Source organism: Melitaea cinxia, chromosome Z (assembly GCF_905220565.1).
Source record: "Melitaea cinxia chromosome Z, ilMelCinx1.1, whole genome shotgun sequence".
Lineage (NCBI taxonomy): Eukaryota > Metazoa > Arthropoda > Insecta > Lepidoptera > Nymphalidae > Melitaea > Melitaea cinxia.
Genome location: NC_059424.1, coordinates 17,571,775 through 17,632,722, shown reverse-complemented (window position 1 = coordinate 17,632,722; position 60,948 = coordinate 17,571,775). Strand labels below are relative to the sequence as shown.

At 32.5% G+C, this 60,948-nt stretch overlaps 3 protein-coding genes and 1 long non-coding RNA gene across 4 annotated transcripts in view; 2 read left to right on the top strand and 2 right to left on the bottom strand.

Moving 5' to 3' along the window:
- The first annotated feature begins 24,063 nt into the window (after window positions 1-24,063).
- Window positions 24,064-30,847, top strand: LOC123668416 (histone chaperone RTT106-like). Its single transcript, XM_045602150.1, has 3 exons — window positions 24,064-24,375; window positions 30,285-30,486; window positions 30,559-30,847. The coding sequence occupies exons 1-3, from the start codon at window positions 24,083-24,085 to the stop codon at window positions 30,832-30,834; spliced, it is 771 nt and encodes a 256-aa protein (XP_045458106.1). The 5' UTR covers window positions 24,064-24,082; the 3' UTR covers window positions 30,835-30,847.
- On the bottom strand, window positions 25,117-28,503 carry LOC123668417. The gene is made up of 4 exons (XR_006745579.1): window positions 28,350-28,503; window positions 28,035-28,107; window positions 27,055-27,294; window positions 25,117-25,366 (listed from the first exon to the last, which is right to left on the bottom strand). It is a non-coding gene; the product is annotated as an uncharacterized LOC123668417 (long non-coding RNA).
- Window positions 30,848-36,954: 6,107 nt separating the features above from the next.
- Window positions 36,955-53,107, bottom strand: LOC123668888 (endoplasmic reticulum mannosyl-oligosaccharide 1,2-alpha-mannosidase; the record flags this gene model as incomplete). Its single annotated transcript, XM_045602580.1, has 11 exons — window positions 36,955-37,170; window positions 37,799-37,939; window positions 38,171-38,350; window positions 38,797-38,905; window positions 39,618-39,805; window positions 46,013-46,201; window positions 46,992-47,140; window positions 47,346-47,583; window positions 47,877-47,933; window positions 49,635-49,757; window positions 53,033-53,107. Coding segments are annotated over 11 exons (1,665 nt in total), but the record flags the coding sequence as incomplete, so codon positions are not given.
- A 5,118-nt stretch (window positions 53,108-58,225) lies between these two features.
- The window catches only part of LOC123668887 (outer dense fiber protein 2-like), a 14,374-nt gene continuing 11,651 nt past the window's right edge, over window positions 58,226-60,948 (top strand). Inside the window, exons 1-2 of the mRNA XM_045602579.1 lie at window positions 58,226-58,300; window positions 59,480-59,590. Of these exons, the coding sequence (XP_045458535.1) occupies window positions 58,226-58,300; window positions 59,480-59,590 (186 nt within the window). The remainder of the gene's footprint in view (window positions 58,301-59,479; window positions 59,591-60,948) is intronic.

Sequence of the window (60,948 nt, the reverse complement as noted above, 5' to 3'; positions counted from 1 at the left end):
GTCAACAGACCAACCGGCCAGCACGCCAACATGCCAACCCGCCAACACGCCAACACGTCAACCCACCAACACGCCAACAGGCCAACACGCCAACCCACCAACCCGCCAACAGACCAACCCACATACCCGCCAACACGCCAATCCGCCAACACGCCAACAGGCCAACACTCACAGAATCTGAACCCCGAAGTCCTTGAAGAACACAACATCGTCGGGCCCCTCATCTTTACCGACGGTAGTAAAATAGAGGGTAAAGTAGGAGCCGCCCTCACATGCTGGGACCAAGGCAGGGAAGTAAGATACTCTACTTTCCGGTTAGAGCCGCACAACACTGTCTTTCAATCGGAGATGTACGCACTCTTCAGAGCCGTGGACATGGCAAAAACCTCAAAGTCACGCTCCATTAACATCCTGAGCGACTCGAGGTCATCTTTAGATCTGCTGAGGAGCCCCTCAGTGACTCACCCTCTGGCCCTGGAAATGAAGAGTCGAATCAGACAGCTCCGGGAGGAGAATAAGACAGTGCGGTTCTTTTGGTTGAGGGCCCATGTTGGAACACCATGTTGGACATGGGACATGTAACACCGCCGAGACTTCGACCTGCGACCACACCGCTACAACATGCGGAGAACGCCCTAATCGAGTTCCTGGCGATAATAAAGGCAAACCGCGAGGTAAGCCTTGCCACCTGCAAAAAGATCATGCAGGCCTACCAGTATGATCACCAAAGATTACTGGAGGTGGAACTCGAGGAAGCCGAAGCGGCCATATACAACAGTGAAACCCGACAAACACTCAAGGGCAAGATGTCGGGTAGGTATATGGCAGCGTATAACAGCACTGCAGGCTTCGTGAGCGCAGTCGAGTCGGAGGGGAATGACGAGGAGCCACAAACCTTCGAAACACCTGAAGGGGACCCAGTGGTGGTAGTGGCCAGATGCACGAAGGTAATGCTGGGAGACCGGATGCTACGGATGGCGAAAACCATCTCAGGCGACCGGGACGGCTTACTGACCGTGCCCTGGGAACTACCATCACTGGAGTGGATAAACGGGGTACCGGGATGCGGCAAGACAACTCGCATAGTCGGGGACTTCGATGAGGACACGGAGGTCGTGATTACGACCACAGTCGAGGCGGCCAAAGACTTGAAAGAAAAACTGGCGCACCGCTACGGCAACAAAGCCAAGCAAAAGGTGCGCACTATGGCCTCCGTATTAGTTAATGGTTTCAAAGAGGGCTCAAAAATCAACCGCCTAACGGTGGACGAGGCCCTCATGAACCACTTCGGAGCCATAGTAATGGCCGCCCGACTATCGGGAGCACAGAAGGTGGTCCTCATCGGAGACATAAACCAGCTGCCGTACATCGACAGGGACAACCTGTTCGAAATGCGGTACTGCAGAACAACCCAGATAACAACCATCTCGTGCGAGTTGTCATGCACGCATCGTAATCCCAAAGACGTCGCCCTTGCCATCAGCGAAGTTTATAAGGACGTGTACAGCTCAAGCTCAAAGATCCGATCTTTGCGAGTGGAGAGCCTCACGGGCGCGCGTATTCCTGCAGGAAGAGACCGGACCTTATACCTGGTCTTTACGCAAGAGGAGAAGAGGTTGCTGACTGACCAGGGTTACGGATCCGGGGAGGGATCGCGCGTCTTAACCATCCACGAGGCGCAGGGCCAGACCTACGAGGACGTCATAGTCCTCCAGACGAAGACGAGGAGGCTCAGGATCCACGACAGCGTTTCGCACGCTGTAGTCGCGGTGACTAGACACACCAACACCTGTGTCTATTACACCGACGACAGGGACGACGCAATTGGTCGCTTTGTGGCGAGGGCAGTGGAGACCACGGACAAGGAAATACTCGAGCACAGTCTCAAGATGGCGATTCATCATAGAGACGCCGCCGTCACTGAGAGTGTGCTCGATATGTTGAAAACTTTTGGCGTGTGAAGAAATTTGTTTCAGTAAATAAATAGGGTGTACATAAACATATAAAGTCAGTGTTAAATTAAATAGTATTAATTACATTTTACAAAACGTGCGCAAAATAATTTTACATGTGTACCAAATTAATTAGGATAAATTATATAATATTGACTACAAAAAAAAAAAAGAAAAAAAAAGGAAAAAAAAAAAAAAAAACTTACTAACAGTAACCTAGGCTAAGTGTATATTGTAAGTAGGCCAGCAGGCCATAAGTGTATATATAAGGTAACTAGGACATAAGTGTACATATACGGTAACTAGTATATAAGTGTAAATATAAACTTAGATAATAAAACTGACAATAGGAATACAAAAAATATATAATATATAGTAATTAATATATATAGAAGTAAATTTAGTATAACTTTAAATTTTTGGTCGGTGGACTCACGTAGGATTAGAGATACTAAGTCTAGTTTAATTAGTCCTCTAAGTTGCATGTGTAAGTACCAAGTTATCGAAACTAACAAACTAATATTGGAATAATAAAAGCACGGGCATTATGAGCCCGTGGATATATATTGTTATATAAAAAAAAAACAAAAAAAAACAGGCCAACACGCCAATAAGCCAACATGCCAACATACCAGCGCGCGTCAACAGACCAACACGCACACACCTCAAAATGCCAACTCACCAACACGCCAAAAGACCAACCCGCCAGTATGCCAACACGCCAACAGTCCAACCAACCAACACGCCTGTAGACCAACCCACCAATCCGCCAACACGCCAATCTGCCAACAGGCCAACACGCCAATACGCCAACATGCCAACATACCAGCGTGCCAATAGACCAACACGCACACACCTCAACGTTCCAACCCACCAACACGCCAACAGACCAACCCGCCAACACGCCAACCCGCCAACACGCCAACACGCCAACCCGCCAACACGCCAACCCGCCAACCCGCCAACCCGCCAACACGCCAATCTGCCAACACGCCAACAGGCCAACACGCCAACACCAACCCGCCAACAGGCCAACACGCCAACCCGCCAACACGCCAATCTGCTAACACGCGAACAGGCCAACACGCCAGCGCGCCAACAGACCAACCCACCAACAGACCAACCCACCAACACGCCAACAGACCAACCCACCAACCCGCCAACACGCCAATCCGCCAACCCGCCAACATGCCAACGCACCAACAGACCAACACGGCAACACCCCAACATGCCAACCCACCAACATGCCAACAGACCAACCCGCCAGCACGCCAACACGCCAACACGCCAACACGCCAACACGCCAACACGCCAACACGCCAACCCGCCAACACGCCAACACGCCAATCCACCAACATGCCAATCCACCAACACGCCAACCCGCCAACACGCCAACAGGCTAACACGCCAACCCACCAACACGCCAACAGGCCAACACGCCAACCTGCCAACACGCCAACAGTCGCCTACAGACCTTTTTTTTTCTTGCCTCTTCATTATTATTATTTTTATTTTTTTTTGTATAATCCGGTTTGCAAAAAATAATGAAACAGAAATTTGAAGATAATACTTTAAAATAATCGTGTTTTGAAAAAATCAGCAATGTATTGAATACTACAAGTTCATGCGCGCCATCAGCTGATTGAGGCGCTAGGTCAACGTACTCCCGCACCGCTGCGCTCGCGCGCTTGCGTGTCCGCTCCGGTGCGAAATATCACTTTAGTCGTTCATCGTTTTAGTTTTTACGAATAAATTCAATACAACCTTCCTATTTTTTCCAATTATTCTAATTTGTTATGAGTGTACATGTTACACCCAAAAACCTGAAAACGATCAATAAGCGAAAACGAAAGCCCCAACGCGTTGTGGACACTGTAAAACACATGAAATTCATAACACACCATACACACAACACACAAATTATACAAACGACTACAACGCGTTGTCGACTTTCTGTATGGCGGTTTTTTTTTTTTTTTTCGCTCAATAAGCCTTTTTGGTGTTTGAGCGTAACATACAATCTGCACGCTGAACAATATACACTGGTACTTATATATATTCATACGAGTTTTATTAAACTTTCATAAAAAATATCTTTACGTAGTACTACAAAAATAAATAAATAAATACAAACATTTTTTTTCTAACTTCAAATTCAAATTTCACCCATTTATAATAGTAACTATTACGAATTTTACTTAGTACATACTGGTAGTAATAACAAGTTTACCTATTCGCGCGGCCGCGGCGACTTTTTGTAAAGAAATATACCGTCTTTGCCGAATGCCGCCTTTGCCGAATGCTGCCTTTACCGAATGCTGCCTTTACCGAATGCCGACTTCTAGCAAAGGCTAGTTTACATTTGCTACTTTTTTTATACGTTTATAACATGCTCTTTCAAAGCATACTAAAAAAGCACGCATTTTGCAAATGTAAATGTACTATGCTTCTTAGCACGCTAAAAAATCTGACAGATTTTTCAATCGGTCGGATTTTTTAGCGTTATCTGTGCTCTTAAAAAAGTATATAATCAAAATGGTGTCGCAAATGAAGTGGACACGGGATTTGAGTTGTCTTTTAGTTTATAATCCAAAAAAAATGCTAAATAGCACGGAATGTATAGCAAATGTAAACCAGCCTTATCATCACAAATCGCGTATTGCACTCGTAGTCGGTTCGAGGTTCCATTTAGTTTCGGACGTGGTTTGAGCAAAAATTTAATTCTCGTAATATTGTTTCGTATTTGTTATTATTATTTTATTTGTACTTTTGGAAGGACGTTTTGTACTGTTGTGTTTTTTTTTGCTTATTTTAATTGGACAACAATGCCTAACGCGTAAATTTATAGTGCTCGTGAATACGGTGACATGGTCACGTGTTTGGAAAAGGCTGAAGAAAACGCATTTCGTGCTTTATGTATTTATAGAGAGAAGTTCCCGAATCGATGGCATCCTTCTAACTCTGGTATGATAACTGCGCCATTTCAACGGTGTTTAAAAATCGTCCGATAGCTCCTGTGGCAGCGGGTGGTGAACGAGAAACAGAAGTGCAAACGGAAGCGAACATTTTAGATGTCGTTCATCACAATCCTCGTTCAGGCATACGAAGCATTGCGAAACTGGTTACGGCGCAGAGGCTGGCATATGCCATCTCATAGTTTTGTGCATAAAGTGCTCCGACGGCACAGAATGTACATAATCAATAGAGTGCCACAAACAACATACCTTTCGCTATGCCGCCACCTGCTAGTCGTGCGTCTCGCGGTAAACGAGAGTGCACAGCGTGTATGCATACATTGCGGGTTCGCAAAATACATAAGTCCTAAAATGTTCTTAAAAAAACGTTTCTGAGATAAATGATTGAATGCATTATAAAGTATATAAATAGTATATTATTAGGTTTAAATCTTTTCAAGCGTTCCAAATACACCCGGTATATTATTTAGACCGATTACGATATTCCTTCCTTTTTGGAATTCGGTTAAAAATTAAATCTTTCGATCAACCTTATCATATTGCATGGAAGCGTTGTTTGTACGAAATTGCCGTCTAATCCGTTTTGAAGGCGAACCTTGATAGAATTTACAAAAGTTGAACGGGTACCGAATTTGATCTACATCAAAATTATATTTTCCTAAAGTTTCATTGTTTACCTAATTGTTTTGCAATAAAATAATATACAGTGATATTCTAACTGACCGATGTCTGTTAATGAGAGATACTTAGGAGAAACGATTTATATAGGCCTCTATGAGAACAATAGGAGATGAAAATATATAGCTTTAGCTTATTGTTAGTTATTTATTTATATTTTTATTTCAGCTCTTCAGTCTTCAGTTCAGCCTATTGCAGTCCACTGCTGGACATAGGCGTCCCCAAGTTCACGCCAGACATCCCGGTTTTCCGTAATCCTCATCCAGCCTAGACGCGTAATTTTACGTAGATCGTCGGTCTAACGGGCCGGAGAACGTCCCACGCTGCGTTTGCCTAGACGCGGTCTCCACTCCAGGACCCGTCTGCTCCAACGGCCATCTATATTTTTATCAATATTTTTAATTGTTTTTTATCTTTTTTTTTATTCCCTTCTAACTGCCTATATGTTTATTTTTGTATCACACAAAATCAGCTGCGTTATATCATATCACACAAAATTAAATTCGGTTTTCACAGTTGTGATGCTGGGAGTTTAGCTTGAAACCTGGTATATTATATTGATCTTGATACAGACAGACAGCTTGTACAGTTTTTTTTCTCTATAATCAACTGTAATGAAATCGTGAGTAAGTTGTCCACTTTAGTAGACTAGAATAAGACCTTGAAGGATGGTATATTTCTCATAATTGAGTTTTAAATGCATTCCAATACCACTAGACTTCATTGACCTTCGACTTTTAGTGGTTATTCTTGACACAGATGTTAAGTACGTGAGGCCTAAAATTGTACATGTCGTACCAAACAAAAGCTACCGTAAGATCAAGAAAAAAAAATGCTAATTACAACATAGTTACAATGAAACAACTATATATGATATATATAATTTTTTCAAAATATTCAGCCTTCTGATTGTCATTGTGAAATCTATTTAGATTTTCAACACCTAGGTATAAATAAATATAATTCCAGATAGATCTATCTAGATCCAGGTAGCCCAGATATAAACAGATAAAAATTGTATGAATATTTTGGAATCCCTGTTTCAAACACACAATAGTTTACAATAACTTCCCATACAAATCATCGTTTTTTATTTGGAATTTTCAGTAGGGTAAGCACAAATCTAAAGGACGTCTGGACCAACTCTGAAAAAAAGGTTTTTTCTCATTCTCTGTTTAAGTTGTTTATGGAATAAAAAATTAGGAAAATCGCATTACTTTTATAATTGTTGCATGATTTTTTTTCCGCGTTTTCTCCAATATACTCTCGCTTCGCTTCAGACTGTAATATCCCATTGCTGGACATATGCCTCTTTCCCCATGTAGGAGAAGGATCAGAGCTTAATCCACCACGCTGCTCCAATGCGGGTTGGCGGATATATTCCCTACTATGAGTAACGATCGCTATCAGGTATACATGATAATAACTGGGACCAACGGCTTAACGTGCTCTCGGAGGCACGGTAGGGAGACAAACAAGGACTGCACAAACACCCAGACCACGGCAAACACCTGTATGGCCAATACAAATGTTTGTCATGTGCGGGGATCGAACCCGCAACCGCCAGCGCAACGGGTACAATCCTTGTCTATGCATGCGCGAGAAATGGCATGTGCCAGAAAGTAGATGCAGTTTAAAACTCGTTCTTCTAAACTTCGTTCTTGAAGTTTAACTTTACATTTTCTGATTTTAAAAATTAAACGGCACGTCTGTTTTAAAAACGATATACTCTGAAATTACGGATTTAATAATTACGTAACTGTTGGTAAAGTCCATTATCCAGAAGTATTTAGACTAAAACATAAGTAACGACTCATAATAGCAGTAGTGTAGTCATAAAACTTTTCACAACTGAAACAGCGTTGGACGTCTAGACAAATTAATTACAAATATTTTGTAAATAGACAAGTTAGTTTAAACAAGCATAGTCGAAGCGAAAAATTATTGCCATGACGTAGAAACATTTAAAAATAGGTTTTTTTAATCCAGCTCAATTTATTACAGTTCCTGTTTCAAGTAATCCGCTGTTTACTTTCGTAATTTATTATTATTTCGTAATTTATAATTAGAGATGAAGGACATTTTGATATCGTTCCAAGAATAAAGTGGACACTGGCAATAATTGGAGTGATTTATGGCACAATGGCGTTGGACAGTAGTAATTACCGATTTGTCATAGAACTTTAGCATCTATGTTTATTGCAATAGGACTGTTAATTTTAAAATACTCGATTTATGCTCGTGTCCTTCATAAGTTGACAATTAGTTTAAAGATACGTTTAGGAAGACAATTTGTTGGGTTTCGAAGCCGTGAATGCTTAATTAGAAGCTATTCACCATTGACAGCAAATTGACTAATATACACGTCATGTATTATAAGAATCCGTACTTTAACGATAATTCCAAGAGTAACTAACAAATATACGTTTAAATTTTCATACGTAATCCGATAAATAATTTTAACGAAATTATCCATTCCATTATAAATTTTAATCATAAGTTATATATGAGCTGTAACAATGTAACAATGGTGTAAAGGTGCGTGTGCCGTGTTGGCGGCGTCTAAATACCACCGGTGGCGGGGTCTGATTCCCGCTCGGAGTGGATATTTGTGTTTATTCAAATATTTATTTCCGGTCTGGTTGTTAGTCTTTGTGGGTCTCCCCACCATGCCTCGGAGTGCACGTTAAGCCGTCGCTCCCGGTTGTTATCATGAACATGTGATAGCCATCGTTACTGATAGTAGGGAATATATCCGCCAACCCGCATTGGACCAGCATGGTGGATTTAGCTCTGATCCTTCTCCTACCAAGCGGAATAGGTCTATAACCATCAGTGAGATATTACAGGCTGAAGCGTTAACAATATGTCAAACTTACATTTATTGGTTTTTCGATATTTTAGTGAAATACACTTTCATATTCCTATTTTAATATTAATTTATTTATTGGAAAATATCTAATATTTACATACTCACACGAGACATATATATAAAACTATTTACAATTCCAAAGTTTACAAAACAATTACTACACAGGTCAGGTTTTAGAGGAATGTTGACAAGAATGGGATGAAGTTCCTTTGTTGAATCGCAATTTCAATTCGATTCGAGCCCAAAATGAGCCCAAAATGACTCTTGACTTATTACCTAAATAGTAATGTGTAATATTCTAAGATTCCGGTGTAAGATTATACTTATTTTTAATACCAACATTCGGAAAAAAAAAATATCCCATGGCAGCTAATCATGCGTTATCCAACTTCATAAGTCCATATTCATGGCTAATCTATTTGGTTTGTACAATTCCGCATCCAGAATGTACCAAATAGCCAATTATGTATTTACACTCCGTCCGTTTGACCGTTGGTTATTCTATCACAATACTTATGACCCTCTTATCTACTTGGCACTCTGAGCAAGGACCAATATAGTCTTTTATCATCATCCAACACTTGATACTGTTGATGTATATTTCTATTTGGAATCAATCGATACTTACTGATTTCAACACAGTAATATTAACGAAAGGTCTTGGGACTACCGTTTATATACAGTTCCCAGTCAGGTCTCCAGTGGCGTAAGCATATTGCCATAACTTCTCAAGATATTTTCGATACTATTAATACTTTAATTTTAGTTGTATTTTTACTATCCTCATATTTCCCTCCGTACGTCACATTAAATGGCTTTGTAGTACCGCTTTTTTGCTATAAAATTTACTTTTATTATTTAAATACTGACAAATTTATACATTATTAGTTTGAGATATTCTTTTGAGTACTATCCTGGATATAACCGCAAATATAGAATTGGTAAAACAATTATAAAGACAATGTAATGTACACAAACAGCAAACTATAACCATAACACCATATAATTACGCATCGTGCCGTGTCACGTTACATTTTTTCGTTTATCTCTAAACTTTAAAAACTAATTAAATCCTTTAGTTGCGTGTACTCCACAATACTCATCTATGCCACATTTTACCAGTTAAAACAATAACATGAATTCGACTAGGATTTTTCATTTCACACCAGAGTCATGTTATTTGATTAATTTAATTTAATTACATTAATTTAATGAGTATTATTGCGTTAGTTTATTTAAAAACATTAAATAAATAATCTATTTATGTATTAATAAAGCGGATCTAAATATTTAATCCCCAAACTTTCTTAGCATTAAAAGAGATTCGAATGCATCATAGACCAGGAATAATTTAAAAAAAAAACAGCCAAGTTCAAATCAGACACGCACATTATATATATATATATATATATATATAAAACTTGTAACAGCATGCACACATCCCATTCTTGGGCGAAGGTCTCTTTTTTTGTGGAAGTGATTGAAGTTTCATGTGCCAAGTGGCTCCATGATTAAACATTAACACAAAACATTTTTCCTTGCCACTAAGCAAAATTAATTTACCAAAAAAGGATTTGCAAATTTACCTGTGCTAACTTTAAATTTTAATCGACCATTTGGTTGAAATAAACGTGTTGTAATTCCTGGGCCATCGCGGTTGTTAGAAGACCATTTTCCCACCTCTACCGCGCTAGAAAACATAAAATATCTATGATGGTATATGACTAAATTGTCTAATATTAGTTCCACTCGTAAATAAAATAAGACTAACTATTGCCATATCGAAAGCCAAGCCAGCGTGTGAAGTATATGGAGTATTATATCCTAAACCATTTTATTTCCATTCGTGTACTAAATGTGCAAAATAACATTAACATTCCTAGTAATCACATGTAAGACCCAAGTCGGGTCATCGAGATAAAGTTCCTGATTAATCACTGCATGTCTTTTACGGAACGCTTGTTCACAATCTAGGTTCTAGAACATTGTAGAACGTAATGTTAGTTAATTTCGACTGTGTTAAATTAAAGTTTGTACGTTTATTATAAACTTATTCGTTTGTTAAATTAATTCTCAAATTCAAGTTGAAAAAAAAAATGTTACGCGAATAAAATGAGTTTGCTAGTTTAGTATTATTATTGTGGGTATTTGTTTATTGTTAAATAAATCACTACCAAATAAATGATCTAATCGTAAGACAGGTGACATAGGTTATTTTTTATACCTTTTCAATAACAAAGTCAATTTCGATTATAATATAGATATTACTCAAAATGATAAAATAATTAAGATCCCACAAGAACTGCCGTGGTAATAATTATTAATGCTATAATTGTTAATGAAAAGATACTTATAACTTTTTACATTCGACAGACAGCTTGACGCGTAAATAATTTCGAAAAAAAGCTGACTGAAATCTTTTGCTTTTTTCAATGTCTAGCGTCAGATGCGAATTTTCCTAAATGTGAACAAATTTAAACAATTCTTTCCGTTTTAATGATACGGATTTATATCCAAAGCGATACGATAAATTTTATTAACAACACACCGTAATAGTAATAAAGCATATTATTATTACAGTCGATTTTTTTTTATATATATATGAAGATATATCCACAGGCTTATAATGTCCGTGCTTTTGTTATTCCAATTTTTATTTTTTTAGTAATCGTTACTTGGTACCTACACTACTGCAGCTTACAGCCGATTTTTATTATCGATGATATTTATTTTTATGTCAACATACTACTCGTAAGTACTTATAATTATATATATATCAGTTACCTTTTATTATATACATTGATTATTATTTGTAATAACATTGCAATATCGAAGGAATGACTAGTTTTGTCGTGAATAGATTTTATTTATCCAACCACGAAGTAAATACTATATATTATCTATATAATAAATATATATATATATAGTTGTAAGTATGAGCATAACATACGTGTCATTAAAGTCCGTCTGACTTGCAAGATGACGTAATGCCTTGCACGGTACGAAATTAATACGAATGTTCATTGCGAAGTCACCCCATATTAGTAAATATCCGTCAGAGGGCACATTGCACATTGTTGCATCATACTTTAGTGTTTCATATTGTATAAATTCTTAAATGGTTTTACCATTTTATATATATTTTTTATTTCTTTTTTCTTATTGAAATATTGTACATATTTACAATTAATAACTTAAGAACTAAATATTTACAGATAGTTATGGTATAAATCGTGTACACGTGGAAAGCTGGCAGCATTTCCCCGTTGAATCGCTATGCCGATTATCTGAGCAGAAAATGCACCAGCTCTCTTGTCACCAGTAGAGGCAATAAAGCGAGGATCCTTAAATTGTAATTTTTATTGCGACAGCAAAATGAAAGAGTTGATTGAACTAATTTAAGCTTTTTGTGGCCGGACGATACTTAGGTATCAAAGAATGTGTATAAAATACTTATATACCTACGTACCTAAGAAACCTAATAACTAAAAATTACTTTAAACACGATTTATAAACAAAAAACATTAAATCCTATACATGTCAATTGAAATTTAAAAATCATTTAAACAGCTGTATGTGTATTAATAAATAAATGTATATTTTCATATGAATATGTTCATAAGTGATAACTTTTAATTTTGCAAAATAGTGCACGCCGAATACACCTTTATTAATACGTTGTTAAACACTATATTCGCTTTGACAATTTTTTTATAACAGTCGATAGTTGACTTAGTACAAGCAATTTTACCAGTTTATGTTAGACCGCGAATCACCGCGTACGCATGTTGGATTAAAAGGCATATGTATGTGAAGTGAATATATACCGTTAGAGTTAGAATAGCGTGAACCGCTAAGTTGGCAAACCAATTTATAATAATAACGTAAGTATTAAATAACATATAAATAGTATTATACACTGTAGCATAACTCTGTGTCACATTTATGTGAAAGCAAGCGAATTCCAAGTACTAAAAAGTCTCTTATAGCTTAAAATATAATTAAAAACTTAAACGAAAGCGTTTGCAGTATTTCATACAGTCATCTAAATTTGAGTGGTATATAATTATTGTCTCTTATTGTTATTTTTGTTTTTGCTATTTGTTATAACGTTATTTTTTACATTCTTCGCTCTGACCATTTATAGGTAGGTTTACAGTTTTAAATTATTCTAAACCTACATACGATGTGATTACTAATACATAATATTAAAAAAAAAATTGAATTATGACTACATTATAATCATACAGCCTAAGAAGTTAAAAAAGCAATCCAAATGAAAGCAAATTTAACTACATGACTAAGATTACACTGCTTCTAATGTGATGATTACACTACATAACGTAAAAATTAAAAAAAAAAAATCTGCTCTAATTATTTTGACAGAAACCAGTCCAGTGGTCTTGTGGTGCTTTTCTTCAAAAGAGGCGATATATAGTCTTTGGTAAAGAATTACAGACCGATCTCACTTCTGAGCCACGTCTATAAGCTGTTTTCGAGGGTCGTTACGACTGATCTCGCCACAGACTCGATGAATTCCAACTTCCGGAGCAGGCTAGGTTTCGAAATAGCAACAGCACTGTAGACCATATCCATACTGTTCGGCAGATTATACAAAAGACTGCAGAATATTATAATCAGTAACTATGTATGGCATTTGTCGACTACGAGAAAGCCTTCGACTCTGTCGATACCTAGGCTGTCCTGGATTCTCTCTAGAGATGTCATATCGACGATATACCGCAGTTGGCAAACGTAGTGTGAGACACTTACATGGCCGCTAGACCGGCGTAAGATTGCCGGTGGAGGCTGGATGAGGATTGCGGAAAACCGAGATGTTTGGCGCAAACTCCAGGAGGCCATGTCCAGCATTGGACTGCGATAGGCTGAAGTGATGAAACCGCCGTTTTTCACTGTATTATTTATTATTCATGAAAACATGTTTCTATTTTTAAACTAATAAACTGTATAAAATAATATATCGCCAAACATATACACATATAAATTTATATATATATGTTTGATATAAATATAGATAGTACTGTACGCTTAAATTACAATAGCTTTAGTAGAATCGATTAAATAATAGCATTTATAGAACTCTGGTTCAAAACAAACAGTATGAAATATCCTTTGCGAGATGAATTAAGAGCTTTGATCTTATACAATTTCGTGTCGAATCCACGTTGGTAGAGCATCAGACGTTGCATTTCTATATCTACCCAGATTATAAAGGTTGAAAGTTTGTTTAGTTTTACGTGCTAATCTCGGGATGTAGATTGTGGGTATTTTAATATTGTAGTTCGAAATTAATAAAATCTTTTAGTTTCAGTTGTGTCAGTTAGTTGTAGTAATATTTTTGGATTTATTAAATCGTCTTATAACTGACAAATATTTATATGTAAAAATGAGTCATCAAAATGTAAGAAAGCGCATGATATCTAAACAAATGTACCAAATTAGAAAATTGTTCTTTTATAATGTTAGAAAGTTTGTACCTATAAAAGAAAATTAAATAGTGTGTGTGTGTGTGTTGCACACACACGGAAATCATTTACTCACGGAAGAGGTGAAACTTCTGAAAAGTAGCCTACGAGAAGTTTTTTCACCAAGAGTATAAAATACTGTGTAAAGTACTCGATCTCATTTGTTGTTTCTTTTCACTTCAAAAATATCGACATATTCACGACATAATACGAAGTTCGCTAGGTCAGCTACTATTTTAAACAATAGGAATTGTTTGTTCGGTTGTGCACTGTATTTGTATCAATTATAGTCTTAAATATTATTTTATTAAATATTAAGTTATTAAAAGGTGTTTAAATGTTATTGAATATCAACCAAGTTTCAAAGAAACGCCTATTTTCGCCGGTTTAATACAATAAATTGACATATTCGAGGGTTATCTTTTTAAAATGTTTACTAGTCATGTTATGCTTTCAGTTTTTTTTTTTAATATTTTTACTCGACAATGCTTTATAAGCAATACGTGCCCTCAAATTTACTCCAGAAACCATAAAGTATGAAGCCTTTTAAAGAATCACTAAACTTGAGGGAAAATGCGCACCTGTCGATTTCGAGCCTCACAATAACTTTATGAGCATCGATTGCAAAATGCACTTCTTTTAGTAAATACAATAATAATTTGTATTAGAACCCTTTAGTACAACTGAATATAAATTTTCGGTCATATTATTAAGGCAGAACACAGCAGGAAATATCGAGTTAAAAATATAGAGTCGACAGACAGTGGTGGTTCAATTTTACAAAAAGTAATAGTCAATTAATATATCATTCACAAGTAGTTGGAGCTCCTAGAAACGCGGTTGTGATTAGAGATGAAACGGTTATCCGGTAACTATCCGGTATCCGGCTTATCCGGCCTTGTTTTCACTATCCGGCCGGATACCGGATAATAATTCAGTAGCCGGCCGGATACCGGATAGTAATTCAGTATCATCATTATTGGCCTTAGTCCGTCTATTGCAGACGATTTAGCTAGTGTCAGACAGACACTGTGCCGCCTAGGACACTCTTCAGGAAAACACAGAGTTGCCTAAGCTCTGCGTCATCCTCTCGACCTCACTGGCTAGGCCCACAAGAACGACGATTCGATACGTGTGGAGCCAGTTCGGCTGCAGGGGTCTTTCGCATTTTAGAGTTATGCCACGAATACTTCTCGGAGACCCCATTTCGGGTTTCAAATGAAGTTTTCCTTTTCCAGGACCCTGATGATTTTGAGCCAGGTTTATCCCTCGGTCGCCTTTTACGACCCCCACGGGAAGAAAAGCAAGTGTCTGTGTGTGTGTGTGATACACCAAACAGCTAAGTTCTGCCGGATATCCGGCGGCCGGATATTCGGCTATTCGGCCACATGGTCGGCCGAATATCCGGTATCCGGTATCCGGCCAAACCGATATCCGTTTCATCACTGGTTGTGATGCTCGTGATGTTGTAGACGTCTATAGGCTATGGTAATTGGTTTCTACCGGTTATGGTTTTTATCAGGGTGGCCGAAAGCTTACATCTTTTTCAAATTCTATTAGCTAAAATATTTTATACAAGAATCACGTTAGTATAATTTTTGTCACGTTGTTTACTCGACTATTTGAAATCATAGTTTGTTAGAAATGGATTTCAATACTTTACCTAGACAAATAAGATAAGGATGGACGCAATCTTGTAATTCTGCAAAATTTTTAATACAAATTTCAATGATAATTTTGATGAAAATTAGATTAATGGGAGCAGGTTTCAGTGTATTTTAACTTTAAGGAGTAAGATAAACTTTTTTTTCAAACTTCGATTATTTCAAATGTATATAGGTATAGGTAACATGATTTCCTTCCGCACGAATAAGGCTGGGAGAAACAGCAAACCTTGAATAACAATATAATCGTCAGAGCAGCGTCATCTGCGCTGAATTTCGCTCTCATCATTCAATTTACAACACAACACAACTTTTTGTAATAATTGTTTTGTTATTTTCTAATAGAGTCTTTAACATTACATCATTGCTATCGCATATTAGTTTTCTAACTAAATCAGACCGCAGGCAACAGCAACAGAGATACTACATATACGGTTCAGTTGTAACCATAACTTGTGTCTTAACTATGCTTCTATTTAACTATTTTATATATACATATCTTACAATCTGTATGTTTATGTGATTTAGATAAAGATACGACTTGTCCGATAGCGCAGCTTGCAGTGACTCTGCTCCGGGAGTTGTGAATTCGATTTCAACCCTGAGCCTGTAAATAATATTATGTATTATTTCTCGATTTAGCCTGTAGCAACCCTTGCGGGGCATATTCCATTTTCTTCATGTAGGAGAAGGATTAGAGCTTAATCCACAACGCTGCTTCACTGCGGGTTGGCGGTTATATTTCCTATTATGATTAACGAAAGCTATCAGGTATGTATTATGACAACCGGGACCGACAGCTCAAGGGGACAGGCATTCATTACGTGAGCTCAGAATGGGGGGAGAGGGGTCCAATGAAATCTCATTTATATAGGATAGTTGAAAATCTCACATCAACTTCAAAAATATAAAATATTACAGATATTAAAAAATATATTTTGAGCGTTCATTTTGCCCGCTAAAATAAATCTCACGACTATTAAAATAATTTAGTTTTGGTTTAAATTTTATTAAATTTAAATAAATTAACTACAGTATACTTGAACAGTTTATTATTTCTCGTCAATCTCAATTATATTCAACGTCAATCTCACGTAAAGGGAGGGGAGGGGGTAGGCAACTCTCACTAAATCTCACCTAAGGAGAGGAGTAAGTGGTCTAAACTAATCGAAAAATTGATCACGTAATTCATGGATGCCCCCTAACGTGCTCTGCAAGGCACGGTGGGGAGACCCACAAGGATGATATAATAATAATAATAATAATAATAATATCTTTATTCATGAAATCTGTTTACAATATAAGTTACACTGAGTCTTCCCAATAAGTTATCGTAGATACTTGTTGTGGGAATGACTCGCAACTTCCCAAGTCTTTAACTAAGATTTCATACAAACGGCAACAAAATGACACGATTTAATAAAAAAAAACAGAATTTTGTTAGAAATTAAAGTGCGCTTTATAAGTGAGTGAATGTGATCAAGAATGTGTTTGTGAGTGCGTGCGTGCTTGTGTGTGTGTGTGTGTGTGCGTGTGAGTGTGTGTGTGTGCGTGTGAGTGTGTGTGTGTGCGTGTGAGTGTGTGTGTGTGTGTGTGTGTTTTTTTTTTTTTTTTTTTTTTTTTTTTTTTTTTTTTTTTTCCTTCCCCAGAGGTATGGAAGAAACCTCTGGCGTCAACTTTGTGTGTGTGTGTGTGTGTGTGTGTGTGTGTGTGTGTGTGTGTGTGTACGTGTGTGTGTGTACATACATGCAAATACATATACTCATCTAGTTATTTACTTTACTTTTTTATGCTATTCTAACTAACAATTTTTCAACATCCTCATATGTTAGATCCCTTAACCACTCCGTTATAGCTTGTTTACACTTTCGTAATGTCATTGAATAAATTTTTAGTTTATAATTAATAGAATTGTATACGTAAGCGGATTGGCTATCGTACTGACGTTTGGCAAAGACCGTTCGACAAGAATATGACGGTGCAACTAAGTCTTTCCTACGTTTTAATACCTTGCGATGGTCATAAGGCAAATTTTTGTGACATTATAGTGTAATGTTTAGTATGTAAAGCTTTCTTACTGACAACAAGCCACTAATCTTGAACAGAGTATCAGTAGGAAATCTAAGTGGTTTACAGTACATCACCTTAACAATTGATCTTTGGGCTCGTTCAATATTTAGGAAGCTGGACTTATTGGCGCCTCCCCAGACCGTGATACAATAGCCTAAAACTGATTGGGCCATGGCAATGTAAATCTTATTTAATAGTTCAACCGCCATTACATCCCTCAATGCTCTAAACATCCAAACAAGCTTCCTAATCCTGCTCACAGTTGCTTCAATGTGGGGCTGCCAACTTAATCTCTGATCCACTATTATACCTAAATATTTCATAGACATCACTTTCTCAATATCCGGGCAGTTGCAATCTATTGGCATTGTATCGACATTTGAACAATTGTGAATTCTAACGCGGAAGTCCGCTCCTGGTTGAGAAGCATTATTAGGAGCAAAGCAAATATATTTTGTTTTTGTTATATTTAATGTCATAAGATTATCATCTAGCCATTTGAATACTTTGGTTAAACCTCTGTCACTACTAATTCCAACATCCTTCCACGACTTGCCAGTAAAGACGATAGCGGTATCATCGGCATAGGAGATGATCGTTCCCCCGACGTCCCGTAAGTTACAGAGGTCATTTATATACACCAGGAAGAGCGTCGGACCAAGAACACTTCCCTGCGGTACCCCATATAGAACGGTTTCTTCATCACTTATGAAATTATCAATTTTTACCATTTGAGTTCTATCAGATAAATAACTTCTAAAAAGAGACAAAGCGACACCACGTATTCCTATATTCTCTAGCCTCTGTACAAGGATTGGGACAGATACGGTGTCAAATGCTTTTCTTAGGTCTAAAAACACGGAAAGACACTTATTGCCTTTATCTACTTCCTTGACGATCATCGTTGTAAGGGTTATAATAGCATCTTCGGTTGATAGGTGTCTCCTGAAGCCAAACTGGGCGTCGGATAACACATTAAATTTATTTAAATAATTTAGAAGTCTTACATTTAGTATTTTTTCTACTATTTTTGAAATGACATTTAGTACAGAAATTGGCCTATAGTTGTTTACGTCAGATCTGTCCCCACCCTTGTACACGGGAGTCACTATCGATCGTTTAAGTATTGTAGGAAAAATACCAGCACGGAAGCAGAGATTAGTCAAAGTTGTTATGTGTGGGACAAAAAAGTCTCTAGCGTTCTTTATAAATTTTGTTGTGATACCGTCCCACCCAGGTGCACTATTCGAATCCAGACCCATAAGAATGCGGAAAACCTCACCCGGATCGGTATCAAGCAAGACGAAAGAGGATAAACTAGCTGATTGTGCACCAGCAATGGTAATATTATTTAATGAGTTCCCAACCCGTTTATTTATAGACTCAGCTAAGTTTTTACCAATATTAATGAAGTAGGTATTAATGTAATTGACTGAAGTTTGGGGTAATGCAGTTATGTTTAACAATTCTAGATTCGAAGCTTTATTAGCTTTGTATTGAACAATGTCATTCACGTAAAGGGAGGGGAGGGGGTAGGCAACTCTCACTAAATCTCACCTAAGGAGAGGAGTAAGTGGTCTAAACTAATCGAAAAATTGATCACGTAATTCATGGATGCCCCCTAACGTGCTCTGCAAGGCACGGTGGGGAGACCCACAAGGATGATATCCAAACCGGAAATAAATATTTTTACAAACACAAATATACATTCCTAGCGGGAATCAAACCCGGAAACCGTCGGTGTTTAGGTGTCTACACAACTACACCAGAGCGATTTTTATGTATTATTTAAAGTACATGTATCAAAAAATGTAATCATATCAGTTGACTATTATCTATAACACATGCATTAGGTTGCCTATCTTAGGAAAAGACAACAATGTGTTTTTTTTTTAATTTTCCTTTGTAATTTAATACCTCACGATTAGATCCACTCTGTATATAGTAAAATCAACTCACTGCTAGCCTCATTTTTCAACGTCCATCAATGTCTGGCTGCCAAGGTGCTAGAATGCATTTTGATTTCATCTAGATAACAAGCTTACTTATACAAAAATCAGTAAATCAGTAAAATATGTAGTACGCATCGCGACCATTACTATATTTAGAAATAACATACAAATGTCCTCATATTTTCGTAGAGAAAGAATAGTCAAGATCTTTAATGTTTTTAACATAATTCATTAAGGCTCATATGGACACTTGGAATATTTACTGACCAGAGGGACACACTTGAAAACAGTATTTTATAGCTGTGGTCTTTTGTAAGGAATTTCTCCAGTCATTTCTCCAGGCATTTTCTTCTGTGTCCTATTCCAATTCTGGCTCATTATTTATATATATTAGCATTTTTTTTTCATCTAATTAGATACTAACTAAAAAATAATACAACCATGTATCCAGTAGCTCTCAAAGAATAGGGACAACGAATTAGTTTTTAATGTACATATTGTACAAAAATAGTAATAAGTCAGAGAAAAGTGTTTTCGTATTTTATAGTACAAAGTTGTAACAAAATATTTTTGGTTGTATTGTTTGTAACTGGCTGGCTTAGTGAGAGTAACACAAAATTGATTTAGGTGTTTTCAGTCAGGAAATTTTGATGGCTAAGATGCATTTCGCTCTGGTTGCCTAGTTATAGATAAACGTAACGACGTTTTTAAAACAGTGGAGCTAGATCGACATTTGAGTCTTTAAAAATCTGAGAATTGACCATAAAACAGTCTTCTCCCTTTGAAAAAGCCTGGCTATACAAAAGCTTGATATGATCGCCACATGAAATCACTGAAAGAAACCTAATGGACCGTGTACACATTCGCGATTCTCACTTAAGACGTATCCTTGGAAACTGAAGAATATCGAATCATGTTTGAAAAGATTAATCACTAATGACGAACTGTGGATCACCTACGATAAGAATATACGAAAGAGATCGTGGTTAAAGGACGGTCAAGCTGGACAATCGCGAGACCCGGGTTGTCACGCAATAAGGTAGTGTTGACTGTATGGTGAGATTGGAGGAGTATCAGTCAGCAAAACCATTGATTCGGATTTATACTATAAACAGCTGTTGAGACTCAAGCAAGGAATTGACAATAAACGGCCGGAATTGATCAACAATCAAAGGGTGATCATATATCACTATATCGCCCAACCACATACGTCTTTAGCCACTCAACGAAAATTGAGAGAGGCCATAAAGCCCCAATCTTGCACCATCAGATTTCCGTCTGTTTCGGTATCTTCAGAATTCTTTAGGTAGTTAGTGTAAAGTTAACATCAAAAGGAGTTTGCTTGCTTTTCCTTTTCCTTTACTTGTTGCGGTTTTTGTAATCATGTCACTAGGTACGAGATGGTGACAAGTTATTGAACAAAGTAAAACACATATATTACAATTAACGTAAATCCATTTTGCTAAATTTTACTTCGAATTTATATATAAAATACGAAGAAACTTTTTCCCCGACCTAATAAATGGCAAATGCGCATCTAATACTTATTACAAAAAAAAAAAAACGAAAACTATCGCATTGATAAAATAATGTACAATAACAGCGTACTACTATTTTAAATGGTTTTGTGATAATACAGTTTTCCGCGGTTTTACCCGTGTTCATTTGCTGATTACATTATTCCTAAATTATGCGACCAAATTAAATTCTATATAAAATAAAGTTTATGTTCATAAGATTGACTTGTTGATGAAGTATTTTTCCTTGCTAATAATAATGCAATAATTCATTTTTTGTGGTCATTATTCGTTGCAGAGTTATTTTAAAACTGATATCTTCTAAAATATTAATTGAAATTAAATAAATAAATAAATATCTACACGATACACACACGGTCGTCTGTTCCTAAAGTAAGCAACTTAATGCTTGTGTTATAAGTAACAGCCGACTGGTATAGCTACATTTTTGTCGATAAACATAGTTATAAATAATACATATATAAATATACTAGTTGACCCCGCAAACGTTTTTTGCCATATATCTTATTAACCCCCTTAATCCCCCCCCCCCCTAGAACTTAAGGGTATGAAAAATAGATGTTGTTTGATTCTCAGACCTATCCGATATGCACACAAAATTTCATGAGATTCGGTCAAGCCGTTTCGGAGGAGTTTAACTACAAACACCGCGACACGAGAATTTTATTCTTATATATAAAAATGAATCGCAAAATGTGTTGCTAAGCGCAAAACTCGAGAACGGTTGGACCGATTTCGCTAATTCTTTTTTTAAAATGTTCCTTGAAGTACGAGGATGGTTCTTACGGAGAGAAAAAATTCTAAAAAAAAAAAAAAAATCCTGAAAAAGTCTAAAAACAACACTTTTCTATACTCCCATACAAAAGATTTGTGATAATACTTAAAAGTCACTGTTAGGCGATACGAAGTTCGCCGGGTCAGCTAGTATATTATATAAATAAATATATAATTAAATATATATATAACACCTAGATTTGGGGTGGGAATCGAACACACAACCCCCGGAGCAGAAAGCAGGGTCAATACAAACTGCACCAACGGGCTAGTCAAAAAAAAAATGATGTTAAGAACAGTTGGGTTTTAAAAATACTTGTGACGAATAACGTATTTATTTGGATAAGGACTTATATCATGTCTATAAAATCACCTTCGCAAATAATGAATTATTTTAGAACCAATTTGTTTACTATCAAAAATATTAGTATAATGAGTTAATCTTAAAAGATAGACATATGCTATCTCGGATGGTTTTTTATTACTTTAATGGTTATCAACTTCGTCATACATAATTTTTGGGTAGCTTTAACCGTTTAGGTACGCTGCGCATGTAAAAGAAGCTATAAAAAAAGCTATATTCTTAACATTTTTTATTAATTCTCAGCTCCTATTGGTGTAAGCTTGATATTTATTATAAAGGCTTTAACCTTCCTGGATAAATAGACTATCTAACACAAAAATATTTTTACAATTCGAACCAGTAGTTCCTGAGATTAGAACGTTTAAACAAACAAAGAAACAAACTTTTCAACTATATAAACATTAGTACAAACACATAGTACAAATTTCATTCTCATAAAAAAGAAACAAGCAATTTGTATTATCGATAATAGTTTAGTCACGATTATTTTACACTTCGTCGTCCTTTTAAAATAAACATCTAGAAAAAACTTATTATAACTCGTATGGCACATAGTTCTGCAAGAAACCTGTTCTATAACAGACTATGACTAAATGCGTATTGTTAATACTTACGTAGACTTTAAAGTAAGTACTAGTATATCGTTAAAAATATATAATTTTCTATGTAATCTTTAGTTTCTGTACCTACATATTAAAAACTACTTTGTTTGTTTAGGTATTATTTTTGTGAATACCTAATTCGTTTTTTGGTTTCATTATACACAAATCTTGTCCTGAGAATAAAGGAAAAATAATAAAAAGCCGATGCTGTCGTTCGAAGGCTATTCGCTTATATAGTTATAGGTTATAGGAACTTTTTGGCGTTTCTTTTTTTATAAATTTGGATAGGGTTATTTTTATATCACCTCATAGCATTATTAGAAAATTTATAAATAGGCTGCGGTCATGCGAAATTTTAGAAGGATGTTTGGAAGTATTTTGTGGAAAATTTATTAAGCTGATTGAAATAAAACGTAATACGTAGAGAGCTGGAGATATAGCACAATAAGTAATAGTCTACTTTTAATCCCAACAATCAAATCAATGAAAGAAACACTTCACACAGCTAGTCCTAAAAAATAGGCTGTAAGATAGGATAATAATAATATTTTCAATCGCTTAGCCTGTAATATCTCACTACTGGGCATAGGCCTCTTTCTCCATGTAGGAGAAGGATCAGAGCTTAATCCACCACGCTGCTCCAATGCGGGTTGGCGGATATATTCCCTACTACGAGTAACGATCGTTATCAGGTGTACATGATAACAACAAATGTTTGTCATGTGCGGGGATCGAACCCGCAACCGCCAGCGCAACGGGTACAATCCATGGCTATGTATGCGCGAGAAATGGCATGTGCGAGAAAGTAGATGCAGTTTAAAACTCTTTTCTTGTAGTTTAACTTTACATTTTCTGTTTTTTAAAAATTAAACGGCACGTCTGTTTAAAAACGATATACTCTGAAATTACGGATTAAATAACCGCCAACGCAACAGGTACAATCCATGGCTGTAACCGTTGCGCCAACGCGGCGACATAATATTTTTAATGTGATAATATTGTATTATACTGCAGCGGAGGTAGGGTATTAATTGCACTGGGATGCTACATGGGCTAGAGCCACCCCTGGCCAGTGCTGCAACTTTATGTAAATTAAGTTAATTATTAAACCCAAAAATTACTGTTTTTAGATAATTCCTCACTCTGGCGCCAGTAATGAAAAAAGTGGGTAGTGTACCCACTGGCAAGAATGGGCCAACTGGCCTTGTTGGAAAAAGCATGCCAAAAGTAGGTTTTACTCTTCCTACTAGCGGTAAATTACCTACTATATCATCTGTTCCTGCCAAAAGCTATGCATCATCTTCTTATACGCCTACACGAAACAATAAATCGTCATCATTTGGCATAATATGGATACCAGGTAGAAACAGAAATAAACATAAAGAATCGGTGTATAAGACGTATCAAAATAAGCGAGTCGTGGATCGAGCGCCATCTATGTATAATTTGTAAGTATTACTTCTTTTCGTAAGTTGTTAACTTTTTATTCATCTTAAAGTTATTGCCATTAATAAACCATATTATTATTATATTGTGTACATTAATGCATATTACTTGTTTTGCGTTTTAATATAAAGTGGTCAATTGGTATATTAAAAGTATTGTCTTCAAGACATAACAATGTCTTGTGACTTGTCAGTTGTCACAAATAAAATCCGTAATTCTGTATTAGGATTGCCAGCATATAATAAACCTATTTCATAATTTGAATTACAAATATTAGTCTACGGGACATTGGCGGAATCAGCCGTGCTAGTTGTGCCACTAGGCATTAAACCAATCAATCTATGGAATCAATCAATCAATCGACAAATAATAGTAAAATATGGTTAAAGTTCGTTATCCTATCGGAAATCGATAATAGTGTGGGAAAGGTCAATAAATTAGTCGATAAAATTATCGATACTTTTTGAGCACAGGGTTCTCAATTTTATAAATTTTATTTAAAATAAAAGGCTTTTTGTAAATATATATGTATATTTCAAACTTCTAAAAGAATATGAATCTCATAAATAGGAATTAAAACGAAATACTTATTTCGCGATAAGGTATATACTACTCTTAACCAGCGAAAAAATATATACATTTTAAACAAAAATTAAGGTAATTGTTACAATTAAACATTACAAACATATTATTTTGCCCCAATCACTAGTGTCTCGGTAGACATCACCTGTTATGTCATCGGCTTTATAAAATAAATATTACAACAAATTATTTAACCTAATGTCTCTAGTGTAGGCCGAGAGGAAAATCTCTTTTCAAATTGAAAGTTGTTATACAAAAAAAGTTACATTATTGAAGGCATGTCGATCACAACAGCTAACAAAAAAAATTTATATATTCGTAGATATACTGCGATACATCCCACAGCTATGAGCACACTAGGCCTCTTTTTTCAAGTAGGAGAAGGATCGGAGCTTAATCCACCACGCTAACCTAAACATATTTACAAAACAAATTAAATAGTATCAAATAGTAATTATCAAACAATAACAAACAACATGATTTAAAATATAACAAACATGTTAACAAATAAATTCAATTCTAAAAAAGCGATAGAAATGAAATAATAATAATATATTTATTTCGGAACTAGCCCATATAGTGTTAGTAACAATTTTTCTTATAATCTTATAATCTCGCAAAATAGTAATTATATAAACAATAATTTTAACTGAGATAGGGCACAGCAGGAAATATACTGCTCAAAATCTGGAGCAGCCCGATTGGTGAAGTAACTCGACCTCGAAGAATATCACAGCTAAATAATACTACTTTCAAGCAGTAGTGTTCCTGTGGTGAGTAACGTGACCAGAGCTCCTGGGGCGGATAGGTAGCTGGGGCTGGTGTAACAAGCGTTTATAAGCTACGATAATCGCTTACCATCAGGTGAGGCGTAAGCTTGTTTGCCGACCTAGTTGTATAAAAAACAAACAACATGATATTAAAGATTTCAAACAAATTAAATACTAAAAAAGTGATACAAATGAAATAATCTTACAAATAATAGTTATCAAACAATAACAAAAAAGATGATTTACAAGCATAACAAACATATTTAAAAACAAATTAAAATAAATAAATATGAATAAATATAATATAATATAAATATTATAAACATAGTTGATTTACAAGCATAAAATAAACTTATTTATAAAACAAATTAAAATAAATAAATAAAATATATTATAAATTTTATAACTTAGATGATATTTGATGGATATAGTATACAAATAAACAGTCAAATACTTTCATTTTTATATCATCAGAATGGCCAAGGATTAAATACTCCTCATATAAAAGAATTGTTAATGCCTATCTACAATAACATTCTAACATAATATTAAATAGTTACTGTAATTGTTGAAATTTTCTCTCACAGCCTTTTTATATCTTTAACAGATACAGTAATTTGTACAAACCATGTATGACATTCTTTTCTTATACTACATTAGTGGTTTGCATAGTTTTGTCTTTTGTAAGAGCCTCCTCATTAAATGTCCACACTTTTAATATTGGTTAAAGCATAAGCATTGTTTTTTTAACAATAAGGCTTGAACTTGAACAAGAGCTGTTACATATGTATATTACATATCTGCTTTCAGTGATCTTTTATATATTGACTATGATAAATTTTATTTTTAAAGCTCCAAATACTGATTGTTTGAACTACACGAAATATTAAAATTGTTTTTTTTTTTTTTGTAGACTATTACTACTATAGTTTATTTAAGTAAAGGTGCCCATGTGACGTAAGATGTACGAAAGATGATGAAAGAGCTCACTTAAAGTCACAATGCTAACCTTGCATAGTTATGTTAATATGTACTGATATATTAATGGATTTATAATAGTTAAGTATGAAAGTCTAAACTTAGTAAAAATGTAATCAGAACCATTTATCACATCTGAAAACTACAGTGATGGACTGAGTACATTACACAGAGTCTATAATTGATGCAATTGTACGATGGACCGGCTTCAGCCAAATCAATTTATGTCAGATTTCAGTAAATTTTTACTAGATCTTAAACTTGTTATAGCTTCCACATAAACTGTATGCAAGCTTTATATGATACTAAACTTCTTCATATTTCGTGAGTCTTACTATATTTCATATGTACCTCTATAGCTTTTACGAACTTCTCTGCATACTGTAGTATGATAAATGAGCATTAAGGGGCGCTGAGCTCGTAAAGTGGATTAATAAAGTTGTCATCCATTGTAATATCCCGTATTGGTTGAATACTGAACACTATCAAGTTTATCTAAATTATCAATTACATTTGCCGAAAGCATTTGAAACTTAATCTACTTTTTGTTCAATGACTCAGCAGGAACTTCTTCCGTGTAGGTATGTAGATCTGAAATAAAAAACAGTCAAACATATAATGGTCTATTTAAATTTTATTTAGTCATATATTTGAAACACACATCTATTCTTAAGAAATCTTCAAGAAAAGAAAGGTTACTAGCATCTACTACTTACATTACTAAAACATACATTACTAAAATATTTTTTATACAATTATTGAATAATAATAATAAATATAAACGTTTTAGCAACACTAATAAATAAAAAACACGAAATATATTGAATCAATCCCTCTGTTATTGTCAAATATAGAACATAATTTACGTCAATCCCTTCCTGTCCCATTAAAATTAAGAGTTAAAAACTATTTAAAAGAAATTGAATTCGATCTTTCACCACTTTTTTCACGTCATTATCCTTCTAACTTCCACCTTGGAAAAAATGGCATATAAAATGAAATTTAGACATAGCTAACAAATATCCCTGAGAAACTACCCCTGACTATGTTTTTTTCTGATTCACTATCATCTTTAGCTGCCTTATCGAATAAAAAAATTTATAGACCCTTTAATACAGCTTTGTTATTGATATAATGTGGATTCCTAGTCACCAAGGCATACTGGGGAATGAAAAAGCAGACATGCTAGCTAAAGAAACTACAAATTTACAAGTTTGTAATTTGATAATTTCTAATATTTCTGATTTAAAAAAAAATACCTCAAATACAATGTTAAAAATTACAAGTTGTATAAAACTAAAAATTTCATCTTTTTTGTATGTTGTTCTTACCTAGGACCATTCCTCACAGGAACGTTCTTGTGGAGCAGGAGAGGAGAGAAGACATAAAAGCTGTATTCAGCACCTGAAAAATATTAGCAAAATGTATAAATAACTGTGATTTTTGATAGTAGCTAGAGATAGCTAGAGAAATTTATACTATTTTTTTTTTTTCTTTTACTCGTTCTTCAAGACAAAAATTCTACAAATGTGACAAACAATTACTATATATTTAATTAAAATAAACTATAATTAACATAATAACTATATATAGTTATATAACTATATAACTATAGAATAAACTATATATTTAATTTTTATTCTTACCTAGTGTCTTCTCAAGGAAAATTCTTGTGCAGCTAGAGAGGAGAACACTCCATTCAGCACCTGAAAAATATTAGCAAATAGTTTAAATAGCTGTGACTTCGATATTAGTCAGAGACACACATAAACAACAAAACACAAAAGCCTACAAATAACTGAACAAAATTATCTTTAAAATTATATTAATCCTATAATATGATACATAAAAATTACTATGCAATTATTTAATAACTCTTAATAAGTATTAAGAGTTATTAAATAATTAGAATAATAATAATAATATAAAGATAAGTATCTTTTAGGTTTTCTATGGTGTAAAAAGATAAATCTATCGAAGGAATATCGTTCAATGGTGCCAGCCAATTTATTACATAATTTTTTATTGACATATGACTCACACCAATATTTTATTTGGGCAATTTTTGTATAGGACATGTATGAATTCTACAGTATGCACTGCTTTAGCCTACAAATCAACATCTGAGAATTAATGACAAATAAAATTAATCATTATATATTTATGTAGTCTACATACATAATTTTTAATAGTCTTTAAATTAACACAATTACTACAATTAGTATTGTATAGAATATTTTACTTTATATTGTGTAATAGATCTAGACAAAGTGGTACTAAAAATGCACTTTCGATTCAGTGGTTCTTTGTAGTCCGCAAATGACAAATCTTAGATTTAGCATAAAAGATTTCATGGACTTTTCTAAATTCTTTAAGGGAGTGAAAGTATAAAAACTACTAAACATAAAAATATGCTGTATATTTATGTCTCTTCTGTGCGTTGTTTAATTCTTTAAGGTACTGAAAGTATAAAAGCTATTAAATATAAAAATATGCTATATATTGTCTCTTCTATGCGTTATTTAATTGTAAATCCGTAACTTTACGAAAATGATATTAGACGTGATACGGGAATTATAATTGTGTGGAAAATTATATTTAATTTATTAAAAAATTATATTTAATTTAAATTAATGAATCACTATTTTATACTATTTCTTGTTTAGAAAATATAAAATGCATAACATACATATAACCTGTTTCCTGAAACAAAATTAATTAGTCTAGCATAAGAAAACCATGACTATGTTTAAATACAAACCTGTTGTAAAACTATAGTATAAAATCGAATTTGAATTCAAAATATTGTAAAATTTTAAGACTTCATAAAAAATGAACAAATATTTTACAAACACATGTTTGCACATTTGGAAAATAATAATTTGACTAGTTGACGTTTACGACGTTTCCGACGTTAAAATTTTTCATTTTGACGTGCAATTCTACCAATTTCTAACCAATTTATACAAAAATTTCAGTTTGGTACAGTTTGGTATACAAAAGTATAGTAAATTAAGCACAGAACACTATTACTCCTACCGGAGAAATTAAGTGTCGCCATACGGGTAGGTACGACTAAATAAAAGTTTCGATGTAGTTTCTTTATTTGTTTTGTTTTTATTTTCAATAAATCTTACAAAATAAAAGTCGTGGTTGTTTACTTTATAAATTTTAAAATTCTGATTGTTCATTCAGTTATCAAATTATAACAAACTTTAATTTTCATTTGCAATTATAAAATAAAAACTTTTTAGTGAGCTTATGTTTATTACGAACAAAAATGGAAGAAGACAACTTTGAAACAATCTTAAATAAATGGCGTCGTTTATCTGTTGCGGAACAAACTGAACAAAAAGAATCGGTGGCGTATGCAAGGTGAACCAACGATGCAATAATACGAAAACTGATATTGTATCATTAGTGGCTTTTGTTTACATACATTTATTGTCCAGTCACCAGTTACGAGGCGAAATTTAATATGCTCGCAAGACTTTCTGTCAACGAATTGTGCTTTGAATAATGCCTTTACACGTATACAACAAGTATTTTGAATTTCATATTTAATTATTTTAATTTTCAAGTATGTCGGAAGATTCATCAAGCCAGTCATTTTTGAAGAAGAAAGAAGATGAATCTGATCTATTGGTACCTCAGCATAGTGGTCACATTCCAGTAGCCATTACAGGAGCAGGTGTTATAGCTGCATCAGAACATCCAGAAATAGTGAACACAAATCCCGAAGAAAAGCAAGACTTTATTAAGCGGGACGATGAAGACAGCAAGGTTGTTAAAATAGTCATTAATACATGTCTTGTTCATTTGTAAAAAAATTATATGTATGTTAAAATTTTCCAGGAGGCAGCTGGTGATACAAAAGATGACGATAATGATGATGATGATGATAACGATAAAAAATCTGATAAGGATTACCTTGAAAATGATGAAAGAGAAAAAGAATCTTCAAATAATAAGACAGAAAAGGAAAAATTAGCAGATAATGTTGATAGTGTGTTCCTAAGGTCTCTACCGCCTCATAAAACCAGGTCGACTGCTTCCACCGTTGAGGATGAAGAGTGTGGCATTAAATGCCTTTATTATACTTTGCAGTGTTGCGATTGCGTTCTCATGTAAGCTGCCATTTCATTAGCCATTTCTCACATGTTTAAGGAATAAAGGGTATATTATAGGAAAACACTATAATATAATAAATTTATTCAAATTTAAATATCCATACACTTTTTAAATTAATTATTTATTCATAATTATTGTTTATCAAATGACGATTAAGCAACCATTTTACACATGCCTCATACAAATAATAGTATGTAAATATCTTATTTAATTTTTTACTTTTAACATGTCATATCTTTGTTAATCTTTTACAACCACAAGTTTTCATTATAAATTACTTTATATCATTATAGAACAGAATAACATAATACATATTGTATTCACTATATAATGAAAATAATTCCTTTCTGGTGAGAGGTAGAGAGGGTTCAGTTATGAGTGAAAATGGTGTCGCTAAACCACGTTGAAGTTACTTGGATTTTAATAAATGTAATATTATTATTAGTTGAAACAATTCATTGAAAAATTATTATATTAAAATTGTCAGATCTGAATATATTTAGCATTAACCCACATTGTTATCATAATATATCCTTTGTTCATTTCGTGATACCTATAGTGATGTAAATTAAGTTATTACTTATAACTTATTAGATTATCAAATATAATTCATTACTTGTACTAAAATTAAGTTTGACAAATACAGGGATGCTGTTAACTAAAGTGGTAACAATTCTTTCTGCAGCTCTTACTATTTAAACGATTCCATTATTTATTTTTGAATTATATAATAAAATCTTGCATGACATATCAATATTCTATTGGGGCACAAATTAATTGTACTGTTTTGGATATGGGATCGTCTATTGATTACGTGCAGCTATAAAGAGGGATTATTATTATAGTGAGGTATCATGTGTATAAATTGAATGTGCGATATCTAAACCAAAAAAATACCAATAAAAAAAAATAGAAATTTGTATCAAGATGCTTAATTTTTGAAAATCTGATTAAGATTATCCCTATATTTAAAGATAATATTCTGAAAATTTAAATTTAACAGACAAAAATATACCTGATTTATAGGAGAGGGGTAGTCTAACAACCTAATACCACCACAGACCAGGTCAAAAAGTTGCTAAAAACATTATGTGATTAATGGACGACCCCTATATATACATAACTTTGGATTTTTATTGATTTTGTAATTTATAAAGTTCTATTTTTTTACTATACTTTTAACACAATAAAATATACTACTTACTTAAACATTTAATCGCTGACAACATTCCAATGAGAACCTCAATTTTTGTGATAAGAATTATATATATTTTATAATTAACTTTATCTAGATATTAGTGATATATTTGTCTATCCTAAATATGACTGAAAAATGTTTCAGTGTAAGGTGCTGAGGCTTTGTTACTCAATTACTCAATTACTTTATATCTTATACATTGTGATTTTCTTATATTATGTATGTTACCATAAAGAAATTGAATCACTCCAGTCTCCGTCCACTAAAGGAGTCTGTCCCTTGGTAAGAAATTTACTATTATATTTTTTTTAAACATGTAACATTTTGTACCTATTAATAAATGTATGATAAATACTTGCCTCTTTTTGTTTACAACGCTTTAAATAAAAAACATTATTCATTAACCAATTTTTAATTTAGACAAAATGACACAGGTTAAAAAAATGGTAAATAACACAATATCACTGGTCACCAGTAGCTCAATATCAAGAAAATCCAAAGAAAAAAAGCTTAATATACTATAGTATAAAATATTAAACACAAACATAGTTTTACTATCTCACACAACGCACATTAATCACTAACATGAGATGATATGACTTTTCAAAGATAAAATTATAAATACTTCAATAATTTAATTAATAAATTATTTTATACTATATGCAGTTAAAGAAATGTTCTATCAATTCAAATATTAGTTTACATTGAAACAACCATTTTATCGGTCCAGTATAATTTCCAAGTGTTAATATAATTGGCACCTGTGACTGAATATTTACAAATTTGTCTATATTCATTACTTTTCTAGATATTAATTTAGAATACATTATATAATTAGTCACTTGGTTTTTTAATATATCTATTGAAGTACAATACATGAAAAAAAAAATACCTTCAACCAAATTTTGCATTTACAATAAGCATTAAAAGTTGAATTTTTTTTCATTACTTATTTAATTTAATGATGAATTTAGCAACACCAGAGACTATAATAAAAATAGATAACTATTAATATTCAAAGTAATCATAAAATAAATTTATTATATTTAAAAGAAAATGAACCACTTATGTGAATTATAAATAAACTGTATTTTAACAACACTGTGTATAAGTACATAAAATAATTTCTGAAAATATTTTCCGTTTGTTCACACATTCTAATTAAATTTAATTGTACTGTAACAAAGTAACTTAGCAACAGTCCAAGTAACAGATCATCATGTAGGACATCATTATTTTTAAATGTAATAGGTTCATTTCAGTTCATAATTAAGTTTCATTAAATTCATTCTAAAAAATACAAAGAATTACACCTAGTACTAACAATTAGTGCTACAATACAACACGTAGACCTAAAAGCGTAGTACTTGAAACTATTAGTGGCAATAAGAGAAACAGTAGTTAGTATCAAAAACTCAATGTTTTTTTGTTTTATTTCAATGGTTTTTCTATAAGTATTTACTATCTTTTATCATCATTTAAAACCCTTTCCTTTAAAATTAACTTCATTATTACCTAATTTACACAAACAAATTTCACTAATAAAATGATTGGTAAAGTTAACAATACTTAAGATATATCAATACTATGGGGCTTAAATATATTTTTATAATCATTTATATGTAATAAAAAATGGTAAAATTCTCATATTTTGAAGCTGCCTTGTCGTTATCGTTATATTGAGGCCCTTTAATAAAACGCGATTTACAACAGATACTTGACTGACTTTGTATTATTATGTAATAGTAGGTATGTTATTCCATAAAAAATTCCAAGTTAAGCATATTATTTCGACTACTTAAAATCGCTGACTTCACATTTTTACCTACCAAATCTTTCAACACGTTACTATATTTAACGAGTATCAATAAATATAACAAAAATGTAACGGATACGACGGATCGGATATGACTGTCAGTACATGAAATATATATAAGAAAAAATATTATTGAGACCTTTATCAACGCAAATAGCACCCAAAACAATGACTGTTAGAATTCTTGTCTATTTGTCTGTGCGTTTGTGCACGCTAATCTCAGAAACAGCTTATCTAATTTAGATCTAGTTCGCTAATATATTGTGGTAAGCTTCACTTAACATTTAGTGTTTGTTTCATGTCAATCGGTTTATAGATCAAAAAGTTATGCCAATTTAAAGAATCACGTTGAACATGTAAATACCCACAACGCTGACAAAGTCAACTGGCACAGCTAGCTTTAAATAAACGTAATGATGTACCAAAGGTTACCAACTTAATTTTATGAATATATATTATAATAGAAATAGGATTTCATACAAGACATAATATTTCAGCCACATAATTGAATCCTGACCTCATTTAAAACATATGCAAATTGCAATAAAATTAAAAGACATTAGAAAACCTGTATTTTTTATGATATTGTTGTAGCCCCAAAGTATCAACACATTACAACCACATACTCGTAATATAATAATATCCAAATCAATTATTTAATATCGATCTCAGAAGATTATACTTAATAAATTTGAACAAACTAGATTTTTTTGGTAACTTATTATTTAACATCTAATTTTGTTAATAATATACCTAAACGTTATATGTTATAGACTTAGGCCAATAATAATCGTATATATACTTATAAAAATTAATATATCCATTTTTTGGTATAATATTGGTGCGTAAAACTACCTATGCAATGTATCAAAAAGAAATCTAACTAAAATATCAGTTAGGATTATTATAGTAAAATTTTATTCAAAATTGTACTAAATGCAATATTTACAACAAAAAAAATGCAAACTTAAATACACAATATATATTGCACAAACAAAATATACAAAAAAAAAAAAAACATTTTTTCTATAATGAACTATTTAAGAAATAACTTCAAACAAAAACCATGATAATAAGATTAATCTATATTTTCTATAAAACCAACTGTTATGTAGTATATAAGATTTTTTTTAATATACATTAAGATGAATTATGTAATTTGACTTACAAGAGATAATTACCTGTTATACAACTTTATTACTATAACCACTTGTTAAATAACAAATATTAAAAATGTTCAATTATAACTAAATTGTTATTATCGTATTTAATTCCAATTTCATTGCTATTTTCATAAACCATGTATGTGTAGTACCTAGTTTTGAAAAATGGTCATCTTCAAATTTAAATACTTTGAACCAAATGTTCCAGACACTTCTACTGTATACATATGTGTATGGAACCAATTTAATTTCTTTTAAACTAAGTCTAATATAACGTAAATTCTTAAAAAATTAATAAATGTGTGTGTGTGTGTGCAATTCACTCACGGCAGAAATGAAACTTCTGAAAAGTCGTAGGAAGTTAGGCCGTTGCGATTTCTTCTATCGAAGATAATCACGGTCGTGAAAAGGGTAATAAGCGCCATCTTAATCGCGCGTCTTAAGTACTAATCTATTCTATTTCATTCTCTCCTATACATTTGTTTTTATTCCTTTATTGCACTTTTCGTTTCGACTTACAAATGACGATTCCATAGAAATATCACTTGAATAATTATGAAACGGAGATTTTCAGAAATAGCCTATTACCAACGAGTTTACTTTCAAAGGTGAAAATTACCTTTGGTTATTTTTATTTTATTTTTTTAATTTATTTCATTTACATCGAAGTCCTCTGAACATTTTCAACATTTGATACGTATTAGAATACGAATATCAAGTACACAAATATATATTTGAAAGATAAATAGACACCAATTTATTAGTTAACAATTATTAGTCTGTGCGTGCTTTATAAACGCTTGAATATGAAAGTTAAGTTTAGTTGCTGTTTAGTATAAAGTTATTAGGAACATATATTTACATGTTATTTATGTTAAAGTAAGCTAAGCTCATTTATGGGTGGCATATTTCGAGATCATATCTCTTATTTATAAAATACAATTTAAAATGTATACATTGGTTTTATGTTTTAATAAACTAATTTAAAATTTAATTTTAAAGTATCGAAGTTAATATTTAGTTGGGTAAATAAATAATAATTGATTATTCACAATATTACAATAATACAAATTAAATATGCTACTGGAAAAAAAATACAAAATTAATTAATCAGTAAGTTTCTGCATAAAACGATTTCAATAAAAAATACATAAAGTATTTTTTAGTAGTATATGAAGATTTATATATAAAAAAAAAACAATTTCCAAAATTTGGCGTCTAAATTTGTGTAGAAATATTCCAGTACACAGTTATTTTATCAAAATTTCACTAGATTTCAGACTTATTTATTTCTGAAACGCCAATTATACTAAGAATTTATTACGAAAATTTATAAATAGTACTGGCATTGTTATTAAAATATACCTAACTGTTTAATGAAGAGAAAATATTATTATTGTCATATATAACTATATTTACAACACAGGTATAAATAAATTTAAATGTAATACATAATGTTTGTTAACAATCATAATATTAACCATTTTAATAGAGTATTTAGACGAAAATCGAAAAAAAAAACCGTTTAATTAACAAAACAAAATAACAATATAAATTGTACTGTTTATATTTTGAATCAAATAATAAATATTATTTCTTTTCATTAATACAACGAAATATCAAATTTTATTAAAATGGTTGAAGTTATTACTGTAATGAGGCTTTTAAAGCATAAAAATATTTAGGATACAAAAGATATTTACCACCTGTCCACAGAATACACCCTTTTGAGCTAATGAGATTACTAATTGACATCAAACATGCACACGTATATATGTATATAATAATCTAATTTATACGACAATAAGTGATTTAAATATTTTTAAAAATTTAAAGCACAAAAGAAGAATGTATTTAAACATTAATTGGAATATAATTAACGCTTATTGTATTCTGTGAAATTCTGTAAATTTCAACTGTAGTTTGTAAACTAGTTATCAGAATTAATTTTTGTGTATCGGTAAGGGATGAGCCTCTGAGTTCATTACGTATTTGCTTAAGTCGATTACAAATCTGTCATCGCTGAACAGCAAATATAGGTACTTGAGGGTTTCCGATAAGAAGAATGATTCCAACATATCCCTTAGTATCGGCTTTTCGGCTTTCACATTCGCTAAGGATGTGTAGCCGTTTGGCACTTTGGCGTATTTCTCGAAACCCTGGAAATGTGTACGTATTATATATTAGAAGTGCTTATATTTATTTCATACCAACATTGTATATAGATACAAAGAAAAAACAGGCATCAAATTAAATTATATTTAGTACATACAATGTCTAAGCTATTAAAGCTAAATTAAAAAATAATATAATTATTATCTGACTAGCTTTGACATGTGAATGCTGTGTCAGAAATTAATTTGCATTATCATTACATAAATGTTATCATGTGTGTACTGCTAGTGTCCTATTTAAGTAAATAAATAAATAAAGCTATGTACAAAAAATTAATTAAATAGCAGTAGTAGTTCATGCACTAGATTACATATAGTGCATAAACTACTATTACTGTTTAATCGAAATAGGTCCTAGTGTATATATATATTTACACTAGCAGTTACTTCGGCAGTAGGTGTATAACATACCTACATAGGTCGAAATTTATCTAATAATTTGTTTAATTTTTTTTCAATTCGTGATATTGTTATTTTTTAATCTATTATCTATATATATAAAGTCGTTCCGTAATTTACTCCTCGCGTAATATCGAAAACCGCTTAATGTAATTAGGACGAAATTTGGCAGAGAAATACCTAGTTTATTTGTATTAAAGTTTTATTTTTGTACCTGATAAATCTGCCATCCCCAGTCTTGGTAAGTAGTGTTGCCAGTTATTTGATACATGTACCACAGACTCTCAACGAACTCGGGACGTAGGAGGCTGTGCGCATCAGCTGTCTTCGTGTACATATCATCTGTTGTACTAGCCTTGAAGTAATAAATAATTAAATTTTATTTTTTTATTTATAATAAATAATAGTTTGTTGAAACGCAAGAAAATTGCTGATTATAATTATATATTTTCTTATATTTCTAAAGTAAACTACCTAATGCCGATGTTTCAGCTGACCATGAAGCCGAAAGGAGAGTCATTGCCAACTGCACCTACATGTAAGTCGAAATATCACCGATTCTGTTTAGAGAAAACCAAATACTTACCATATTGAAATGTGTAATCTCTGGAGCGAGGAAAGTAGGATGAGCTGCATATGTCAAGTAGCAAGTATATAGTAATTCTTCAGCCATAGTCATGTGCCAATCTGGCAAACCATTGGCGTGACCAAGTGCCAATGTGCCGGGGAGGAAGCAGGTTAAATGGTCCATTTTAGGGTTGAATGACTATAACAATTAATAATAAATTAATAAAAATCTTAATACCAATGTTTATATATATTTAGCTATGTGGTGTTTTAGCTATTTAAAATTCAATGAGAGAGTGTTTTTGAGACGATTATTTATTAGGATTATTATTATTATTATTCTTTAATTAATGAACAATAATAATCCTAATTCTTATTTGTTATATCTGTTCTTGTTATGGGAACGTATATTATATATTTCCAATAGTATTTTCATTTTTTTTTCATTTGTGTACGTTTTATTTTTTTCTATTACTGATTATATGCAATATTGTATCAACTTTTCTCATATATAAAATAATGCATAAACATGTATAAGTTGGCAGTTTATTCCGCCACACTGATCTAATTTGTGTTTGAACTGAGGATTGGCAAGGTAGGGCAAGATAAAAGAAAATTACATCATTATATAAATAAAAAACTTACCTCTGATCCAGACGTCAACTCGCCAATAAATAATCTTTTGTTAGGAGAAGAACGCTTTGCCAAAAATTCTCTCACGCCCTCTACAGCAGTCACGTAGTCATCTAATAAGCTAAAAAAAAAAACTTTTTAACTATAGTCACAAATTGTGAGCATCATAGATAGATAGAATATGCTTTCTTGCACACCAATCAGAAAAGATTTAGATAAAAACACTTATTTACACATAGATAGTAATGTACAAAGGTGGTCTTATCGCTTAGTAGCGATCTCTTCCAGACAACCTTTAACCTTTTTTTAATGACTGGGTTCTTATATATAGACTATGCTTTGTCACCAATAGGAATCAATTTCCTTTAAGACTGATATTTGCTAGTCTTTTCTATCAATTCTAATATTTGCAAGCATTTGTATTTCTACTACATATTTTTTATAAGTCGTTTTGTTTGCCCAAAAATTCGATCATTATGACAAATCTCATGACTACATTATAAACACAATCTTTTTCTTTTCTTAACTCAATGACACCCCGTAAAAAGAAAACACAATACAAACAGCGCACAAACAACGACAAACATCTCTAAAGCATACAAAAATAATTGTTATGAGCAGAACACCGTGACACATCGTCTCTTTAACTTCAAAACTAAATATATATTTAGAATATTAATATTTAACTCCTTGAAATGACGGACTCAACAAGTATTTCACTCTATTGAGGGTAGAATTTTGCTAATGCGCGGGCATCAAACCCAGGACTGGTGTAGCGCTCTGGAGTATCTTCCAACTGTCCGAATAGAGTCATCAAATTATACAATACTCACTAATTAATAGTTTTTCCAGTTTGTAGCCATTGTTTTAGCAGATACTCGTAATAGCTGTCACCCCTGGCTCCGAGGGTAATGGTTGCGTGAGGAAGAAAATGACCAGTGTTCGGATTTATAAATATTGGTACGAGGCCGTGTTTCTTTGGTAACTGGTGTATTTTCTCCGACACCGATGACGCCGCCTCCTGTAAAAGAAAGGTTTTTGTTTACTATCATTTTATTTTATTTTTATTTATACTTTATTGCACACTTACAATAAGAACATTAAAAGAAGAGGAAAAAAAAAAACATACTGAATAAAGTTCAAAGGCGGTCTTATCACTGACAGTGATTTCTGACAGACAATCCGTCTATAAAGGAAACATTTGTAACAAATAACAGGCACACGGCGCAATTTAAAACAATATACTATGTATAAGATTCATTTTATATGACGCCACAATCCATACGAGGGCGTTTGTTTTAATTATAGAATAAGTTTTTACGTTTTTGGTTAAAATTAGTTATAATACGAAATTTAAGAAACGCTTTTTAGGCAAAATGGTTGTATTTTAAAGATCCTATCAATGACCTTCCTTGGTCTCCAAGATCTCTTGACGTCGAAGGGTTGAAACTTAAAACGAATCACTTTGGGGGTTAGTGCATAATTTTTCTATCAACAAGGATCGAAAGAGTACTTAACGTGCTCTCTGAAACAGTGTGGAGACTCACGAGACTAAACAACCGAACCAGCGCTAATCTAAAATACAAATAACTACTCCGAGTGGGTTGAAAAACTGCGACCAATCAGCGTTAATGGAACTTTTTCATCGCTAAATCGATTATCAAGGCAGGACAAAGAGCGAATCATATAATAAACGTAACGTATATAATCATATATTACGTTTTTACCGTTCACATAATTTTCGTACATTTTTATTTTATACCTATGTTTATAACTTCAGTTATTTCGCAAGAGCAATTATTATACATTTTATTTCATAATGAAATGCACGAAATACAACAAGTGAAAAAGTAGAATAATATTTTAATTACAACCAACAACAATTTGTATGTATTAAGAAACAAAGTTACTTAAGTAAATAACGAAAGAAGACTAATGTTGTGAAGAGTTGGTTTATAAAATTGAGAATATTTATTATATCATATTTTTTAGTAACCAAGGTAGGGCATAGCAGGTCAAACGTCTTACTCAAAATCTGAAGCAGCCCGACTGGAGCAGTACCTCGACCTTACAGAAGATCACAGTTAAATACTGCTGCTCTCAAAGTGTTGTGTTTCTGTGGTAAGACCAGAGTTCCGGGGGGATTGTGGGTAGGGTGGGCAACGCGTTTGCGATGCTCCTGTTGTTGCAGGTGTCTATAGACTACGGTAACCGCTTACCATCAGTTTTATAAAATCAAAAAAATATATATATTCGCGAAGCAAGTAAGCAAAAAAGATTTTATTTTTATTGCCGACCTAGTTTTCTAAAAAAAAAAAAAATATTCGCAAAGCAAGTAAGCAATAAAGAGTATACAAGGGGAAAATCAAATTCACATTACACAAATATAAATAATTTTAACTGAGGTAGGGGACATCAGGAATTTCCTGCTCAAAATATGAAGCAGCCCGACTGGGGTAGTACCTCGACCTTACAGAAGACCACAGCTAAATAATACTGCTTTCAAGCAGTATTGTGTTCCTGTTGGTGAGTAAGGTGACCAGAGCTCCTGGGGGGATTGGGTCGGCAACGCGCTTGCGATGCTTCTGGTGTGTTACAGGTGTCTATAAGCTACGGTAATCTCTTACCATCAGGTGAGCCGTACGCTTGTTTGCCGACCTAGTGACATAAAAAAAAACCATGTTAAAAGAGAAAACGGAATTAATTATAATAAAATTAATGGCTCCCAGTAGCACGGAAATTCTGGACAAGAAACCAAACTATACAAGTAAAAACTTCCAGCCTATGTTTGTTATGTGCGAGAATCGAACCTACGATCGCTAGCTAGTCGTCCACGGTATTGCAGTACTTTCACGTATTGTGAAATGAGCCATTCATTAATTACGTAAGGCTGATTTTGACAATTTTTTACCTCCATGTAAGGGTGCGTAAGATTTTTCAAACCTCTGTTCTCTATTCTTGAGTAAGATTCCATTTCATTTTTAAAAATAATAAAATGTTCTTAGAAAAGAACCAATTACACTACAATCCCTACTTTCACAGGTTAATTCATTGTTTAAAACTCCATACTTATTTGAAATACGGATTATATAACATTTTTTTTTAATTGTTACCGGATATTTTAAGATAATCAAAATGCATTGATAAGAAATACAATCGCTTATGCAGTTCTCACGGTTATGTTGCGTTATTTATATTAAACGTGAAAAAATACAACAAATAAAGAAACGCATTGCATTCTTATGAACTAGTTTTATAGCAGTTTGCATTCATCAAATAATTAATGATTCCAAAAATTAAGTTTTTCGCTGAGATCATTTCTAAAGCTAAATTTTTAAATCTTAATCATTAAAAATACAAAATTTTTAAATATACTTTAAGCCTATTGTAAAGAAGTATTTTCACACAGCAGAGTTATATATGAAATCACTATGAATAGTGGGGATAGATTTTGCAGTACATAAAATATGTTAAACTAACACTTACACAATATAACTAATAAAACAAACACAAACAGATAGACGATAGCAAACATATTATATATTTATTTTTTTATAAGGATTAAAACCTACTTGTTGCTTTAAAAAAAATTACTGATAATAAATTATTAACAAATCGTCAAAAAATACATCATAATACATTACAATTTAAAACATTCGCTTGCATATTAGGATAGTCATCGCATACAAATATTTTAATATTAATACGTGAAGCAAAAACTTTGTACCACTTTTTACGAAAATTGCACAACGGAGAAGTATAAAATTTCACACACTTATAGTTTATAAGAAGAAAGAGTGCAGAATGCTAATATTTTTTTTTATTATTCATAAAAAAATATATTGAAATGAATAAAAAAATACAATACACACACTACCATTTATTTGACACACACACACACGCATATATACTTTTTTTTTACTATTATAGAAGTATAATAAATCTATCACAGCTGAACCTTGATAATGTTCAAACTTATAATTTTAATTAATCAATAAATTAATCTTATATATAAAAATGAATCGCAAAATGTGTTGCTAAGCGCAAAACTCGAGAACGGTTGGACCGATTTCGCTAATTCTTTTTTTAAAATGTTCCTTGAAGTACGAGGATGGTTCTTACGGAGAGAAAAATTCTAAAAAAAAAAAATTTAAACTTCCTGAAAAAGTCTAAAAACAACACTTTTCTATACTCCCATACAAAAGATTTGTGATAATACTTAAAAGTTAATTTGAACTAAATATATAATAACTATATATATCTTCTCTTATATATAAAAATGAATCGCAAAATGTGTTGGTAAGCGCATAACTCAACAACGCCTAGACTAATTTTACCAATTCTTTCTTTTAAATGTTCATTGAAGTCCAAGAATGGTTTTTACGTCGAGAAAAATTCGAATAATTTCCAGGAAAACCCTAAAAACATGCCTTTTCTTTTCCCACAAAAACGTTTTCTAACTAAAATATAGAGTCAATTTGAACTTTATTGCTATTCAATAAAGTTCACGGTAAGTAATATATTAGGGCGCATTTTACGTAAGTTATTAATGATTAAATTGATCTTAATTGTAGACCGCATTTTAATTTAATTTTACATACAGTAAAAATGATATTAACTAGCTATTTCACATTACTTATAATATTCTTGCGGGGGCGTTAACAATGGAAAATTCCCGTTTTTAAACTATCGACTCGAAATTTGGTACGAATTTATGTGATGTAGAAATGATCAATGAGCGAATTTTAGGATAACTCATCCCCAATAAGGATTGCGCGGGTGAGCGTTAACAATAAAAATTTTAAATGTATGTAACTCCGAAACAACTGAACCAATTTTTATCAAATTTTTTAAGCATCTGTAATTTGGTCCAACTTGGGAGATAGGGTAGTTTTTATCTCAATTGGACCCGATAGGTGGCGCTGCTATTGGTATGTAACTCCGAAACTACTGAACCAATTTTTATCAAATTTTGTATGCATCTATAATTTGGTCCAACTTGGGAGATAGGGTATTTTTTATCTTAATCGGACCTCGTAGGTGGCGCTGCTATCTGTATGTAGCTCCGAAACTACAAAATCAATTTTTATCAAGTTTTGTAAGCATCTGTAATTTTGTCTGACTTGGAAGATATGGTAGTTTTTATCTCAATTGGACCCGGTAGGTGGCGCTGCTATCTGTATGTAGCTCCGAAACTACTGAATCAATTTTTATCAAGTTTTGTATCTGTAATTTGGTCTGACTTGGAAGATATGGTAGTTTTTATCTCAATTGGACCCGGTAGGTGGCGCTGCTATATGTATGTAGCTCCGAAACTACTGAATCAATTTTTATCAAGTTTTGTAAGCATCTGTAATTTTGTCTGACTTGGAAGATATGGTAGTTTTTATCTCAATTGGACCCGGTAGGTGGCGCTGCTATCTGTATGTAGCTCCGAAACTACTGAATCAATTTTTATCAAGTTTTGTAAGCATTTGTAATTTGGTCTGACTTGGAAGATAGGGTAGTTTTAATCTCAATTGGACCCGGTAGGTGGCGCTGCTATCTGTATGTAGCTCCGAAACTACAAAACCAATTTTTATCAAGCTTTGTAAGCATCTGTAATTTTGTCTGACTTGGAAGATATGGTAGTTTTTATCTCAATTGGACCCGGTAGGTAGCGCTGCTATCTGTATGTAGCTCCGAAACTCCTGAATCAATTTTTATCAAATTTTGTACGCATCTATAATTTGGTCCAACTTAGGAGAAAGAGTTTTTATCTCAATCGGACCCGGTAGGTGGCGCTGCTATCGGTCTGTAACTCCGAAACTACAAAACCAATTTTTATCAAGTTTTGTAAGCATCTGTAATTTTGTCTAACTTGGAAGATATGGTAGTTTTTATCTCAATAGGACCCGGTAGGTGGCGCTGCTATCTGTATGTAGCTCCGAAACTACTGAATCAATTTTAATCAAATTTTGTAAGCATCTGTAATTTGGTCTAACTTGGGAGATAGGGTAGTTATCTCAAATGGACCCGGTAGGTGGCGCTGCTTTCGGTATGTAAGATATCAAATCTGGTAGCTGTTTTCCGGGCAGGACAACGTCTGCCGGGTCCGCTAGTAATTAATAAATTTAATTAATTGGTCGAATTTCAACCTCTGGGCAACCACTTATATTTTTTTATTCATTTTGTACTAAGCTAGAAACTTTTGTTTTAAATAGTTAAATTTTGTAATGCTAAATGGTCGTCACAATGTAAAAAATAATGGTGACAACCGTTTTGATGTAGTGGTATTCGGAAGCACATTAATGCCAGCGTTCACAACGTGGGGCAGACATTTGGATATGTTTTAAAAATATGTGTTTGTCCTGGATGTGTTTCCTTGTAAGTTTCAACACCATAACTTAGAAAGAACGTTGGGCTGTTGGTCTCAGTTATTGTGAGAGAAATTACCTTCGTCGAGTTGTGAGACATTTACAAAGTCTGTTTTTAATACTTAAAGAGCTACAAATTTCTAGTAGGATTACTAGTGTCATTTTATTTTGAGTATAATATATTCGCTTTCTTTTAAATAATTAAAAATATTTTTCTAATTAGGTATCAGTTCGTTAGCTTGAAAATATACATGTGTAAAACATAATTCCTTTGTAATTTATTATCAAAACATTCTAAATTTCGAATCCGCCATCCATCTAACCATCGATGTTTCCAAGAGATTTGAAGACATTAAAAACATCATCTAGTTCGCAAGGGAACAACTTAGCAGATTCACTAACAACCCTAGCTATTAACAGACATATAGGTTTTAACACTAACTGATACAGTCTGTTCTTTCCTTAATGATTTTAGATATAAAAAAAATATTGAACCAATTGTATATACCTCATTCATGTATCGACTAATAATTATCCTTAAAAGGGGCAACAGCCGTTACAGCATAGGTTTAAATTATTTAAATATAAATAATATTTATATTTTATTATTATATTAGGTAGGACAGAACTGGAAACATTGTTCTAAATCTGGAACAGCCCAATCGAACAAATACTATGCAGAAGATTACAGCCAAAAAATACTGGTCTGAGGCAATATTATTATCGTCTTTTTGTATCGGGGTGCACTGTGTTGATACATACAGCATACTCTTAGTATTGTAGTCACTGATAGGCATTAATACGATAACCGCTTGCCATCAGGCATTCCACAAGTTTGTTTACCATCTCAGTAGTAGTAAAAAAAAAATTACCTCAAACATAGGATTATTAGTTGCTCTAGAAAGTTCTCTGAACTCCAATTGCACTGTAGTAACTTCGGCGGTAGTGCTGTAATGTGACCATTCTGGTGCATGCGCAGTTCTAGCCCCCAGGTTCACATCAGAGTAGGGTATACCGGAAGGGGATGAAAACGCTGCCATTAGACGTTCGCCGAGATCTTTCTGAAAATTATTTAACATATTTCTGTATAAAAATTGAAATACATGTGTAGGTACATTTTTATGAGTTTGTAACTGACTTCAAAAAAAAAAGGAGAAAGTTCTTAATTAAAGAGAATTTTTTTGGTATGTGAATTACCTTAGAACTTTTTACTGGGTGGAGGACCTATTTTGATGATTGTTTTTATTCGATAGCTGGTCATAATTATGGTCCCATTTAAATTAGATATAGAGATGGTAGGGCACAGGAATTTGGAGCAGCCCGACTAGGGTAAATAATACTGTTTTCAAGCAGTATTGTGTTCCTGTTGGTGAGTAAGATGACCAGAGCTCCTGGGGGGGATTGGGGATAGGGTCAGCAACGCTTGCGATGCTTCTGGTGTTGCAGGCGTCTATAAGCTACGGTAATCGCTTACCATCAGATGAGCCGTACGCTTGTTTGTCGACCTAATGACATAAAAGATCTGACGAGTACTTTTGAGTTATATCAAGTAATGCGTATTTACTTGACTATTTTTTCGTCGACATACGTTGTATTACTCGACACAATTGAAGGCAGCATTTTTCGTTTGCAACCAAATAATTATTATTATGTCGTCGATTTGAAAGGTTTTAGTTTTAATTTATTGCACTATATATTTTATTTTGAAATAAAGTTTAGACTTTTCTTTCCTTTACAAAGCTAATTTGCATGCATTGGTTGTCAAAAATATGATTTTTAATTTTAGTCTGTGATATAAGTACAATTATATGAACATATAATTTATTTTAAAATAACATATTTAGAACTTACGGCTTTGTCGAGAAACATGACATCTTCTGTAAAGTGAAAGTTTGTTAACAGCGCTCCGAGTACTCTTATGGTCACTTCAAAGAAATTGACATCTTTGTTCTTTGTGAATATTAATTCGTTCTTTATCCACTCTTTGCCTTCTTCGAACTCTGTAATATATAACAAACAAATATATATATGAAAATTAACAAATCAGAGAAATTATCAACTTATTAGATCATTGGAACTTTATGCATAAGCAGATATCACATGACACTTAAGGCAATTGGTTTTTTTTTTAGCATTTTTCATTTGACAATCAATTTCAAATGACAATTAAATGAAATTTATAAATAACTTAGGTGATGTACTAACCTTCATTCAAACCCATAATATAGGCTGTATCGAGACTGTCGACAATGGTGAGACCCAGTGAAAACCAATCGAATGACATCCCAGAGACCGGCTTCAAGTTATCATGGCCCCATGCGTGATCCTTGTAACCCCTCCATGCGTGTTTAAATGATTCCACCACAGCAAATTGGCGAGCATTGCCTGGACCTTTCAAACATAACATACTATTAATAATACCTACTAGCGGTCGCCCTCTGGTCTAAATTCGGCCATTAGTTAATTGAAATTATAAGTTTGAATACTATTAAGTATTTATCAAAGACTATACTAATAATAAATTATAAATAAATAAATGTATTTTAAAAACTATTATACTTTTAACAATAACGAACAAAAACTTAAAACATCACCATTTCTCGAATTATAAATTAAAAGTAACATTTTTTTGAACTTCCAAATTATGATTCAAGCGATTAGAAGTATTTATATGTATAGATTACCTGTAAATATTGGCCTTTCATTTGTCTCAGTATCGTAAACGATTTTCTTTACTTGGGCCGAATCAGCTGCCTGATGGTCGTTGACTAGAGATGAATTTTTTAATGAATTCTGTAACAATATATAATAGTACTATGTAGTACAATTAAAATAATAACTAGGAAGACGTTGATACTGTTTTGTGAAATGACTAACAAGTGAAGGCTGGATATAAGATTAAAATGTAACGTTAAAGTTTGTAAAATCACCATTAGTTGATTTTAAACTATAAATTTAAGCAGAACCATATCTGATAGAATATGAGTTTAATGTCCAGTTTCACTAGTTGTGGATAAAGTTTGTCCTGCACATAAGTTACGAATAGCCAAGCAAGGAAGAAATGTAGAATGGATCGCAGCTGGACGGCACATCCCCACACGTCTGAGGGGTGGCGAGGCGATTATAACAAAGATAAAAATAAGGTAGTACTTGAAATACATAAATATACATTTATATCAAACAATTATAAATGTTTTAATCTTAGAAATAATTTTTAATTAATTAAGATAGAAAATTTTGATAATGATATTGATATTGTTACTTTATTGACTTTTATTGATATTGTAAACATATTTATTACACTACTGGACAACATAGTTCCTTAAAAAACTGTCAAAATTTCAAGTTCTTTGAATTTTATAAATATAGCTACTGCTGACTGATGCTAGCTGACCCCCCAAACGTTGTTTTGCCATATATGTTATTAAGCCCCTTCTTAACCCCTCCCCCCCTGTAACTATTACCACCCTCGATTCTCAGACAGAATAAAAATAGATTATTAAGTACTATAATGTTGTATTTCTCTATTTAATATAAGTATTTATTATATTAAGTAGATAAATACAACATCAAAATTGTCCATACTATTCACAAATTATGCCATCCTTCCGCTAGTCTCTTCGAATACAATATGTTTCTATATAAATAAGTAAAACGATTACATTACGAAATTAGCATAGCGGAAATCTCATGCAATATACCTATACAGTAAAATTATTACGAAATCGACGCTCGATTCTATATAATTTAAAAACAAAACAAAGTTGTTTTGTTACATATTCACCACTAACGACCACGCTAAAACGGAAAGTCTTATCTCAATTAGTAATCACTATTGTAATTATCCCACACTTTATACGTAGAACATTTTAAACTAAACCTTATTGTTTTAAACATAGTGTTTAAAATTATAAACACTATTAATTCGACGAAAAGTAGGATGCCAATGAAACTGGTACAGTCTCGTATTTAGCCGGATGATGTAAGAACATAATTTTGATACGGACTCTAAGAAGTTCATGGATTTGATTTTGGTCTGATAATAAAGTTCAAAAGAGACTGTTGATATGGTCTCGGACGACACCAAGACCCTGTGTGAATACTGAAATAATGCAAACAAAGCGGCGACGCGACGTGTGGAATTAAAAATTGTTATAGTTTATAAAATATTTATTACGGATTCATAAAGAAAAAATATTCAAGATTCAAAAATGTCGTAATTATCTTTACTGCATTTTAAACTACCTTTCTTATTCTGCCATTTTCTTAGTCTTAAAATTCTCAAGCAAAAGTTTCACAATAAGTAATTATTAAATTCTCTAAATAAAGTTATAATAAAAAAAAAAAAAAAAACATTTTCGCCGTACACAGTCAAGTTGTAAGTTGAAAGTATGAGTTGACTCGACATGACAATTCATGATATCATCATTACCAACTGAACTCTATCAATCTATGATTTTTGGCTCCAAATATTTTAAAAAGAAATGTACTCACCAATTCAACTTTAATATTTGTAGGTGTTGCTTTTGACGTTAACAAGATTACTAATAATATTACCAGTATTATGACAAATGCATATACCAGTGATCTTTGCAACCGGGACAGCTGGTTCCACCGCTGAAACAAATATATTTATTAAGCGACATTTCACTATATATTTCTTTTACATTTCTTTATAATATATTAAAACTAACTCTTACGGTACTTAATAAAAAGTAATGAAAATTTAACAATTTATAAAAGATATAAAACAATTAAAATTTATTAATGATTTTATTAAAAAAGCTAAACAATAAAAAAAAAAAAAACACGCAACTCCGCTTTAATGAATTATATTGTGATATTTTTAGCCTACGCCTATTTTCGAAAGACTGTCAAACCAACACACAAAAACTCTTCAACATAAATGATCCCGTTTATATCATAACACAATTACACAGTATTCAATTTAATTAGATATAACATACTTCTTTAAGCTTTTCACAAGTCATTGTTACACTATACCTCGCGCTCTGAACTAAGAAATATGAACTGAACAACAAGTCTTGAATGTTTTAGTTAAAAAAAATTACTAATTTGAATCACAAAAGTTTACTACAACTACTGTATACAGCAGCAAATGATTATCAGTAACGATTATTCCGGGTAGTATTTGTTGTTGATGTAATTATATTCAGCAACTATTATATTTTTATTATTTATCACTGGTAACTAATTGACCCATTGGGTCAAATGAATATTTTTAACAATTTCGTGTTTCAACATTAATCGCAAATTATTCTTAAGGTACTTATAGCATCGATATCATTTCCATATCTACAATAATATAAATCATTTAATGAAAGTTTTAACTAGTAAATAAAGACAATGATACTACAGTTTTAAACACTAAATTAGGACATTAAAGTACTTACTTAAATAAAGAATTTACTAAACAATTTATTTTAAAAAATGTTTAATTTGTATATGACCTTTAAGTCAATCACAACTAATTTAAAATTACTTAGTCTTATTAATTTATAATTCTTTGTTATTGAAAATATTAAAATTCATAAAATTAATAATTTCAATAATACTTTCATTATAGTTGAGTTAAAAAATCTGTTAAGTTCTAATTGTAAACCATAGGAATTACACCTCAAACTATTTAATATCACAATTTTTAAAAACTAAGATTAAAAATACAACAATAAGCCATAAAAGAACCTACAATACGAAGTTATAAAATAAGGTTTTTTTTTTCAATGCAAATAATACTTGATAAAATAATCTTTAAACTGTTGTATTTTCTATTGTTAACAGATTCGATGAAGATTTATTCCATCTTAAAATAAAAATAAAAAACAAATTATTTCATTTATAATGCATTAAAATTATTTCACAAAAATATGCTTTTTTTTTTAACAAACCAGTACTGAGTAAGTAGAAGAAGAAGTAAACTCTGTGGCTACGGTAATAATGAATATAGCCACTTCCTCTCTTCCCGTGTGTGTTGTATGAGGCGACTAAAGGATAACACAGTTCCACTACCACCTTGAAACTTATTAAGCCAGAGAGAGAGACATAACCATTCAATTGCTGGCTTTGAAATATAGAGGCCGAAGACGGGCAGCAGCGTCTTTAGTGCGACAAAGTCAGCCCTGCGGTCACCAACCCATCTGCCCAGCGTGATGACTATGGGCAACACAAATGAGTTTCACACAACACACGCCATTTTTTGCCACGAACTTGTGGAGGTCTATGTCCAATAGTGGACTGCGATAGGCTGAAGTGAAGTACTGAGTATTTCTCTCGCAAATTTCTGATATCGACATTATTAGAGATGACTATGAGTAACGATCGCTATCAGGTATACATGATAACTGCCGGGACCGACGGCTTAATGTGCTCTCCGAGGCATAGTGTGGAGACCCATAAGGACTGCACAAACATCCAGACCCGTGACCAGATTGTGTGAAATCTGTATGGCCAAGACATATGTTCCTTTTCTTTTCCTGTTTCCTTTTCTTTATTTTCCAGAGCTTGTTGTGTCCGCAACTCGGTGGATTTGTTCCACGGTACCATATTGTGCATAGAACCTAAACTAATAGTTTAGAATTACCTTTTGTTCATCTAATATTGGTAATAGGCTAGTAAGAAACAGTCTTTCAAACGACTTTGATATCATAGGTGGCAAACTAATTTGTATGTAAGAGGTTATCAGTCTGTGGTTTCTCAGGCTTAGCTATCATTATTATGGTAGAAACTTTTTCTCTATCTTTTTATAACTATTTATATGATCAAGACAATTTAACCTGTTGTATTGTTGCCTAATTTCAGTGTATCCTTTTTATTTTCATACTAAAAAAAAAGATTAAAACAATATTTATTCTAAAAAGTTTATGCAAAGGTTTAAAAAATACTCTGATTGTGTTTTATACTATATTAATTTAAGAGATAACATCAAATATATATATATATACAGCTATTTATGGTCTTAGCTCTTATTATAACACTAAATCTATGCACTCTGCATTTTTAAAACTTAGTCATTTGTATACACTGTACAGCACCATAGTACAGTCAAGAAGCTGTAGTGAATTTGTTAATAGAACTTCACTGAGCAAGCATCAGCAGTTAGATAATTGAAGAGAATTAAAAGTAAATAAATAAATTGTACCTTATGAGTTTTTAAGCTTTTATGGTCACTAACTCTATAACTCATCAATCTCATAACAACATGAGAAGCTCTAAATACCAGCCGCTGCGACTGGATAATAATCCTGGGCAAGATCCAAGGCAAGCGCAGTGCGGGTTGTAGAAGAACATTTTGGCTAAAAAATCTATGCCAATGGTTTGGGAAAAGCACCCGTTCGTTATTCAGGGTGTGAAGGGTAAACGTTGCAAAAATGATCGCCGAACTTTTGCGAGAAGATGGCACTTTAAGAAGAAGAAAGTCTATAATTGATATGTTAAATGGGATATTTACCATTATGAGCTCTATTGTGAAATATTTTACCATTATGAAATATTGGAACTCAAAATGACTAAGAAATGTATTAAATATATCATTTAACCTGTAAAATATATCGTTCCTTATTGCCATCAACACTAATAATGGGGAGACAGATTTATTCATAAGGATAAACAAGTAGCTACTAAACCAAGACTAATTCTTCTTTAACCATTCAAAAGTTATACCATCAAGGAGCGGTATTAAACATCTTACAATGATTCATAAAAGTGGGAAACTAAGAAAAATGTTAATATATATAAAGCTCATTAGCAGTGTTACTTTAGTCATTATTTTCTTGCTGTCTGACAGAGCTTAGTAAATTTTTACATTTGACGGAACGTGAAGAGATAATGTATTGGCTAAAAGTATGAAATGTGCAATAATTGGATTCTCTTACCCTTATAATTTTTCTATGCGAAGTTGATTGTTCTAAATATTGATCTTTATTGTCGCTGCTCCGCCATGTTTCTATTTTTGTTTTGGATACAGAAGATGATAATAGACCGCCAAGGTCGATTTTGGTGTCTTGTTTTGTATCCATTTTTTATTTTATAATTGATGCTACCATTTTAGTTCCTGAAATTATTGATATTTTAAACAGGTTTGTAATATTAAATATACATTATGTGTCTATGAATGAATTTAATATTTGCATGTTTCAGAATTCTGTGTTGTGGTTATTTTGTTGTGGTTGGTTGTTCACGTGATATTTTTAGCAACTTTTTAATCCTCTTGATAATATGCGGTCAAAAATCATATATATTTTTTTCTTGTCCACGGTATATTGAAATTTTCAGAATATAATTTTTAAATACAAGTAGGTATAATCTCACAGTCTTGGCAAATTAGGCATCATATTTATCAAGTAAGCATATTTCCAAACAGACGTAAAAGTTGCAGGGTCTTTGTTGCTCATTTCTTTGGCTTAGAAATCACACATTTCATGAAAAATAAATACATATGATATCTCATTAAAGACCCCGAGTATTCTCTCCGTGTATTTGTGATTTTTCCCAAGCCCATCCACCACTGGCCCTTTAGTGTGTGTAGGTGAGAGTGTATGTTTCATGTTAACATTTAACAGCAGTGGCAGCCCACAGAAGTAGTGCTGCAATTTTTTTTAATATTCACGATAAACGCCTTTGCCGTAAAGTGATCTCCACAATCTCATTAAAGTTTGGTAATATTTCACTCAATTAAATAAAAATAACCTTTACTATAAATATGAATAAAATTGATTTAAAATGAGTATTTATACTATAACACAGTATGTTTTTGTTTGTTGTAACAAGCGTATAATTTTTTTTAAAGCTTTTGCTGTTTAGGAAAATCAATAGTTCATTAACCTACTGCAAACAAAAGGTTATAATAAAAAAAATTAACTCTACTTACGATCACGGGAAATATCTGATTTACTTATGAAACCAAAATATTAGTAGCTTTATGCAAAAATTAAAATACTTCCACGTATACAATAAGAAAAGCGCAACTTAAATTTCATTTCCGCGTATATATTAATACAACTAAAAATAAAGTAGAACACAATTCCACATTTTACTTAAACTTTATATAAAAATGTTTCAGTTTTTATACATTAATGTACTTACAAAAAACTTTCATTAAAATGTATTAAAATGAAATATAGTATCGCGACGCCGGAATGTACGGAATTTTCAATTGCGATCATAGGTAACAATTTTTCTATAGATTATATAGTTTAATGTTGCCAGATACAAAAAAAAATCCTCTGAAAAAATAGTAACACAGTTTAACAATTTCTTTTAAACTAAATAGTAAAATACCCTTCGTATTATATTAGCAAGTAATTTGTGAAATTACCTATGAGTAGTTCAGAAATATATGAATTAAGATTATCCTCTTAGGGCTTAGACCTTACTTATTTTCCGACGGATAAAATATTCAAATATTAAATGATATTTCACAATAACGTGTCAAAAAAATATATCGCACCTTTAAAATAAAACCGTGACTAAACGAAATTACTAAATTTTATAGGAGCCAATATTTGACAAAAGTCACTGTTTTTTCTCAATAGTCTGAGATCAGGATTATTTAAGACGGTTAATGAGATTCTATGATAGATAGGTATCTGTTTTCATTATGACATGTGATTTAAAAATGTATTTTTTTTTATTTACAGCATTATTTATTTTGATTTATATTATCATAATAGTAACACTACAATTAATTTTATTTGTTCATATGTTTATTTATATATAATAACCGCTCTAAAACACCGATGGTTTGCGGGTTTGATTCCCGCTCGGGATGAATATTTGTACTTGTACAAATATTTTTTTCCGGTTTGGATGTTTGGCCATCCCGTCGTACCTCGGAGAGCACTTTAAGCCGTCGGTCCTGGTTGTTATCATAAATACCAGATAGCGATTGTTACTCATAGTAAGAAAATACCCACCATCCTGCAGTGGAGCAGTGTAGTGGATTAAGCTCCAATCTTTTTCCTACAGGGAGAAAGAAGCCTAAGCCTAGCAGTGGGATATTAAAGGCTGAATCGTAATCGATCGATCGTGATTATGGTATAATTATCACTGTGAAATAACAGTGCAACTAATGTTACTAAATAGAAAACTATTGAAATTTCATCGCTTCAGCCTGTAATACTACTGGGCATAGGCCTCTTTCCCCATGTAGGAGAAGGATCAGAGCTTAATCCACCACGCTGCTCCAATGCGGGCGGATGGCGGATATATTCCCTACTATGAGTAACGATCGCTATTAGGTGTACATAAATATTATAATTCAATATTTCATATTCATAATTCAATATTATTGTTATAAGTTTAATTTTTTTTTTTTTTGTTTAAATTAAAAATCATAAAGTTGGTATTGATGCGGTGTTATAGTATTACTAAATAAATAAAAAAATCGAAATTAATTATGTTTTATTACAAAATAAAGAGAGATCCTTACGATCATTTGGAAAAGTTATTTATCAATCAACATTGTTGGATTAATCCCTAAAAAAATAAAGGCAAACTGTAACTACAAACTATAACATTTTATCAATGAAATTGAATTGTGAATTGCGTAATTTTATAATACGAAAAATGTCTATAAATAAATTAAAACATACTATAATAAACAAAATATAATAAAAAATTAAAATATACCTATTTAAAAAAAAAAAAACAATAATTTACCCTTTTTTTACTCGTGGTCGTGTTTAACCAAATAATAACTGTTGTTTTAAACTTCCGTCTTGACTCTTTTACGATCATGACGTTCTTATTGGTATAGACACAATCTGTGGACACAATGTTGTATTTAGTAATCCTATCATAAGTCGGTTCAGTAATGCTTTACTTCATCGCTAGATGGCGTAAAATACAACATTTTACAAAAAAACAAGTTCATCTTGAAACTTGAATTTATTTTAGATAAATGGCATTGATAACTTGGCTCCCCCTTCCCAATGACCTTGAGCATTTAGACTTTGCCACACCCCACCCACCCGCACTTCACCTGATCAGTATTACGTAAAGGTTATTAAACTCGGCCATCTACCGGCTCTAGCTTGTACTACTAGGACCTGCGATTGATCCGTTTCCTATACCAAGAGCTTGCGTACAAGTTGTGATCTTCCATAATTATTATTTAATTTTCTTCTTGTCGTGTCGATCATTTAGGCTATAACATTATATTAATTACTAGTTGTTACTTGTTGTTCAGTTCGCAGTTATAAAATAAATAAATTTCTAAAATAAAAGTAGCCTAAGTTACTCCTTACTCTATCAGCTATCTGCCAGTGAAAGTCCCGTCAGAATCGGTCTAGCCGTTTCAGAGATTAGGCGGAACAAACAGACATACAGACAGACAAAAATTGTCAAAATGCTATTTTTGTGTATGTATTGTGTATACATCCGTATGAATTTAGTAAAAAGCGGTTATTTTAATATTAAAAGCAGCCGCTCCAATTTTATTTGTATAGATATACTAAATTTATATTTTATTCTATTATCAGCTCGGTGAAGATCGACTTTAGGTTCGGATCTTAGACCACAAGCTAAGCAGCTTTACATTTACACAGCTCAAAATTAATAATTTAAATTATTTTTTTATTTGAAGTAAATACAATTGCAAAATTCAACAGTAAGTCTGTCTACCTGTTACATTTTGATGCCTATCTTGGATTAAAAAAAGTGAATAGATTTGCGCGTAAGCAAGAGCAGCGTGCGATGACGAGCGACACAAGTTCCCCGTACAAAGGCCTCTGGCCGTCTGCCGCGGGCCGCCTGTCGCCCGGCAAATAACCAAAAATTATATTTTTACGATTTTCTAATAAAATACTGCACTTAATAAAAAACCCTTCTGTAGAAATATTAAGTACAGGATTCTTAATTAATAAAAAAAATATTCACTATTGTAAGTAGTAAAATTAAAAAGCCTATACGATTTTTGTACGCGAAAGGAGGTCCAGGTAAACAAGTATTTCTCTTTATTTAGAGAATTTTATACAATTATCTTACAGTCACAATAATAAACTGAATCCGAGTTACAACATATATTTATTTGATATTTTTAACGTAACTTTAACGTATACTTTATAGCACATGAAAACGGCCGAATTTGTCTGGGATCCCCTTAATTCGTGAAAATTTTCATTTAGTAACGGTTTTACTTTAAAGGTGCGATATCTTTCAATCTAGGAACCGTATTTATATAACCACTAGAACGATTTTTAAATATATTTTTTTATTGTAATTCAAGATAATCACGATTTCTGCTAAAAATATTGTAATTCCAGTTACGAAAATAAAAATAGGTATATAGGATACTAGCAGACCCGGCAGACGTTGTCCTGCCCCGAAAACAGCTACCAAATTTGATTGCTTTACATACCAATAGCAGCGCTACTTACCGGGTCTAATGTGTACCGGTGTCTACCGGTGCTAATCGAGATAAAAACTACCATATCTCCCAAGTTACACCAAATTACAGATGCTTACAAAATTTGATAAAAATCAGTTTATTCTGTGTGTTTATGTGTGTTTATTTTAAAATATTTTTGACCGTAAGAACTATGAAAGTACTTAACAATGTTATACTTACATAACATACTAAATAATATACAGACATAAATTATATTACTTATCATTTATTAACTATTTGCAGATTTAAAGTTATATTTGTCGCGCATTTGATCAATTATTCGTTATTTTTACTTAACAACCAACCTTTTTTACGCGAAAACGAGAATTATAACTATTGGCTACAAGATGTCGCTTTTCATAACGTTACAATTCACAAACAATAAAAAGCTATTCACATATAGATGGAGCTCTATGCAATTTAAATAATAAATTTCCTAGACGTATTGGCCAAAAAAATTAATAACAAAAAACTTTCTTGTCAAAATATGTCATTATTCATGATTTATCTGTTGATTTGTTAATTTAGTTCGCATTTTTAAATAGTTTTGCATAATATATATTTTTATAGTTATATTTGTAGTACTAATACAATAATTATACTTTTCTATCGCATTTAAATAATTGAACGCTATTTTATTTGACAATTTGAAGTTTATTTTTCATAAATATCGAATTTCATGCCTCAATCCGAGCATTGGCCATTCAATAAAGCTGTGGAAAGCAGCGATGCTAGTAGCGAGCCTTCTTTACTGGTGTGTATAAAGTATAATAAAATTTGGAGCTAGGAAATCAAACTCAAACATAACTTTATTTGAATAAAAATGCTTCAAAAGCACCTTCTAATCGTCATTTTACAGATTAAATTTTTATGAGTGTATATTTTTAAAAGTGTAACTATCACCGATCGGAATGGAGATTCAAAATCTACATTCCGAATCGGTGGTAGCTTTACTTTTTTAAAAATAATAATCATTTTTAAAGTTTTAATTTGTAAAATAACGATTCGAAAGTGCTCATGGAGCCTATTTCAATAAAGCTGTATTTGATTTTGATTTTATGATTCTGTAAAGAATAGTCGGCAAGAAACTCCGCAGCATGTATAACAACTATGTATATTTTAGTACAAAATTAGTAATATCTTGCATGAAATACAGCGTCACTATTGATACCTACCTATTATATGAAGTGTATACACAAAGCTATTATGTGAAGTAAATTTTATATTTAGGTATTTCTTTTTAATACAATATATTCATGTTGAGTCAGTAACAATATAAGCTGCGGATATTATCTGAAGAAACTTAAAACTAATTCCAATAATTAGGGCCAGTTTTACCAGGTTTTTTAAAGCTATTGGACGGAGAATTCGATAGTGAAAAGTTTATAATTCATTATTCTTATTTCCCATCAAAATATACTATATTTATAAGATATTTCTATGCGGATATATTAATCTTAAAGTTGCAGCTTATTTAATTGAGGAGGAACAGGTCCTACTGGCCTGTTTTAACCCCCGCTGTCAGTGTTTATTCGTATTGTTATCCGTCAATTAGCGTTACCCATAACTGATGAAACAGGCCCTTACATTATATTTATCGAATAATAATTATAAAATAATAAAAAATATAAAACCATATTATTCATAATATAGTTAATAAAATAATAAAGTCGTACACTTAGATATTATTTTTACGACCATTATATAAATAGTTTTTTATACGAGTTCATAAAAATACATAATTTCAGAAGCCGTTAAACAAAATAATCACGAAGTAATTTAAAATAATAATTCCAAAGTCAATTTATGTAAATATACTTTATTATATATTATTATAACGTAATTTATATACCGAATACTATTATCAATTACGTTAATAGGTATTATTTCCGTATAATATTTTAAAACTGCTATATGACTAACATATTTGTAGCAAAAACAGGTCGGTGTAATGGAGGATGAAGTCAAAGAAATGCAGACGGAGCTGGCCGCTATGAAAAGAGAGAGATTACATATGAATAACCGAAAGCATGCTAGTGGAATAGTTAGTTGAAATGTTACCTCTTTCTTAAAGCTCACCACCCAAAGGTACATTTTGTCACATCTCAAAAATATGCTCATACGTCCAAGTATTATTTTCATCAAGGAATGACAACTGTAGGTATATTATATTACGATTACTACAATTTGGCGTGCTATTTATTAAGCAGTTGTAAGTTTTCGTTAGTTAGTCTGTGGATTTCTATCTAGTTTCAGACATGGCATACTAGGTTTTTTTCTACTTAAGTTTATGTCTTAGAAAAATTTCTTTTTTTTTTGTAATATGCAATTTTCTTTACAAAGTTTTTATTTATGTTCAAATACGTACGAGACAAATTTTTTAAGAACAATAAAATATTCTACATTGGTAATCCACGTATGAACTCAAGTTGTCAAGTATTTTTTTACGTGCCTTATCCTCAGTGGATGAACAGAGAACTCGGCTCAAAGATCTAAGCTGCAACGGGCCAACGAGGTTCTATTAGTATGTATATATGATGGTTTTTTCCGTTTAATGCAAGGCCATGTCTTTTGAATCGTAATAAGACTAGTCACTTTGAAATTCTAATGTGTGTACCTTTTTGAAGTTATACTAAAAAAACCGACACCCCGAAGTTAGCCAGTCAACGAAGAAGTTATTAACGTGAAATTAGCTAGCCAACGGAGTATAACTTCTTACGTGCGTACATAAGTACACAAACACATTTTTTTTTGAGAAAACATTGTACCGCATTTTTTTTAATTGTAAAAATAACATTTTATTTATTATTTTTTTATACAAATGTGTTCCTAACAGTCATCGTCATTATCGTCGTCATTTCAGCTTAATACAGTTCACTAATTAGTTCGCACCAAAAAGGCGTGAACTCATGTGTTATGCCCATAGTCACCACACTGGGCAGGCGGGTTGGTGACCGCAGAGCTGGCTTTTTAGTACCGAAGACGCTGCTGCCCGTCTTCGGCCTGTGTATTTGACAGCCAGCTGTTAGATGGTCATCCCACCATCGGTCGGCTTTTTAAGTTCTAAGGTGGTAGTGGAACTGTGTTATCCCTTAGTCGCCTCTTACGACACCCACGGGAAGAGAGGGAGTGGCTATATTCTAACTGCCGTAACCACACAGCTGATGAGGTAATAATGATGAATGTAAATTTAATAAATTTAATGATTTATATCCCTATCGGCGGCTAAGCTAAACGAAGTTTTTGAGTTGTAATATATGAGAAATTTCGTATATAAGGTACATATATCTTAGTCGGTTTTTACTAACAATTTCTTTTGTATATTAACTGTCAATTTTTTCATATATTATGATTAGTGCTTAGAAGCTTTTTTTTCGAGATCATTGCAAGAAGATTTTTTGG

Coding starts and splice junctions, on each gene's coding strand:
- LOC123668416 (XM_045602150.1), top strand. CDS start 24,083: ATGAAAAAAGTGGGTAGTGTACCCACTGGCAAGAATGGGCCAACTGGC. Junction 24,376..30,284: donor GCGCCATCTATGTATAATTT/GTAAGTATTACT, acceptor TTAATTTTCAAG/TATGTCGGAAGATTCATCAA. Junction 30,487..30,558: donor GGGACGATGAAGACAGCAAG/GTTGTTAAAATA, acceptor AAAATTTTCCAG/GAGGCAGCTGGTGATACAAA.